The sequence below is a fragment of the Bidens hawaiensis genome, unplaced genomic scaffold (genome assembly GCF_021521415.1).
Source record: "Bidens hawaiensis isolate Kalapana, Puna unplaced genomic scaffold, B.hawaiensis_p1.1 tig00014352_1, whole genome shotgun sequence".
In the NCBI taxonomy this organism is placed as follows: Eukaryota; Viridiplantae; Streptophyta; class Magnoliopsida; order Asterales; family Asteraceae; genus Bidens; species Bidens hawaiensis.
The window spans coordinates 84916-136940 of record NW_027492240.1 but is presented as its reverse complement, the minus strand read 5'-3'; the positions used below and the strand labels follow the sequence as shown (position 1 = coordinate 136940).

Sequence of the window (52025 nt, the reverse complement as noted above, 5' to 3'; positions counted from 1 at the left end):
GAAGAACTACAAATCCTTAGCGCGTCGCGGGAAGAACTATCATTCTTAGCGCGCTGCGAGAAGAACTACAATTCTTAGCGCGTCGCGGGAAGAACTACCGTTCTTAGCGCGCTGCGAGAAGAACTATAATTCTTAGCGCGCTGCGAGAACAGTTCGCCTCGCGTATCGCAGGAACAACTGGTCTTCACGCAGGCTTCCTTGTAAGGAGTCTGGCGCGTGGAGCTACGCAGACATCCTTAGGCGGGAAGAACCAAAGGACAAGCAAAGAGTGAAGAGAAAAAGGGGTTCAGACTCAAGGGTTAAGAAAAAGGGGCGGGACGGCGACAAAGGAGAAAAGGAGGCGGGACGGCGACAAGAGAGAGGAAGAGGCGGGACGGCGACAAGAGAGAAAAGAGGCGGGACGGCGGAGAGAAGGAAGAAAGGGACGGGTCGGCGGAAAAGAAATTATTATTAATAGTAAGTAATATAAAAAAAATATATATATAATTTATTAAATGTTAAATTTACAAAGATTAAATAATCGAATTTAAATCATAAAAAGAATCGGATTCGAAAACGGGTACCTGGGTCGGGTCGGATCGGGCAGTTGTCACATAAATAGTGGCTCATGTTGCATTCATCAAGTATGCCTTGAAAAGATTTCTATCCGATTCTCTCTTATAAAAACACACACTAACACTCACCTTGAAGATCTAGTGAAGAGTTTGAAGGTTTGGAGGTCATTACCACTAATCATCATCATCAACCATCATCCCCATCATTAAAAAGAAGGATTCATCTACATTTGGTTAGATTGTTCCAAGTTTAATCATGTATTTGTTATTATCAATCATCTTAATGTTCATCATAATGCTCATTATGAGCTAAACTCCTTTTACCATCTAAAATCTATGAAGAAGCTTTGTTTTACTTGATAATTAATCAAGACATGTGATGTAGTCTAGTTAAGTACATGGTTATATTACAATTATCTTTTGATAAGAAATGTTTCACCATCTTAAATCACTAATTCAAAGTTGGTGGTTGTCAATCTCTTTGGCAATCGTTCATGATCGATTCATGTTCTTGAAAGATATAAATACTTTGATACATTATCGAAACATGGATCCTTATATTGTACTTAGAAATGATGAGATATAAGTTACGGTGTATTTTTCTAAACCTTGGTAATCCGAAAATGGCTTTGCTTAGGATATCAAATTAGCTAAAGAAACCATATGTTAATGGAATGTGTAATCATAAACTGCTTAAATCAACCAAAGGGAGGTTGTGTGATGAACTACAATCACCCGAAGTTGTTAGAATTGGTATTCGAGAAATTGAAGTCAATCCTAATCTTTCTACTTAACGAAACTACTTGCCAACTTAAATTGACATCATTGAGATGGTATGACATTAGGAAAGGGTGGACTTTAAAATGCGCATATCATCTCCTTGGTGCCAAAGATGCTCACTTTGGGTTAAGGAGTTATCTATCATATATTGCTACGGTAAGTTTATCACATGTTTACATATTAATTATCAATGCTAAAATGGAGTGGATTCTTGATCTTAAATGGTAACCTTCGTATAGTTGAACAACTCGTTTAGAATTTCTTATCTTGGTCACCTATATATTATATATATATATAATTATTTATATTTTATAAAAAGTTCAAAAATTAACCTCAAAATGATTAAAACCTCCGATTGAAGTAAAACAACGATTTATTATTAGAAACCTTTGTGTCCACGGATCGATACTTGGTTCTTACCAATACTATTCTACATATACGATAGGTATACTTGCCTATTTTGTGTGTGTTTAGTCTTTGTAGAAATCACTTTTATAAATTTAAAACACGATCTTGTGCAAAAGCTAAATATCCAATCTATCATATTTTATACAAGCTACACAGCACGCATCAACATTTAAGTTGTCAATTTATACTCCTAATGGGTGTGAAAAAATCTTGCCCGTAAAACTTACCGGCGACGACGATGGTGGTGGCGATCACGAAAATTATATAAAGAATGAAGATCCTGTATTTACGACGAAAATCGCAAGGAGTCACGAAAGATTTTTGGTAAGAGCATTCGTATTGAAGCTTCTATATTCATAGTTTCTAAGTAATATTGAGAAAACAAATATAGATAACAACTAAAAGTCTTCACATTGGAACAATGGAACCTATATATCCATATTTTCTATATAATGTAAATCATAATGGTACCGTATCGATCCTGAAACCTCAAAAAGTAGGTTTTGAAAGTACTTGACTGGTTCAGTGCATGTACTCGCTACCAGTTGCTCATCCCTAAATAGGCTAATGTTATTAAACTGTACCAAAAAAAGTTTTAACAAGAATGCATGGAGCGAGATTCGAACCCTGGACCTTATAGAAAAATTAATTGAAATTCTAAATTCGCACTCTCTATTTTATAAATAAGTTTTATAGAGCATACTTCAACTTTCTATATTTAGAGAGTTACTATTCACCCTCTATGTAATCATTGTGAATGCATTAGAAAAAGAAAAATAATAAAATAATTATTTCTGAATATGATAAAGATGGAGATGAAAAACCGGATGTGAAAGGTTTTTTTGTTTATATAAAATCTAGAGAAAAATTGTGTTTTCTACTAGACTTGTTTAATCTTGATTTTACTAATTTAACATTTGTGCATGTTGTTAATAATAGTGGTTCCCGGGGGATTTGCGGAGTTGATCGGGATAGATGAAGAAGGAACGATGACGGTAAAGAATCTTGATGGGAAAGAATGGGTTACGGGTTTGAAGTTGGATAAATCGTATGGATACACGAAAAGATACTTTTTGTCAGCCGGTTGGGCTTGTTTTCAACGAGAAAATGAGTTATTGGAAGGGGACGAGTGTGTATTCTGGTTTGTTAGAAGTGAAGGTAAGTTGTTACTAGCAAAAGTCACCAAGAACAAACAATCGGTGATGTCCGGGCAAGTTCTGGTGAGGAAGGTTGTGAAAGGGGGAAGGGGCATCAACGTGGCGGCGACCTGGATGCGGGTCCCACTGAAGAGTATGTAGAAATGCCACCTAAGCGACGATATGGACTGCCACCGCAGCAAAAATGTAGTTTTGTGTTTTTTTTGAAACATGTCGCATAGATCATATAATGTTGGTGTTGATATTTTTGTAGGTGCCTAAAAGTTAATGTAAGCAACTACTTATTTGTGGGCTGGTTGGAACCGTGTTCTATAATTATATGCTATATTGTGACAAAAATCCAAATTTTCATAAATACAATAGTTGTGATTATCAACAAATGTATAGATGAATCATGAAGTGTTTTATATGAATACTAGTAGTAACACCACCCATGTTGTGGCGGGTTGTAAAACCGTGTATTTACATATCCACTCAACTCGAAAGCATGAAGTTACCATCACCACCACCATTGCATTCGGTCACCTTCCCATCACCAACGACGAGTAACTTTCATTAACCATTAAGAAAACCGAACAAAAAGTAGACGTAAAGAATGTTGAAGCACATACGCTCATTTGCGTCGTAAAATTAGGCTGAAGCATAATATATAGAAAAAAAATAACCAAGTCAACTTAACATCTACGCGTTGTGACGGGACCGTTAAACGGGAAAAATGGACATAAAAACGATGAACCACGCACACGCGTTGCAACGTGTTAACTCGTTAAATTTAGACCGAAATGTTAACAAAAAATTGTAAAAGATGAAAAGTATATGAGACCAAAGTTGAAAGTGAAAATTGTTAGAGATTAAACTAAAAGTAAAAAATATTATGACATGTTTGTAATCTATGAAAATTGTTGGTGCAAAAATATAAAACCAAAAATTAAAAAAAAAACATCACAACAAAGAGGGAGGGGAGGGTACAACAATATATGCATGAAGAACAAATTTAGAAACACAATACTCCCATTTTTATTATTATATAAATTTGGATTAATTATTTAGAAACTTATTAGTAATTGGTTTCATAAGAATTTGATTCTCGAATTGGGGGTTTCAATCGGATACGAATTGAGGTTTATTACGCTATCTCGTGTAAAATTTTCTTCTTTTAATCGGATGTCATGGTGCTTCAAACAGTTTGACAATTACGTAATCTAAATTCTAAGGTTAGATCAAACATCACTTCTTAGCTTGTTAATATTAGAATTCTTGTAGTGATTTGATTATTCATAATTCATATAATTCTTAGGTAAGTTTATTTTCTAGTTAAAAGCATGCCAAAACCTGTAACCTTTTAAAGTGTTCCTTTCTTTTATAAAAATGGTACCTCATTTTTGGTATCAATACGAGTATCCGTATGCTTATCCTCAATTTATAATAAGAATATATATGGTATTTTAGTTATTAGAAAAAGATATATTTGGATATTTTTTTTATTCACCATTACTTTCCACTAGTATATAAATAAATATCTTTTCCATTTATTAACTTATTATTATTATTATTATTATCCGAGCAAACATCTTTCACACACAATGCCTTCTTCTTTCTCCAACATCTTGTTTGATACATCCTCTTCTAACCTGGTATCATTATTATTAATATATTATTTATTATTATTATTATTATTATTATTATTAATTTTTTTTAAACTTTTGCAGCCATTGCCTCCTGATTTTGGCCACATGAATATAAACAACAAAGTCACAAGTTGGCCGATAATAATCCGATCTGCAAACGGAGGGTATTCTTGGAAATTAAAGATTGAACGAATTAGCGACGAGAGTTATTGTTTTAGCGACGGTTGGAGTGATGTCGTGAAAGATGGGCAGTTGGGTTTTGGTGATTTTTTATTGTTTCAGCCACTTGATCAATCTACCTTCAAGATGTCAGTCTACGGTCCAGATTGCTGTGAGAAGATCTTGACACCGAAAATTAACGGTGGTGATGAAGTTGCTGGTGATGAAGAAGATAATAATAATAATAATAATAATAATAATAATAATATTGATGATGGTGATGGTGATGGTGATGGTGATGGTGATGGTGATGGTGATGATGATGGTGATCCTGTTTTTGTGGCGATTTTGACTGTGGCCCATAGAAAGTTTTTGGTAAGTTATTATTATTATTATTTTTAATTTGTGTACATTAAGAGTCATTGGTAGACCAGTGTTGTAGAAATCCCTAGGCGCTGGTTGGGCAATAGGTAAGGACTAGTGATTAATTGAGATTAATCAGGTTGGAAATTTTAATATAAATTTTCAAATATACATATATATTTTTAATTTTGACTGATTTTGGACAAATGGGGATTAAGAGACATAAGGTGAGGTAGCTACTAGGGAATAATCGGGGCCTAGTTAGTATTTTTACAACACCGGTAGTTGTCGTTGTGGTGGTTGGAAAACCGCCCAAAACGTTCGGGTACATTGGCCCAGGGCGTTTTAAGTTTCTTTTTGGTCTGGAGCGCGCTTCCCTACAAAACGCCGGGTAGGGGAGAGCTTTGGCTAGTCAAGGTTTTTTTGCTTTCACATTTATATTTTTATTTATATAATAAATTAAAAGAGGATTATTGGTTTTATATCAATACGCCACTTTATACAAAAAGCCCTATTACTGACTAGGATGCCACAGGTCGCAAAATGCTCAACGGTACACATGGTCTTAGCGGTGACATAGTTGGGTTTAAAACCGTGAAGCTGGTCATTGGTTAGGTTTCGTGGTTGTTTTTTGAATCATATTTTGGTCAGTCAGTTTAGAAAATTTCAAACGGTTTGGTTTACAGTTTAGACTACAAACCGGTTGAAGAAAACCGGATTGGACTGGAAAATTATTTTATAGTTATATAGTTATTTTAGGGGTGTACAAACTAAACACAAAAAAGAAAACAAATTCAGTTAAAGCCCCTAACCTTTTATTAACCACATAATATTTCAGAAATAAATTTTACCATCTAGCATGACTACCTTTGCTAATTTTTAGGTTACAAATTATTTTGGTAGCCCAGACCAGAAAGAAATATAAGCAATTTGGATGACTGCAGTTGTATTTGAATCCAACAAGCCAAAACCGTGAAACCAAACCGGAGCCAGACCGTTGCTAATGGTTCGGTTTGGTTCAGTTTTGGTTTTCGATGATAAAAAAACCATTACTAACGGTTTGGCTCACGATTTGACCTAAAAACCGTCAAACCAGACCGTGAACACCTCTAGTGATTATTGTTGTTATATATCATACGGCCTGTGGACTTAGATAATACCTTCCTGTTTATTTACCGATTTACTACCTTTTTTTTTATTTAGCCGATTAACGGTTTAATGTGTGAACTTTAGTAGAGTTATCTTACGGCCCTGAACTTTATTGATTATTCTTATATAAGCGATTAATGTTTCGGCCCATTAACTTTAATAAAGTTATCAGTTTATAATTAAAGCCATTTTAACCGTCGTTTAGGTTGTAGATGATCTATGTTAATTTATCGACATACCAGCTAACAAATATATTCTTGCCATCACCCAGGCCTCGAAGCAAGGGCTTCAATCCTAGTTAGTAACAAAAATAAAATTTTATTTAACTAATTTAACATGTTTGTATATGAGATTTTTCTTGGATGTTTGTTTGTAACATTTGTGCATTTTGGTAATATTAGCGATTGCCGGCTGAATTTTCTGAGTTGGCGGGGATAGATTCGGAAGGAAGCATGACGGTGAAGAATCCTGAAGGGAAAGAATGGGTTACAAGTTTGAAGTTGGATAAATCGTTTAGAATTATGAAAAGGTACCTTTTGTCGGCCGGTTGGCCTTCTTTTCGACGAGCAAACAAGTTAGCGGAAGGAGATGAGTGCATATTCAGGTTTATTAGACATGAAGGTAAGTTGTTACTATCAAAAATCACCAAGAACAAACGGCCGGTGAGGCAGCCGCACCCGTCCGACGAGTTTTCGGTGAAGAAGGGTGTGAAAAGAGTGAGAGAGTAGAGATTGGGCATTGTCTTTTGTAACTATGATCCTGTTTATGCAATTAGGCTGCTTGTTTTTAGTTTTAGTTCTAAAACAATGTTACTTATAAATACAATGATCTAAGATTTTTAAGATCAATGTATGAAATATTGTAGTGGTAAGATTTAACATGTAAATATGAAATATTAAAGTTTTAGGAAAAAAAATAAAGGTAAAATAATCCCATTTTCAAGTCATCTTCTTCTCTTCGAATAAAAAAAACCTTTACCTACATCACCATTACATATGGTTACTTCTTCAAACGCAACTATTTCTCCATTTATATCCGTTAGGTTTTGAAAAACCTATAATCCGATCACCGTCGCAACCATCGTTTTTCTGGCGAACTCCACCTTTGATTTTCTTGTATCTTCTGTTTCATTTACCCTCTAAAAAACACAAAATATATATATTCTTTTGCTTTGATCTACTTTATCTTTGTTTATATCTTCAACTTCATCAAATTCTTCTCTTTCTTAAATACTATAATCATCCACTTTTATTTAAGATTGGATTTATCTCATAATCGTCTATTTTGCGAGAGCATAGTAAAGAAAATGAATAATTCAAGATGATCACAAAGAAAATGAATAATGCTCTTAAGGGTTTGATTTTGTTGAGACAATTCTCTATATAACAATTAGACCGTGCGTTGCGTTTCTCATTTTTTTGTTATTTTGTTAGCGCTAAAAAGGGCTAAATCTGGTGGTGTTCACCCTCAATGCACCACTCAATTTTTTTTTCTTTTTGTAATTTTTAGTTACTTCATAACGCGTTAATTATATGGTTGGTTAGTTATTAATGGCATGCCTATATGACATTGACATGCTGCTTTAACAAACAATCTCCATTAACCTATAACACGTAGTCTTAACAAAGATTCTATAATACCACCATACGATTGGCTACTCTGGGTGGTCAAACCAATGAACAAAAGATGGCACATGAGCATCAAAAGCACCATTGACGTTTTATTTTATCTCTCAAAAACGTCATTTACACTTTACATCGGGTGTTGATGTGTTTCGAGTTGACATGTTAAGATTCTTAAACTCTAACCTGACTATACATACCCATATATTTTGGCTTATATGAGTACATATATAAAGGTTATAAAGAAGGCCTTGAGTTATACTTATACCTTACACCATGGCGTTAAAGCTGATTTGACACATGTTAGCATGTGCGACGCCCTCTATTCCATGGGTTAGGGGACACTAAAAACAACATGAGTTAAAATTTTAACGAACTTTAAAATCGTCGACACTCACACACAATGATTTAATAGTTGTTTTTAAATTTAATTGAGGGAGTTAAATAAGGTTAAAGATGAAGTAAAAAGGAAGAAGGTATATATCATGATCTAGTGTCATAAACTATAATCAACAAAATATTACTAGGAATACAACTTTAAAAATATCATAAGTTAGACAATTTGCACCCCTAAATTCGGATATTTGTTATCTTGTTATTAACTTACTTTATACCTACAAAACTGGGAATCATTGACCATACCACTATTAATTTGTTACCTATAGATAAACATTATTTATTAATTACTTACCATATTTATTTTTCAAAAATATATCACAAAATATATTTCATATATTTACTTCTCCGAATAATAATCTTTCACAAAACATTCTTCAAATGCCTTCTTCATTCTTCAAGATTCTGCTAGACCCATCTTCATGTAACTTGGTACTCATCTTATTAACAAACTTTGTTTTATTATTATTATTATTATTATTATTATTATTATTAACAAATTTTGTTTTATTATTATTATTATTATATTTTTTTTTGCAGTCATTGCCCTCTGATTTTGTCAGCAAGCATTTAAATAACAAAATCCAAGATACCCCAATAATAATCCAATCTGCAAACGGAGGGTATTCTTGGAAATTAAAGATCAAACGAATTAGCGACGGCGGTTACTGTTTTAGCGACGGTTGGGACAATGTGGTTAAAGATAGCCAGTTGGGTTTTGGGGATTTTCTTTTCTTTAGTCTAGTTGATGACTTGGCATTTAAGTTATCAATCTATAGTCCCAATGGGTGTGAAAAAATCTTGCCCCAAAAAATTGGCGGCGACAGTGGTGGTGACGAAGATGATGAAAATTATGAAAAGAATGAGGATCCTTGGTTTATGACGATTATCGCTACAACCCACACGAACCTTTTGGTAAGACATTGAAGTCTCTATATTCGTAATTTTATATAATATAAAGAAAACGATAGATAAAAAAACATTATTAATTATCGGTAATCAAGAAAAGAAATATAAAAACTCACGTACACTTCTATATTTTCTACATTCGGAGGTTAATACTCAACTCTATATATTTTGATGTGTGTTTAAAAATAAGTGTTTATGAGTAAGATACAAATATAAATAACGGGTTGCTCTATCTTTATATTTTAGAGAAACATTAAAGTCTAAAAAAATGCTGAAATTCACATCTTTATCCCATGAGTTTTATAAAATGTACTTTTAACTCTATATATTTTGAGGGATACTATATACCTCTATATAATTATCGTGAGTGTATATAGTGTGGAAAACAATAAAATAAGTTTTTATGAGTATGATGTAGATAGAGATAAAAGACGGGATGTGGAAAGTACATATAATTTAAAAAAAATGTGTTTTTAATCAAAGTTTTAGAATGCGATGTAAATGTGAGATAGAGACGCATATGGAGGCTCCAATGTGTATTACAGCTTTTTAAATCAAAGTTTTAAGAATAAAGTATATATTTATCTTGATTGTACTAATTTATCATTTTACGCATGTTGGTAATATCAGCGGTTTCCAAGGGGATTTGCAGAATTGGCTGGAATAGATGATGAAGGAACCATGACGGTGAAGAATCTTGACGGGAAAGAATGGGTCATAGGTATGAAGTTGGATAAATCGTTTAGAAGTTCGAGAAGGTACTTATTGTCGCCGGGGTGGCCTTGTTTTCGGCGAGAGAATGACTTATTGATAGGAGATGAGTGTGTGTTCTGGTTTATTAGAAGCGAAGAAAAGTTGTTACTAGCAAAAGTCACCAAGAACAAACGGCCAATGATGTTCACCGATGATCCGATGAAGAAGGTTGGTGTCATGTTTTTTTGAAACATATTAACGAGGCTAAGCTTGAATGTAAAACTTATGTCACATATTGTGCAAGGAACTAACTAGTTGTGGTAGGAAACATGTTTTATGTTACTTTGGTAATTTATTATTTTTTTTTTATAGAACGGGACTTTTTTTTATTTAGCCTCGTTGCCTCACTCTGACCAGACTATGTTGTCTTAGTCTAGTCCATACTGACTTCAAAGTTTGGCTTGAGCTTTCTTCTGGAAACCATACCGCTAGCTGTCACTTGACAATCGTTATGCCACCACAAAAGCAGAACTCTCTGACGTAACACGCGGTGGGATGAAAACACGGGTGGGCTCGAGATTCGAACTGACAACCTTGCACAATGCGTGATTCAAATTCTTCATTAACATAATCCACTAAATATGAGACAAATGCTAACTTATTAGTTGTTAGGTTTAACTGTTTAAGCAATCCGAAAAAAGTGAACAAAATGAAGTTATGAGTTATGACCCAAATACAAATCTTTATAAACTTGTGCATTAAATAAAAATTTTAGATATGCATTACAAAAATTTAAAATATTTCTCTGTCCCTACTCAATTCGGTAAAAAAGTTCGATGACTGACCCAATTTGATAAAAAATCAACGATTCAACATTTTTCTTATGAACGGCCAATTTGAATCATTGACGGACCACTGGCCTATCCAATCATCTTCACTTCCCGAGCATGACTCGGAGACCATCCTCAGAAGGAAATCGCTATAGGTGAGAAAACCTTCCGGTCCAAAATAAACCCACTATTTTTATCACATATAGGACTTAAACCCAAAACTCCCTATTTAAAATATCTTTGAATACCTCACCCCAACCATTTGAACTGGATAAATGGCTCAACCATTCAACCTGAAAAATTCTCTCTTGGTAACCATCCAAACATGGAAACCAACACCCTTGAAAAAGAGAGAATTATTCGGTTTTTGCTACAGATTATGTAGTACACAATGGCTGTTAGTGTGTGACTTTTTGTCTAGGGGGAATCAAGGAGAATCTAATTAATTGACTTATTGTCTAGTGGAGCCAGGGCCTATGAGAATCACTTATTTGGAGACATGTTAATTTCACATGTGTGTAATCGAGTCGAGCTTAGCGTGAGATCAGTTAGGCTCAAGCTTGGGTTGTTTTGAATTATCAGAGCTTGAGATCTGCTCGTTTATATCTCTTTTTCAAAAGCTCGAGCTTGAATTGTAAGTTCTTTTTACAAGTTCGGGTTTGGCTTGGGCTTAGCTCTATTATTATTTATTAATTAAATTATATATGTTTTTATTTATTTTTATGTATTTGAGACAAACCTTCGACGAGCTTAAGCTTGGCTCAAACTCGGCTACCTTAGACGAGTCGAGGTTCGGCTCGAGCTCAAATGTGTAGTGTGATATTAATACATAGATGTTCAAAGAGGTAAAACATAAAAATACCCAAGGCTTGAGCTTAAAAAAAGTTAGCTTATCTAGAGCTTTTTATCGAACTAAACTCAAGTAGCTCATGAGCGCCTCTTCTAGTTTGCACCATCCTGGCTGTGTTGTCGTTTGGGAAGCTTGGCGTGGATCAAAGCCACACCGGATGACACGGTGTGAAACACTACCTCTGTCAGGCGTAAGGGGCAAGGTAGTGAAGGTTACCGCGGACGTGAACTTTCATCGCGAAGGTTGATTTTGGTGGTCGATACGATACGATACTCTCCGCCCTAAGGGAGGGATGGAGGTATGCTACTCTTAGGTACCTGAATTTCCACCACTCTTAAATTGTCATGTCACTTACAGCATCTATATAAAAAAGAAAGTCGTTGTTCTAAAAAGTAAAAAATAAAATAAATATAAAAAAAATAATAAAAAAAAATCTAATGTTATTCTTTATATAGTAAAGGAAAATTGGTTTTAAATAATCCAAACTATGGCCTATTGGTAAATATCCATCCCACCTTTACACTTGCATGCTGGCAGTACCAACTACTTATGCATTTGTTTTTAACGGGCCGCGACTAACGGATGTTAACTCCGTTAGTCTTTGTCTGACGTGGCGATCCCAGCTGTCAAAAATCAGATTACGTGGACGTCTACGTGGCGACCGACTGTGTATTTAAAATATATGTATATATAGAGAGATTTACTCTCTCTCCCCCAACCTCCCCTCTCTCTATCTCTCTTCATCTTCATCCACCATCATCCGCCCCACCTATCACCACCATTTGCCACCGGACCATCGCCATCGCACCACCTGCCACCATCACCCTCTCTTATCGCACCATAAGAGTTGTACCACAAAAACTTAACTTGTATACCACCAATCCCCATCTCCGGTAGAGAAATCGTCGGGAAAATCCAACCCTGCAGCAAGGGTTTGGTTGTTTATGATTAGAGCTTCAAAATCGTCCGGTTATGGTTGTTTATGATTTAGAGCTTCAAAATCGTCCGGTTAGGGTTTGGTGACCAAAACATGGAGATTTGGGTGTTTATGATTTGGAGCTTCAAAATCATATTAGGGCTTATGAACATTGAATTGGGTCTTCAAAATCCGACTAAGGCTTCGTGAAGGTTGAACTTCGGTCTTTGAAATCTGATTAGGGCTCCGTGAAGGTTGAATTAGGGTACTCGGAAACTGGGTATGGGTGGTGGTGGCCGATTGTGATGGTTTTAGGGCAATAGTTGCTGGGGCCGGGAAACGAGGGGTGGTGGTGGTGGCTCGCCGGGAAACGAGGGGTGGTGGTGGGGTACAGAACCAAGAATAATAATAATAATAATGCACAGTCAGCCGCCACGTAGACGTCCACGTAATCAAGTTTTTGCCAACTGGGATGGCCACGTCAGACAAAGACTAACGGAGTTAACATCCGTTAGTCGCGGCCCGTTAAAAACAAATGCACAGGTAGTTGGTACTGCCAGCAGGCAAGTGTAAAGTTGGGATGGATATTTACCAATAGGCCATAGTTGGGATTATTTAAAACCAATTTTCCTATAGTAAAACACAAACTTGGTGCCGTAGTAATCTGATTGGGCCACATGGCGCTTTGCCATTGTACCATGCTATTTTTTTCTTATGTTTTAGTTTTGGTACCGTAACGAATATAACGAAAATGACCAATATTGTATATACTCACCGCCTCAACGTCGGGACTAACAAGACTCGGCTTTTGCCAATGTCCGGGTTTTACCGACCGACGCCACCTCCCCTGTTCAACTCGATTTTTTTATATTTTTTAGTTCTGGTATCGTAACGAACGCAACCGAAACCGATCGAATTCACTTCGACTCACTTCCTCAAGGCCAGGGACCAGACACATGGCGCTCTGCCATTGAACCATGTTACTTTTTTTTCTTATGTTTTAGTTTTGGTACCGTATCGAATATAACGAAAATGACCGATATTGTATATAGTCGCCGCCTCAACGTCGAGAGTGACAAGACTCAGGTTTTGCCAATGTTCGGGTTTTACTGACCGACGCCACCTCACCTGTTCACCTTGATTTTTTTATATTTTTTTAGTTCCGGTATCGTAACGAAAGTAACCGAAACCGATCGAATTCACTTAGACTCACTTTCTCAACGCCAGAGACTAACAATGCTTGGGTTTAACTAACACAAGAGTTTTACCAACCAAATACATGTCGTTTTAAATATTTTGTTTTAATACGTTAATCTTTTATATATTAGTTCGACGAATTTATGGTACCGTTACCAACACAACTGATACCTACCGAATTCTTGTCGTCGCACCATCGCAACTCGGGTTTTACCGACCGAATAAACATTGTTTTACCTACGCTATAAGAGTGACGCTATATTGTTTTAGGTTTTATTCAAAGTATGTTAATTTGATGAATATTTGTTTAGATTTAGTTCCGACACCATAATGAACGTAAACAATACCGACCGAATTCTCATTACTCGTCACTGCAACGCCCGAGTTCTCGCAAAGCGCAAGTAAATTATCTAGTGGCAAAGATGTATGTATTATGATCAAATGGTTGTAGGTTTTAGTCTCTTAAAAAAAGGTATTTAATTTTATTAATTAGCAAATAAATGGTAATTAATGATTTTTGAGATTTAAATGATTTGGAACCTCCACAGTCTTCCACCGTATGGTCTCTTGAAATTGATGACAACCTGCTCCTGAATTTACAATCTCCATCAAGCCTTGTTAACCAAGACACAAGATCGAGTAAGTGTGTAACCTACAACTTTCAAATTTGAGAAAAATAATATGCTTGCTTGGTTAATAAATATGCAATCAATATATATATCATCGCTGTATATGAAATCTGTATGCATCAAATCTCAAACTAAGCGTTATGTAGATATATAAATATAAATATAGCACACCAAGTGTTTGATAAAATGACCCAGAGAAGTTAAGTTTGGAAAACATCATCATCGTACTCAGTAAATCCCACCGAGTCGAGCCAGGGTGGTTTCGAGCTCGGGCTCGAAATTAAAGGGGGCAACTCAACCAAGGCTCTAGCTCGATTTTGAAGTTAAACGAGATTAAGATCGAGCCGAGCCTAGGTCAGTTTTGGCTCAATAACAAAATTAGCCAACTCAGCTCAGGATGTTTCAAATCAAGTTTTTTTAGTTAGTTTTATTCGAGCTTTTATCGAGCGAGCAACGAGCTTTTTGAACAGCCCTAGTTGTTGTACGATTTTTTTTTCGGTGTTGCTTCAAATACGTACTTCTCAGTTGTTTCTTCTAAGTATAGTGACTAAATTTTGACTTTGATATAGATGTGTGATATATCGCTTGATGATTAATGTTTTCCACTAGGGGTGCAAACGAGCCGAGCCCTCGAGCTCGGCTCGTTTAACTTACACAGAGCTCGAGCTCGAAATGATTAATGCGTTCCACTAGGGGTGCAAACGAGCCGAGCCCTCGAGCTCGGCTCGTTTAACTTACACAGAGCTCGAGCTCGATTTTCAAAGCTCGAGCTCGGCTCGTGAGTAGATTTTCAAGCTCGGCTCAGGCTTGGCTAGTTTACTATTTATCAATTAGTTTTTATATAATTATAATTATTTTATATATTTTTTCTATTATAATATTTTATGTATAAAATAATATATATTATTTAGTTATATTTATTTAATTTTTCATAACACTAGATATATTAATTAATAATTATTAATATATATTTTTAAAAAAATTATTTAAATGGCAGGCTCGTTTAGGCTCGCGAGCCAGCTTGAGCTCGATAAGTGAAGCTCGTTTCGAGCTCGATTTTCAAAGCTCGAGCTCGGCTCGGGCTCGGGCTCGATTAAACTCGGCTCGATCGAGCTTTTTAACAAGCCGATCTCGAGTAGCTCGCGAGCAGCTTGGCTCGTTTGCACCCCTATTTTCCACCAACCTATCTGTACAGCAAATTGATGATCCGCGTATGTTGTAGAGTAACTTAAACGATAATCTTTATTGTACTAGCTTAATGTTGGTCAAAGGTCATGTCAACCGCGCTGCAACGCGCAGGGACTGCTTTCTAGTTATTTATTAGTTCACAACATTTATTTTTCAGATATACAAAATATCATCACTCATGCAATGACTCCTTCCTTCTACAAGATCTTGCAAGACCCATCCGACCGTCACCTGGTAATATTCTTCGTTCGTTTCGTTTACAGGCTGCCTAGTTTACCATATTTTATTAACATATACAGTTTTTTTTTTAAACAAAATGATTAAACTGTTACAGTCATTGCCACCTGAGTTTGTGAGCAAGCATTTGAAGAACAAAGTCCCATATGCTCCAATAATCCGAACGGCTAACGGAGGGTATTTGTGGCGGTTAAATATCAAATACATTGGTGATAGTTATTGTTTTACTAATGGATGGAACATTGTGGCTAAAGAGAGCCATTTGGGTTTTGGGGATCTTCTTTTCTTTCGGCTTGTTAATCGAACCACGTTCGAAATGAAAATCTATAGTCCAGATGGATGTGAAATCACTTTGCCACCAAAAAATGAACATGATGATCCTATATTTATGCCACTTCTTACTAAAGACTACAGAAGTCGGCTGGTAAGATTTCATCTCAAGTTTATCCTATTTTCGTGTATAAATTAGGCCTGTAAACGATCCAAACGTTCAGTGAACTGTACGGCAAGAAGTCCGTTTATTTAATATATGAACGAACATGAACACTTGTCTTGTCCATTTGTGTATGTTCGTTAGTTTACGTTTGTTTGTTTATGTTTGCAATAATATTCGTCTAAATTTTAAACACATTACAATTTAGTTTAGCTTTAATTACTTTAGGCCAGCACATTCGTGTTCAAATTTATTTTTGTGTTTTTATTAGGCCTGTAAACGAACGTTCAGTGAACTGTTCGGTGAGAAGTTTGTTTATATGGACGAACACGAACACGGAAATGAACACTTGTCATATTTTTTTTTTGTGTATGTTCATTAGTTTATTTTTGTTTGACTTTATTCGTTTATGTTGGTAAATATATTCGTTTAAATTTTAGGCATATTACAATTAAGTTTAGCTTCAATAACTTTTTAGGCCAACACATTCTTGTTCACATTTATTTTAATTCGTTTTAGCTCAATTATGTTCGCTTATTATTCTTCGTTTAACTTTGTTGAAACGTTCGTTGTTACTGCACGAATGATCACAAACGAACACGAACACGAACACGAACACATTCATTTACTTAACGAAGGAACACAAACATGCTCCATTTGTGTTCGTATGGTTCGTTTACAAGCCTAGTATTAATACATTAAGTTGAAAATGGTGAAACTAAGTTACACTTAATTTATTTTACTAACTTAACATTTGTACTATTAGCGGTTTCCACCAGAGTTTGCAGCATTAGCTGGAATAGATGGAGAAGGAACCATGACGGTGAAGAATATTGATGGGAAAGAATGGGTTACGGTTTTGAGATTGGATGCATCATATAAATCAAAAAGGTATTGTTTGGGGTCTGGGTGGGGTAGGTTCTGGCGAGAAAATAAGTTATCGATAGGCGATGAATGCGTATTCAAGTTCATTAGAAGTGAAGGTAAGTTATTACTAGCAGAAGTCACCAAGGAAAAATGCACCTTTAATATGCCAACCAATGGACCACATGGGCGTGAAAACATTTTGTTACCCAAAGTTGAGCATGATGGCGGTAGCGTTGATGAGGATGACGAGAACGATGGTGATGAAGAAGAGAAAGAAGATGATGATCCTGATTATGATTATGGTTATGTTAATCGTGATTATGTTGTTTATGATTATGTTAACCATGGTGATGACGACGACGACGATGATGAAAAGAATATAGGGAATAATGATGATGATCCTTTCTTTAGGCGGCTTCTCACTAAAAGCTACAAAAGTCGGCTGGTAAGATTTACGAAAATTCATCTTAAATGTTTTATGTTTTTTTTTAAAAAAATGGATTACTCAACCAAGTTTTGAAACTGTTACAATCAGGTCACTCATAAAAAGTTTTGTTCCAGTCAGGTCACTAAAGTTTCTTTTTTGTTCTAATCCTAGATATTTTACTTGGATAGTAGGTTTTGTAGGTTTTTTTATTTCTAAATAGTTTGATATTGCAAAAAAAAAATGAACAAAAGAAAACTGAAATATTGCAAAAAATAATAATAATAATAACTGAATTTTTTTTTCAATTTTTCAGATTTTATTTTTTTTTTCTTTTTTTTGTAATTTTTAGCAATTAATTTTTTTTTCAATTTTTGAAAAATGATTTTGTAAATCTTTTTTGAATATTTTTTAAATATTGAGAAAAATAATTTTTAAATTGCAAAAAAAAAAAAAAACTGGAGAAAAGAAAACTGAAATATTGCAGGTTTTTTTATTTCTAAATAGTTTGATATTGCAAAAAAAAAATGAACAAAAGAAAACTGAAATATTGCAAAAAATTATAATAATAATAACTGAATTTTTTTTTCAATTTTTCAGATTTTATTTTTTTTTCTTTTTTTTTGTAATTTTTAGCAATTAATTTTTTTTCAATTTTTGAAAAATGATTTTGTAAATCTTTTTTGAATACTTTTTTAAATATTGAGAAAAATAATTTTTATTTTGCAATTTTTCAGATTTTATTTTTTTACTTTTTTTTCGCAATTTTTCAGATTTTTTATGAGTGACATGATTGGAACAGTTTCAAAACTTGGTTACTACTTTATAGAGTAATCCCATAGTGATTACATCGAAACATAAGGCAAACGGGCAATAAACTGCGATGCTATCCCGTTTTGAATTGCAAAACTTAATCTTAAATTACCCACATTTTTGTGTGTTTATACATAAAGGTGAAAATATTTTATTCATTTTTAACATATATGCATTTTGGTATCATTAGCGATTTCCAAAGGAGTTTGCAAGGTTGGCAGGAATTGACGGTGAAGGAACCATGACGTTGAAGAATGTTGATGGAAGAGAATGGGTTTTGGCTTTGAAGTTGGACCATTCGTATAGATCAACGAAAAGATACATGTTGGCGTCTGGGTGGGGTAGGTTCTGGCGTGAAAATAAGTTATCGATAGGAGATAAATGTGTATTCAAGTTCATTAGAAGTGAAGGTAAATTATTACTAGCAGAAGTCGCTAAGACAAAATCCACCTTTAATATGCCAACCTATAGACCACATGGGTGTGAAAAAATTTTGTTACCCAAAGTTGAGCATGATGTCGGTAGCGTTGATGAGGATGACGAAAACGATGGTGATGATGAAGAGAAAGAAGATGATGATCCTGATTATGATTATGTTGATTATGGTTATGCTAATCGTGATTATGCTGTTTATGATTATGTTAATGATGGTGATGACGACGACGACGATGAAAAGAATATAGGGAATAATGATGATGATCCTTTCTTTAGGCAGCTTCTCAAGAAAAGCTACAAAAGTCGGTTGGTAAGATTTACGAAAATTCATCTTAAATGTTTTATGTTTTATTTAAAAAAAAGGGATTACTCTATACAATAGTAACCAAGTTTTGAAACTATTACAATAAGGTCACTCATAAAAAGTTTTGTTCCAATCAGGTCACTAAGGGGGTGTTTGGGATTGCTTATTTTCACCAACTTATAACTTATAAATTTTTTGAAAAGTAATAAGGTGTTTGGGATTGCTTATGTTGTGAGAGGAAAAGTTCCATAAGTTACACTTTTGTAACTTATTAACTTAATGAAAAGTTATAAGGATGTGAAATAAGGAATCCCAAACAACCCCTAAGTTTCTTTTTTGTTCTAATTCTATATATTTTACCTGGATAGTAGGTTTTGTAGGTTTTTTTTTTATTTCTAAATAGTTTGATATTGCAAAAAAAAAAAACTGAACAAAAGAAAACTGGAATATTGCAAAAAAAAAAAACTGAAATTTTTTTGCAATTTTTCAGATTTTATTTGTTGTACTTTTTTTTTGTAATTTTTAGCAATTAATTTTTTTTCCAATTTTGTAAATCTTTTTTGAACACCTTTTAACTATTGAGAAAAATAATTTTTAAATTGCAAAAAAAAAAAAAAAACTGGAGAAAAGAAAACTGAAATATTTTTTTTGCAATTTTTCAGATTTTATTTTTTTTACTTTTTTTTTCGCATATTTTCAGATTTTTTATGAGTGACCTGATTGGAACAGTTTCAAAACTTGGTTACTATTTTATAGAGTAATCCCATAGTGATTACATCGAAACAAAAGGCAAATGGGCAATAAATTGCGATGCTACCCCGTTTTGAATAGCAAAATTTGATCTTAAATTACGCACATTTTTGTGTGTTTATACATAAAGGTGAAAATATTTTATTCATTTTTAACATATATGCATTTTGGTATCATTAGCGGTTTCCGAAGGAGTTTGCAAGGTTGGCAGGAATTGACGGTGAAGGAACCATGACGTTGAAGAATGTTGATGGAAGAGAATGGGTTTTAGCTTTGAAGTTGGATCATTCGTATAGATCAACGAAAAGGTACATGTTGGCGTCTGGGTGGGGTAGGTTCTGGCGAGAAAATAAGTTATCGATAGGAGATAAATGTGTATTCAAGTTCATTAGAAGTGAAGGTAAGTTATTACTAGCAAAAGTCACTAAGACAAAAACGATCGAAGCTTTGGTGAATAGGAGATAAATGACGACGTCCACCTCAGCAAAATGCCGCTTGAGCGTCTATATATGTGGCATCCACCTCAGCAAAATGCCACCTAAGCGACTATTTTGACATCCACCTCAGCCAAAAGTTGGTGTTATGTATTTTTCTCTAAACATTGTCTCATTGTTAAAGATAGTGTTTGAATGTGTTAATGTACTTCGTATGAAACATGAGCGGATTACGCGTTTTTGCTCATAACATTAACCTAAAAACCGTTAAAACCATACCATAAACAACTTAACACCCATACTTTAGGCAAGCAATTATATATATATATATATATTAAATAGAGGATGTTCTCCCACTCACATATCTGTTATTCAATATTTTAATATTTTATTAATTATTATAACTAATAAATCATTAACCATAATTCCATAAATAAAAATAATAGCTTCTATTTTCTTTATTTTATTTTTTTTTCAACTAATTAAAATATTTAACAAACTATATTTTTAAGCATAAAACTTGGGTAAGTGTGGGTTTTACATGTTTTATTTGTCGGTTAAGCGATTTTCTTAAACTTTGCTTTCATATTTTATATAGTTCGTCTTTAAAATGACTGAAACTTTTTTTACGATTTAAACTATCTCACCGTCGCATGGTTTTATATACGTGTTTCAATGTTTGATACCTCACCTTTAAAATATTTTTATTGGCTTCCTAATATATGTATACGAATTTGTGTTGAGACTGCTGATACTAACCGAGTTTGTATGGGTTCGCAGCTGTAACATGCCGGATTTTTTGTGTCTACATAGATAGTTTGCTGTATTATGGTTTAACGTTTTTAGTTATGTTTTTTTGTTCGATTTAACGGTCCCGTCGAGAAGCGCGGGGTCCTAAATCCTAGTTATAATTAATATGTAGCACAAAAGAAATAAAAATTTTGATTAAATTAATAAGAATATTGTGGTATTACTTTTGAAAGTAATGAATGATCTTTATTTCAAGCCCAACACCTAAACAATGTACCAAAACTACATCAAATCATCAAGTTTTTTATATGTTTTTTTTTTCACCAAGAAAGTGAAAATCTTTACAGTTTTGTACTAAGGTTGCCACTACTATTCCAACCTTCTTGAACTTGAACAGAATATTGCATGTTCCAAAGAACATCTTCAATCGACGGACGCGCACTCATGTCTTCATTAAGACAGTTGATTGCTATTTGAGCCGCGGTTTTCATTGACTCGTAAGCAAATGTTCCTCTGATTGATGCATCCGTCACCTCTTTTAGTCTCGTTGGTGACTCGGTCAAACCAATTTCTAGCTAAAAATTCCACAAAAAAAAATAAAAAATTAGTTGAGTTATTTTTTAACATAGAGTGATTGAAATATGATTTGGATAAGTGTTTACTTCGTTCTTGAGTTCGGTTATCTCATCCTCTGAGTCAACCGGTTTTCCTGTAATGAGTTGCAAGATGATGACACCGAATTGATATATGTCGTCTTTTTCAAGATTTGTAGCCCTGTAAAATGAGAGATTAGATAACATGGATCCGAATATTTGGTAGATCTTGCATAATGGACGGGTCAGGTAATGGTCAAATGACATGTTAAGCAAATGGCATACCTTTGAGGAGTTTGGGAAGCATCGTGCCCGTTTAGAGGACTCTCTGAACCGGCCTGCTAACAAAAGAATAATTAACATAAACAAGAAATAATCAACTAAACAAAAATAAACTAAATCTAGAAATAAAAAGTTTAAACATAATAAATATTATTAATATTGTAGGTTTGCCCCTTTTATATATAAAGAGTCTAAAATGCGCGCGTGCACACATACATATGTGTGCATAGGTATAAAGATGTTACTATGTTACCTTTGATGGTAATGAAATGTTGTAACTACTTATTTTCGCGGTAAGATTATCATCCAACAGCACAGTTTCAATCTTCAAATCATTCCCAAAAATCCCATGTTGCGTTCCGGTGTGCAAGAACTGAATCCCTCTAGCAATTCCCATTGTGATTCCCATTCTATGTGGCCATTTCAATATTTCTTTCTTTCTCCAATCTATGAATAACCGAAAAAGAACATATTTTTTTTAAATTTAAAAAAACGAGCTCTAAAGTCTAAACAACTCGTTTGGAAAACCATAATTAGCAACATATAGATTGTACCTGTAAGATGATCTCTCAACGACCCGTTTGAAACATTTTCAAGAACCACAAAAACAGTGCAACCCGAGTTGGGATGGTCCACGTACGAAACAATGCAATGACCAAGAACACTCACTAGATGCCGATGTCTTAGCTTTGAAATGACTTCCATATGTTGTTGCAAGGTTTGTGCCGAATGTTTTTGTTTTAACTTTAAACATTTGATTAGCACGGTCGAACCATCGCTTAACCACCCTTTATAAAGCTACAACCGAAAAAAAATTAAATAAAAAAAATAAAAATGGATTTAATTAGTTTTAATAAAAGCATGACTAGAGTTGCTTACTTGTGCTTGGGATCCTTCTCCTACCAAATTCATTGGATCAAAGTTGTTTGTCGCGTCCTGGATTCCTTCGAGTGTGAATACGGTGTATGGTGGTAGGCCTAGAGCGGCTGTCCTCATCGTTTGTGGTCTACGTCCTGTAGAACGTCATGCTTTGTTAATAAAACGAGTCGATTTGAGTTATATGTAATATATGTAACATGACTTAATTAGGTTGTATGAAATAATCAAAATGAGATGGGTTAAAAATTTGTTATTTTAAATATCCTAAGATTTAAAAAAAACACAATAATTAGATAAATCACTTTCAAAAGGCAACATTAAATTAAATACTAATAAAATAATGGGAAATAGCTAAAAGGAAAAAGTTATAAATAATGGAAACTTTCCATGTTCAATGATTAGTACAATCCGGTCGACCTGTTTAAAGTTGCTATAAAAGTAACTTATTCTGAGCAAAAGTCTTATTGTGTAACATGTTTGAGATGATTAAAAAATGATAAATTATTTGTATATTTGCTTTAACTATCATATATATAAGACGTTTATGTAACTAATTTATATGACTTTGTTTCTAACTCTTGTTCTCTGGCTAATAATATTAGGGTGACCAAAAATAGATTAACTGAATCGAAACTGAGAGACCAAACAAAAATAATCGGCCTAAACTAATAACTGATAGTTCGGTTTTCTTGAAAATTGTGATTCAGTTTCGATTATGCATCACTCAAAATGAGAACCGCACGAAACTTGTTTGAATGTCTGTTATTGACTTTATTACCCGCATTTGTTATTATGTGACAAAAATTTCATTCTAAATTCATTAATAATTGGGTAACAAAATAATTTAGCCAAAATTTTAGGTCTAAATTAATTATTTTGAACCAATTTATTTCAGGCTCAAATTCATTAATTTTTAATAAATTTTTAGACCAAATATTTCAAGCACAAATGTAAAATCGAAAAACAACCCATACAACAAACCGAGAAAAAACCGAACGGTTTTCTAAAACCGAAAAATCAAAACTTCGATTTTGATTCGATTTAAACCCAAAACACCCCAAACCAATCCACGCACAAGCCTAGAGGTGGGTAAATAAACCAGTTAACCGAACTAACCCAAAAAGCGAACCGAAACCGAACCGGTTTAAAATCGATTATCTAGAACCAGTTTGGAAACAATTGAAATTGTAGGTTCGGAACCGCTTTTTCATTCTCTCCACCAAAACCGGTTCCAAACTGGTTAACCGAACCAAAACCGGTCAAAAACCGAACCGAAATCGATCATAACCTGGTCAAGAAACCGGTTTCAACCCGAACCGAAACCGATCATAAACCGATTTTGACTTTTATTGACCAAACCAAATCGGTTCCAACCCAAACCATTTTTAAGTTTTAAACTGGTTAGTGCATCCCACACAAGCCTACTAAAACTAATTATACATTATTATAAAAAGTAAAAAATAAAAAAGACTTACCATCTTTAGGTACACTAGAAGCAATACCACCAACATTTTTATTATCCAAAGCAAAGCTATCAGATCTATACTCTTTAACCCTCTTATCAAATCTCTTCCTATACACACCCAAAATCAATAACCCAATCAACCCTGCAATTCCCACAATACCCCCAATGATCCCAAGCACAAGCCCAAGCTTCACAGTAGCCTCTTCTTTCTTACTCTCACCATTTTTTTTCTTTCTTGGCATCACAGCAATAGCATCCTTTTGACAAAACCTATAAGGGTGTTGATACTTATCATACTTTGACCCTGAGTTGGTCAAACAGTTCCACATACTAATCACTGTCATATTCTTGGAGCTTAAACCAATGCATGTTGGCAACTTTCCAATCAAAAGATTGTTTGAAACATCAACAAATATTAACCTTGGTGTGCATGTTAAGTTTATAGGCATTGCACCACTTAACTTATTATTTCCAAGATTTATATATTTTATAGAGTTTAGTGAAAACAATGTATTTGGAATGGGACCCACAAGTTTATTTAAAGAAAGATCAAGACTTTGGAGATGAACAAACTTAATAATATCATTTGGGATCTGGGATCTTATTGAATTGTTGTGTAAACTAATGGACACAAGATTGTAACTCAAGGAAGGGTATTTTGGTCCTAAAAGATTACTACTCAAATCAAGATTTTCAAGATTTTGTAACCCTTTAAGATCTGGAACACTCCCATTAAACAAGTTGTGTGATAAGTCAAGTAAAGTTAAGTTCTTGATGAATGAAATGGAAGATGGGATTTCATTGTTAATGAAATTTGAACTCAAGTTTAAGACTTGGAGTGACTTAAACCTATCAACTTTTGGTGGGAGTGTACCCCATAACCCTAGGGACACAAGTGTTAATTTTTTTAAAGTTGAGAGTTTTGTGAGGATAGTGAAGAATGAATCAATGGAAAAAGATTGAGAAAGCTTTGAACTTGTGTTGTATCCAATGATGGTTAACTCAGTTATGTGGTTACCTGAACAAACAATAACAAGATTTGGATTTGATGGAAGGTAACAAAAGTTTGTGTAGTTTGTCCAGTCTTTAAGGACTTGTGGGAACTCAAGTTTTTGTTGGGCTTGTAACAAGATTCTTGAGTCTGGTGAGTTTAGTTGTGAAAGTGAACATGGAAGAAGAAAGAGGATGAATAAAGGTATAAAGATTGAATTTTTATGGATCATTTTTTGTTTGGACAAATCTTGAAAGATGAAAGTTATGACTTTGGATTCATGGTTTATGAATCTTGATGTTGGTTTGAATGGTTTGGAGATGTGTGGGATTTTGTGTAGTGAATGAAGAGTTATTAATGTAAGTGAATATGTGTAAGAGTGATGGATTTAATGTTTATGGAGATGGGGTATTGGGTTACAGCTAGAAAGTGTTATTTTTTTGTTGCAAAGATTAAAACTTTTTTGCATGAAATTTTGGGATATAAAGAAGTGAAAATGATTGAAAAGCAAAGCTTTGAGAAGAATGTGAAGTGTTGGAGATTCTAAAGAGGCTAAAAGCCAACATGGCTTGTTGAGTTGTTTCAAGGTCTATCTGTATTATGAATTTATGATATATTATGGGATAAAAGTTTTATATGAATATATGATCCAGGTTCAGATTTCAGTGAGAATTTAATAAGTGTTTATTTGGATTTTTCTATAAAGTCTAGTTATTTCATCAGAAATATGCTAGGATTTAATGTTTTTAAATTTTCAACTAACATTTAATAAGACAAATTTGAAAAGTAATATGTCGTGACTTGTGAGAGATGCATACCTTCCAAAAGTTAACAAGAGTCTGAAACACCAGTTTAAAATCCGGAAATTTTTTTTAACGAAATTAAGTATTTATTAGCGGGGGTCTAATGAAAACTATTAGTATGAAAGTTGGGACCGATAACAGTTATTTTCTGATATGAGATTATTAGCCGCCAACTAAAAAAAAGTGCAAATATTAAAATCTAATATATGCCTATATTATGAGATAAAAGTTTTATATAATATAAAAATTTATAATCCAGGTTCAGATTTCAGTGAATATTTTAATAAGTGTTTATTTGTATTTTTCTATAAAGTCTAGTTATTTCATCAGAACTCATGCTAGGATTTATTGTTTTAAATATTTTAACTAGCATTTAATATGACAAATTTGAAAAGATATATTGTGAGAGATGCATACCTTACAAAAGTAAAGAAGAGTCTGAATCTATACTTGTTAGTTGTTACTGACTCAGTGTAAATTATTTAATGGTCACCATACCCGACGTAACGCTTGTGGGACATGCTATAATGCGCGTTTAAATGAACCGGTCCAAACAAATAGTTACTTAACACATACGGCATTCATATATTATACACTGATATGTAATCTCTTGTTGTATTATTCTCGTAACAAGACTAATGGTTTGAGTATTAAGATAAGAAAGTGCTAGAGATGCTTTATATTTGAATTAACTAAATATTTTTTGGTAAACTAGTGATTCTTTCTAACACTTGTAAATTGTAATTTTCGTCAGATAAAACATATCAACTATGAAAGTTTGATGTAATTGATCGACTAACGACTGATAGGCTAGAGGGATTGGCTCATTCGACTAATTAGTGATCCTTGGGCGCGAGTTAAGAAACTTTGATTTATATATAAATATTTTAATAAACTGTATAGTTAATTAAATCATTTTATTTTTGTGTGACCAAAGGAAGTGTATAGTTTATACAAAAATGCATATGGTTTTTGAAAATTTACCCCTGTAAAAGATATAACCACTCATGGGTGATTAAAATATTTGGGCATGATTGATTAAAAAAATGTTACACAAGTGAATAATGCTTGGCCATATTCAATATCCGCACTCAATACTTTATTCCTTCCAATTTTGGTAGAAATGCAAAAGTTATTGTGATATAAATATATAACACTCTTTTTTTGGTATTTATTTTTAAATTGATATAACAATATATGTAGATATTTTGCATAAAGGAATGTTATTTTCTCATTCCTATAATATAATTCTATCATAGTTATATTTATTTTAATAATATATATGATATGAACATAAAATTTAAGCCAGTAATGAATTACAGATGATATGTGTCTCTAATTATTTCTTTTATTAAAATATGTATATATATATATAGTTATCTAATTATATTTTGAAATTCCAATAATACATAATTCGGAGATGATATGATGTGATTTATAATGTTTCAAAATTTCAATATAAATCATGAATGTTCGCATAAAGTTCAACAATGTCACCATAATTCATCAAATCGTTCATGAGGGCTAACTTGACCGATGTATGTAGGTCCGTCCTAAAAACCGATCTCAAATTAAAGAGACTATAATGCTAGTTTCAAGAATATTTTACAACTATAACGACAGATTGAAAAGACTAAAATGTTCACAAACCGACATAATTCCGCTTTCTCTCCTCCCTCTTACATTAATCTTTTGTCCTCTCATTCTCTCTCCTTCACGCAAGTTAACAAACCTGTTCGAAGGTTATAAACAAAAACAAGAGAAATATAAATACTTTTAGAGTATATATTAAGAATTTATAAAATATTTTAGAAAACTATATTACATCATTTCACTTATGGACATTTTATATATTTGCAATATTGGTTTTAAATAATTCTAACTATTAATTTTGGTTGTTGTCGGTCCCAACTAACAAAATGGCTGATTACGGTCCGATCTTTTACACATATTTGTTCCCAACGGGCTACGACTAATAGAACTCTAACACCGTTACTTACAAATGACTAGAAAAAACGTTTTTGGCCGGAAAACTCACATTTTTGTTGGAAACTCAACATTTTCGTCCCAAACATCTTTGTAACCTTAGATCGAACATTTAGGAACCATTTTCTAGTAAAAACCCAAGTTATTGAGTTTGTCGAAACCTAGAACCACCATCGGAATCGGTTGGCAGTGCTCAAGCGGTGGCATTCAGGTTGAGTTTTCCAGAAAAAATGAGTTTTTTTGTCAAAACTGTGTTCCCAACTATCTGCAACTAATGGAATTTGCATTCTGTTAGTCGTAGACCGTTGAGAACAAATATGGTAGAACGTGGGACCGTCACCAATATATTTTAATTCTTAGGATTCATGCAAGTAGACTAGGTATTATGTATGTCACCAAGGAATTAATGTAGTACGAAGTAAAAGTCAACACGTTTAAGAAGTGAATCACATGCAGAGGATACTACGGCGGTTCTTATGTTGACTCGGTCGACTTATGGCGTAGACATGCCGGTGGCTGCATGTGCCCATGCATTCTCATTAACACAAACTTTGTTTATTTATTTGTTTTTACTATATATAACTATTTATTTTATTTTATTATTATTTCAAGTGTAACATTTAAATCATCTCCATACCCGTCAAGACGCGGATCCAACGCTGAGAGCAGGGTTGTAAAACCCAGTCTTATAGTGTTGTAGAAATCGCTAGTCGTTAGTCGAGCGGAAGGGTGGGGACTAGTGATTAATTGTGATTAATCGTGATAAATCGGATCATGCTTTACTGTATAATTTTCAATGTTATACACACACATTTTTATATATAATTTTCAGTTTTATGAATACACATATACATTTAGAACGAAAATAGACAGGAATCTCACTGGAAACAGCTGATTTGGCCGGAATCTCATTGAAAACCATTGTCAATATGTATATTGTTGATCACATTGCCAATATGAATAAACTGGTCGAGTCAATAATGAATTTCAATTATTATGCTTTGTGTTGTGGAGACGTCATCCATGCAACATGGGCATGATGGCGCCATGAATACCACACTGAGAATCTTTTGTTAGGCACCGTGGGTGGTATAGAGCTATCACAATTACATGGTTATAATCAAAGAAATTGTTTGTTCCACCCCACTAACAACCAAATGAATTACTCGTTTAAACTAATAAAAAATTAATCTCACCCCACTTTACCAATTTATTTTTATTTAACTTTTAAATAGTTTAAATTAACAACAGACTAATTATTCTACGTTACAGTGGCGCACGATAATCGACAACACACGGCCTAAATATTCAATTACTATTTTTTTCGGTTGCATAATATAAAGTTCCACACTTCCGCTATGACAATTTTGGATGCATTATTGTGATTTAACCACATATTCTCGGAATATCATCATCATCGTACTCAGTATATCCCACCAATAGCCAAGCTATGGTAGGGTCTGAGGAGGGTAAGATGTAGACAGCCTTAGCCCTACCCCATAGGGATAGAGAGGCTGCTTCCGATGAGACCCCCGGCTCGATAGTAGTTTTGCATCAAGCCTTGGACATAAGGCACATAGCACTCAATCATCGGGACACCGGCTGATTGGTGCATGTACCATTGTCTTTCGGCTATCAACGCCACCACATGATGCCTGATTAACCTTCTGCCACTTTTAACGTTATTTTCACGAGATTAGTAAAATAATGTTAAAATTAGTGCAATTTTACTTTTGCCCACCCGAGGGTTCACACATATACATTATATGCGCGCACCGCAAGCAGGGCGAATATTCTCGGAATATAAACATATTAATTTGTAGCATAAGTATGACCACTAATTTAAGCTTAGGACGTGTTTGGTAGTTGAAATATCAACATCGCTACCAAGTACCATAGATCATGACTTGGTACTGACATTTTTATCCAATAATGCATCACTATAAAAGGTACTTGCAACGAAATTTGTGACCAACGCTGGCCTAAGAATTTCATAACTTTCTACCCTAAGAGATTTTCAAAAATCAGTGAAAAAAAAAACATACTAGTCACAAATCTATTTGTCTTAACGCTGGCCAATGGAACAAAATTTATATTATTTAAATCCAATATAAAAAAAACTCATAATTTACTACACAATCTTACTATTTTCCTCCTTTTTTTTCTTTTTTTGTTTGAAGTATGTCCCATACATCCTTCTGTACCATACAACATCTGCATTTTATGACATAAAGGTATCAACTTAAATAAATTAATTGATTATACAAGATAAGGTTTTATGAATATATATATGTTTTTCATATTACATATATATCATTTTAATAAATTAAAAAAAATTTGCATGTGGTGTCTGGTCTAGATATGTCAAAGAAAGGAGGATAAACAAGTGGGATTTTACTCTTTCAAATCCTACCTACATTAAAAGCAAATAAAAAGTATATCTAAATATAATTGAGAACAAAAAAAGAAGATGGAAACTTTGAGAGTAAAGGAATAAAAGTGTAATATTATCTAATAAAAGTATGACATTCTAATACTTATAAGTTTATAATGAATAAGTTCTTACTACTTCTATTCTTTATATGTCAAATATGTATATTATAAACAAATTGTTCAAAATCTTTTGCTAACTATGACTTTGTGAAAAAATGTTGTGTTTCTCATTTAATAAAATTGTCTAGTTTAAGTTTTACATCATACATTATCTACACACTTTATATTGATCATCTTGATGGCATATTCTTCTTTTTTCACAACGACCAACTCATACACCATATGATCATATTTTCAATTTCACATATGAATGTATATATATGGTGTGACTAGAGCCCTATACTACTTTAACATGATCATCTTATTACACAACTTGATGCCACTAGACTACAAGCCCTTTAGTATATTCTTCCTTGATTTGTTAAATCATTGATATATAAAATTTTAATGAACACATACACCAACATCCCACTCCTAATGTTCACCCAAATCTCACTTTGAGAAATTCGAACCCGCACCACTTTGGTGAGAGTAAAGTATGTTAGAAGGCAAAAAGGCCATCAAATGAAAGTTGTGATGCAATCACTAAAAATCGGCATGTTGTGAATGCTTTGTTTAAAGTATGTTATTAAGGTTAACACTAATGAAGAAAACGAAATAAATATAAATTGTGCGACCAACAGGAATTGAACCCGCACATGGTAGATTCACAACCCATCTGGTTACATCCGTCCCTCTACTATAAAAACTAACTTTTTTTGTTAAAAACTAACTAGGGTTAACAGTGGTGACTAATTAAGCATGCAACACTCTCACAAGTGTTTGGACTTAGTTTGCAGTTTTAAAAATTTGGGGAGCAAATTTGCAATATAGTCAAACTACATACCATTTGTGCAATTTTCTCTATATTTCAATAACTTCTTCAAGGTTTAAAATCCGTTCACAAATGTAGGAGAATAATCCAAGATTTAATAGAAGAAACTACACATTTTATATAATGGTAATGTAGTTGGTTATAGGATTACAAAATAACCTTTTCTATAGCCTATAGGCGGAAATTATGTTTACATATCATAAAATGTTTTGTATGTTCCATTAAAGTTAAAAGGGTTTGGTAAATTGTTTGGTTTTAAGAATACAAAGGCATAATTTATTTTTAATTTTATCGTTTTGGTAAATTGTGTGTTGTCTTCATATAAAAGACAAGAACATTAGTGTTAGCCTTTTAGGTACAACTGCCCACATGGAAATTAGCAATATCTTGAAATTCTAAACATATGGTTAAGGCTTTGAATCTTCTGATCTCATGTTCGAAACTTAATTCAACGGGGTTTTTCCACAGTTGTGGACGAATCAGATATGGATCGTCAAAATCACTATATATAAAAACTCAGGTATTTGAGGTAGTTTCAAACGTTGTTCAGAATAGAATATCATATTATCTAATTTTTAAAAGATCTAAAGATAGAAACCAGTAAAAGATGTAATAAGCATAAAACTTATGTTAGAAACGTTTATACTAAAATTTAAAATTTTGTTTTAGAAATAGTTGCATGGTTACAATATATAAAAGGCAAATATATACTTTCAATTTCCTATTGCTAGCTAAACATGCTTAAGATAGTCCAAGAGAGAACAAACTAAAATTTGAATATTATACATATAGAAATAATTAGTGCAAAAATTAGCTGTAAAAGTATTCAACAATAATTCGCATTCTATTTATATATATTTATATTTATGCTAATAAAATGTTATGGTTGTCTACACCCAATCACTCGTTTGCTTGTTAGTGTAACAACAATTTATGGCCCACCTGATATTCTTTCTTTCCAAAAATAAACAGTATTACAAGTTTACAACATTGTTTTGTATACATAAAAAAAGAAAACTAAATTAACTGGTAACAATGGTTTTAAAAAAAACTAAATTTACATGGGTGCATTGATTTAAACCCGGGAATCATACAAGACTCATGGTCGAGTCTTCTTTTCAACCTGGAGAGTATAATGCAGGAGCATTGACCCGCTTAGCTGACTTGACCCAAACAACGACTCAGGATTGCATCTACTTTTTATTATTAGCCTCAAATGAAATGCATTATGGTTAATTGTGAAAGAAAAGTTTGGATCTTATAAGACATGAATGATAATTGAGGGACCGTATATGACAAGTTGAAGAGTAAAAGAAACTCGGTGACAAAAGAGAGGTCATGTATTATCTTTTTTGCGAGTCTAAAAGAAGTGTGACAAAACAATGAACGTCACTTAATGAACAGGACAATATGTGTTACCCGCTAGTGAATAGTAAGTATGAGTACTAAAAACTTTTTGTACATATGAATTAAATCAGTAAAATAGGTTCCGTGCAATTAACTCCTGTTTTTTTGTAATATAAATGTGGTTAAAATTCACATCTTACACATAAGAACTAATATGAAAAAAATAAAAACTACTCGAGGATAGTAACATTAGTTCTTTAGTAGTTCATTCACTCATGTCATGATATAGATTTGTAGTTTCAGGTAGAGGTGCACAAGCGGGTTTTCAAATACCCGGTTTCAGGTATGGAACCAGGTTCGTGTATGATTGGGTATTGGAAAATCAGGTATTGGCAATACCCAGTCCGGGTCAGATATTGCCTCAAATAACCATACCCTAAATATTGGGTTCGGGTCGGGTATAGATTCGAGTATTCTAAAATCGGGTATTTGCATACCCTATTTTCAGGTATTGAAAAATCCCTATTTTCGGGTTATTTTTTTGTATAGATTGGATTTTTTTAAGGGGTTGCACCTTTTAGGGTTATTTTTCGGATAATTTCGGGTATAAACGGGAATATGAAAATCCGTTTTCGGTTATTGGAAAAACCCGTGGAACCGGTTCCGGGTTTAGGGTATTACCGGGTACAAATCAAGTCCGGTTCATGTACGAGTGTTGGTACTGAAATGCATACCATATTCGTACCATATGGGTAGAGTCGGGCATAGGTTCAGGTATTAAAAATCCGGGTATAAAAAAACGATTCCAGATATTTTTATCAGGTCCGGTTTTGGGTTCGGGTTTTTTGTGCACCTCTAGTTTCAGGTGGTTTGTTGGGCTGGATAATATATAATTTTCATAACCACAAGATAATAACAATTAACAAGTGGTGAAGGTCCACCATCCAATCAAATAAATGTGGGCCTAACGGTGAGCCCATATCATATCGGTGTTACGTTATGAGTGGTTTAATTGAAGTTAACCACATTTAACATCAATCAAATCATGATTAAAACAATAATTATATCATATAGTTTTATTATTGTTCTTAGGTATCTTCTTTAATCATAAATATTGTCTTGTTACAATTATAGTGGAACTATTTCATTATAGTGGAACTTCTTTGTGAATTGTTAGGCAGAGTTTATGTTTGTTTAATAAACAAAAAAAAACATGAATGGAAATATATACTCGTATAGTTAAACAAACAAACATTAACACATGTCTCATTCGTTTGTTTATATTAATCTTATGTTTATTCATGTTCATTAATATACTAATTCAATATATTCATCTAGATGAATATATTGAATTAGTATATTAACCAAATATATTCAATATATTCATGGGAAAACAAGTCATCAAAGTCGGTGAAAATATTCCCCAGACGAGAATACCGTCCTCGAGGGTCCGAGGCTCTTTTTTTCTCCCAGTCCAGTGAATGTTCACTGTTTTTTCACCGATTGAAATGCAGTTTTGGGTTGAAATTGTGTCGGGATATGAGGAATCCGTGACGAATCCCACTACCTTTCGATGCCTTTAGTGCAACAAGTTACGCTAAGAAGTCAAAATAAAGTCGTTGCCGCTTGAACAATAACATTCATAACTGACTGAACCACTCTTCTCTTAACTGATGCTCGTTCATTATGTTCATTTGTTTTCTTTTACGCACGCTTAAGTTGATGAACCGTTCGTTCGGAACATTGACGAACAAGTTAAGTTTCTTAATGAATGGATATGACCAACAAATATGCGAATTTAGTTGTTTGTTTGCACTCAATTGTTTGGTTAGAGTTAAACAAAAGTACACACTTTAATTGGTGTTCATTCGGTCCATTTACAAGCTTAATTACATGTAATTGTCACGAATCGTTATTAAAATTGGTTCTCAAAACATGTCCATATAATATATTTGATGTCATATTGTAGCATGATCAAACATTGCTGTGTTTGTCATGATTCTATAAAAACAAACTTTGAGGCACAAGGTACAATCACTCAATGCATTGGTTGAGTCCAACTAGCATTCTATATGTCATGGATACAAAGCACCCAACAACTAATCATTGATGTCAAAAATATATAAAAAATGAAATACAAAAGTCATACCCATAGAAGCATACTTTAAAATTTGTACAAATTTCCCTCTAATATCTTTCACTCTCATCAAATGATCAAACTTTTTCTTTAAAAAAAAACAAAACATTTTGTTGCAAACTTTAATCTTGTACTACTTGCACCCTATGCAGTAAGGGTTGTACATCTCCCAAAAGTTGACAATTTAACTTTTTTTGGCTAAACAATTCATAATTTCATATACCCCACAACAACAAAACCACCATTTTTAACCAAATCTCAAACACACAAACATGAGAAAACACACAGCAAGACAAAAGCATGAATCTTTCATTTGCAAGTAAGTTTCTTGATCTCTTTCTTAACTACATTATCTATGCATTCATCACCATTTTCTATCAAATGGTGTTAACATGTCGTGTTCGCAGATTGACGGGTCCAACCAGAACATAACACGAACCCAAAAATCGTGTAAGAAACATGAACTTGAACATGACTCACATGTTCACGGGCAGGGGCGAAGGTTAGTTCGGGCCGGGTGGCCCGCCCCCCTTGTTTTTTTTATTAGTGTAAAATTATCCGTTTTCGTCCAAAATTTTTTATACGTGGTGTAAATTTAGCAGTTTTCGGCCCCTCATCGTTTGTGAAATTTTGGACCCCCCGCCCCCCGTGTCTTAGTCCAAGCTTCACCACTTTTCACGGGTTGACCCGAACACGACCTGTTCAACCCGAAAATTATTATTATTTAATGTTTTTGACATATTAAAACTTGAAATTCACATTTTTATAACAAAAAGAAGCAAATTTATATAAAACAATTACATTTTAATTATAAAAATTTTATGTCAATTTCTTTCTTAGATTAAAACTTTTACAAAAGATAACCTAACTCATCGTGTTGACCGAAACCTGGCCCATTTAACAAAATGGGTTCGAGGTTCAACATGAAACTGGCCCAAACCCGACCCATTTAATTAAACACTTTCATGTCGTGTCAGAAATTCATGCCCCTGATGTCAAATTGTCAATAATCTCATAATAATATAATTGCAAAGAAAGAAAAACATGTACACACAAGAATCACATTCTCTAAAAACCAATCTTTGTATATTATACATTACAAATCAAAACTTATACCATAGCCTCTATTCTACACACAGTCACACACTAAAACCAACAAACAAATAGAGTCCAACAATGCTAGTTGAACTTGAACCTCCTTCACTCAATTCTATATTTTTAACTTTTACTACTCCCCATTACCATTTTGGGGTGTAATACTATAAATGTGGCGAGTTGCCGATGTATAATTACACTCTTCGAAAAAACAAAATTATGTTATGTGCAGAATTTGGCGTGTTTCGACGCCAAATGTGTTATTAGGATTACGAATACACCCGTATTCGAAATCCGACAAAAATGAACAAACAAAAACAATCATGTCAACATCACAGTAACACACACTTATGTTGTTAGATCTACTGGTGGTTTTCTAGAATGTACCGGAACATTCTAGTGCAGATCTTGATCAAACCTTTTGGTGAAAAAATCAGGCTGAGATTGACTGCAAAATCCTATGAAGAAAAAAACTCTACATGCTAACTCGGGATGAAGGGTAGTTTGGGAATTTTCGCTTAAAGGCAATGGAGAAGAGCCCTTTTGCAATGTGGAGGTTGTGATGTTTTGATGTCTTGTTTTGGTGGTGTTGATTCCATTCCAAGTGTTTTTAGTAAAAAACTCCTTTCCTGAAAAAATTATATAATTATCGGTTTATTGTGCAATAATAGAAAAGGTAGCGCAAGTTCATATATACCCCTACAAACTTGATAAATATCATATACACTCGTACAAAAGTACAAAACTAAAAATATCATGTATACCCTCACAGTAGTTAAAATATCAAACATACCTGATTCATTAAAATCAATTTAGTAAATGACCATTCTACCCTTATTTTTCAAAAGAAATTAAAATTTCATGCATGCCAGTCTTTAACTTCAAGTTTTTTTATTTACCCATTTTTTAACTTGATTTTTTTTTATTTTAACCAATGTTTCTCAGAATATTATATTGCTTATAATTCATTTATCGATTGTCTGATTCAAACATACATATTCGATTGTTCGATTATCTGCATTGAGAGAACAAAGAGAAATGACGGCTCGGGTCGCTTGCTTATCGTCGATTTCGATCAAAATCCAAATAAAAGATAGGATTTAATCAAATATAATGGAAAGGGGTAGAATGGTCAATAAGTAAAAGATTCGTTAAAGTTCGGTATATAAGAAATTTTTTAAGTTTGTAAGGGCGTATATGAAATTAATCGTATAAAAAATTGATGAAGTGAACTAACACTTTCTGAAAATTGTGGGCTTGGAATCCCTGCAGCCATTGATCTAAACATTGGAGTTACTGGAAGTGGTGAATTAAACTCTATATTTAGCAAATCATGGTTGAACTCATCACAAGAAGTTAAAATATCTGTAAAAAAGATAAAAAAAAAGGATTATGACAGAGTAATTGACATTAAGGTTTCACAAATCACAGCAGATTTTACCGTGGTTGGTTGTTGAGTCGGAAATTATATTATTCGTAACATCAACAATGTTATCTTGTCCTGGTTCCATTTTTTCAATCACTTGAGAGAGAACAGTTGACCCTGTGCTATACTCTGAGCTGTCTGGTGATCCTTGATATAAATCAGGTTGTCTGCATAAATAAAAATGTTTTTGAATCATTTTATTATGAGGAAAATGTGTTACAATGTCCAAACCGGTCGTCGCTCGCTCGGAAATTGCTCAAAAAATGCTTGCTCGTTATTTCGCTCGATTGTAAACAAGCCGCTCGGTTCGGTTTGTAAACGAGCCAAGCAACGAGCAAAGGTCCTCTCGTTTCCGTTCAGCTCGAATATTTTTAATTTATGTTAATTATATAAGCACAAATATATAATTTGTTTTTATAAGTATCTTGAATATTGAAATATGGAATATTACATATAATTATTTTTAATTATTAAATGTCTTCTTTAAGTAATTAACAAGTAAAAAATAATATATTTAGTATTCAATATATCAATATTCAAGATAATTATAAAGATAAATTATATATTTGTGCATATATAATTGTATACATAATTATTAATTGTTTTATACACATTATATTCAACCTCAAACTTCAATTTTATGAAAATTTACAAGCTGCTACTAGTTTTTTTAATAACTACGAATTTATTTTCATGTACATTATATCAACTTCAAACTTATTTCTTATTGTTAATTGTATTTAGTTAGGGTTTTAGCCCATTTGGTTAAAATAGAGCCCATGGGCCTTTTATGGGCTGTTAGCTAGGGTTTAGTTGTGTATATATAGGTGTAGTGGCTTATGTATTAGATACACCTTCAAGTAATAAACATTACTTTCACTACAACCATCTTCTTTACATGGTATCAGAGCTACGGCTCTCGATCCAAACCCTAGCCGCGATCTGACCCGAACCTGAGTCTGACCAGCCGTCACCAGCAGCCTTCAGATCTGAAACAAGCTCCTGCCTTTGTTGTTCTGTCCGAGCACTGTTCACGCGAGCACTGTTCATTGCCGGAAACACTGTTCAAGCCGGAAAACACTGTTCACTGCCGGGAAACTACTGTTCACTGACGAGCACTGTTCACGCGAAATCACTGTTCACCGGCACTGTTCACGCCGGAACACTGTTCACGCCGGAATTAACTGTTCACGACGAGTAACTGTTTACGCCGGAATCTGTTCCTGCCCTCCACCCGCACTTGTTACTGTTCACAGTCAATTTTCAGTTTCGTGTATCACTATGGGCGAAAATACATACATGTATACATTTACTAAAGAGGAGCATGATCTTATTCAACGGTTTCTTACCTCCCAGTTGCCTCATCCTCAAACCAGCTCGGCACATTCAGGTAAACCTTCTAGCCTTGACTTATCATGGGTGATTGATTCTGGAGCCACACATCACATGACTGGGAATCGGGGTATTTTTTCTAGTCTTCAAAATGTTTCCCATGCACCAGTACGTCTTGCGGATGGATCTTCATGTCCCGTTCTCGGCATAGGATCCATCAGTAACTCGGAAAACCTAAAACTGTCTTCTATCCTATTTGTTCCTAAATTTCCTACCAGTCTTTGTTCAGTGAGTCAGATTACCAAACAAAACAACTGTTCTGTGACCTTTTACCCAACTCACTGCGTTTTTCATGAACTAGGAACAAATCGGGTAATTGGTACTGGTTTTGAATCAGGAGGTCTCTATCGTATATCCCCGTTTTCGCATCCTGTAGCAAACTTATGTGATTCCGCTGTCAGGGAGGCTCACTGTCGGTTAGGTCATCCCTCTACAGCAGTTCTGAGGCAAATGCGACCAGATTTACCACTTTCGTCTTTTAATTTTCATTGTGAGTCGTGTCAACTTGGTAAACATACCAGGCGTCCCTATCCCCCTAGGGTGCCCAATCGAGTCAGTTCTTGTTTTGAACTGTTGCATTCTGATGTATGGGGTCCTTGCCCTATCAAATCTACGTTGGGTTTTGAATATTTTATTACCTTTATTGATGACTATTCTCGCACTACTTGGGTTTATTTATTGAAATCTCGTAGTGAGGTATTTTCCATATTTCGAGAATTTAATGCTTATGTTCAAAACCAATTTAACACCACCATTAAAACTTTACGATCTGATAATGCTAAAGAATATTTTTCCACCGACTTTTCTTCATACTTAAAAACCAACGGCATTATTCATGAATCATCGTGTGCTTATACATCTCAACAAAATGGTGTGTCCGAACGCAAAAATCGTCACATATTGGATGTTGCTCGCACAATCATGATCCAATCACGTGTTCCTCATCGTTTTTGGGGAGATGCCGTTCTCACTGCCACATATCTGATTAACCGCATGCCCTCAACCGTTCTTCATGGTAAAACACCGTTTTCTATACTATTTCCCAACGATGATCCATTTCCTCTCGCACCTAAAGTATTTGGTTGTGTCGCCTATGTTCATGACTATAGTCCAAAAACCATCAAACTTGATCCTCGAGCCATTCATTGTGTCTTTCTTGGTTACTCACGGGTTCAAAAAGGGTATCGATGCTATAGCCCATCACTTCACCGATACTTTACCAGTGCCGATGTCACTTTTCACGAGTCTCCTTACTTTCCCGAGTGTTCCACTCCTGTTTCTGACCCGTTTCCCGACCTCGATATACCCACATCTCCCTTCATCCCCACCATTCCTGTGTCAATTCCTTTTACCGATCCAATCTCTACTGATTCTGACCCACCGACAGAATCTCCGCCACTGCTTTTCACATATGCTAGGCGGGGTAGGGGTCAAACATCAGCGACTCTTGATTCACAACCTGGCCACGACCCCGAAATACCCTCCGATACTCCGCCTACATCTGAGCAATCCACACCTCTCACTACTACATCGTTACCCGATCCACCAACCTCTGACACACCTGTTTATGATCCTCCTGGTGCCCCACTTCCCGATATACCTATTTCCTTTCGCAAGGAACCCCGGACATGTACTCGTTACCCAATTCAGGACTATGTTGCCTACACCCACCTATCTCCTGAATCTCATGCGTACACCGCTACCCTTGATTCCTACCCGATTCCCAAAAATGTGACGAGCGCTCTCGCTCACCCAGGATGGAGACAGGCTATGGAAGATGAAATCGGGGCTCTAAAGTCCAATCATACATGGGATCTTGAAACACTTCCTAAAGGGAAGCGTATTGTTGGTTGTCGTTGGGTGTTTACGGTTAAACTACACCCGGATGGCTCCCTACACCGCTTAAAGGCTCGGTTGGTTGCAAAAGGGTATTCTCAGGCATATGGCATTGATTACGATGAAACTTTCTCTCCGGTTGCTAAAATGCCATCTGTCCGTATTTGCATCGCTCTTGCTGCCATTAATCATTGGCCGCTCCACCAGCTTGATGTCAAGAACGCCTTTCTTAATGGTGTTCTTGAGGAGGAGGTATATATGGAGCAGCCCCCAGGGTTCGTCGTTGAGGAGGAGGCCTCGAAAGTTTGTAGACTACGTCGTTCTCTATATGGTCTTAAACAGTCTCCCAGAGCATGGTTTGGCCGATTCTCTAGTGTTATGGGACAGTTTGGGATGACGCGGAGTGCCTACGATCACTCTGTCTTCTTTAGACACCAGAAAGGGAAGAGGATTATCGTAGTTGTTTATGTGGATGACATTATAATCACAGGTGATGACGAGGTCGGGATTTCCGAACTCAAGCAGTTTCTTCAGTCTCAGTTTCAGGTAAGCGACTTAGGTCGACTGAGGTATTTCCTTGGCATAGAAGTATCCCGCTCTCCACAAGGAATACTTCTCTCCCAACGAAAGTATGTTCTTGATATGTTAATTGAATGTGGCTTACTGGGTTGTAAACCTGTTGATACACCAATGCTTCCTACAAAGAAACTCCTCCCAAAGGAAGGAGATCCAATGAAAGATCCTGAGCGATACAGACGGCTGGTTGGTAAACTTAATTATTTAACCGTCACACGACCGGATATCTCCTTTACTGTCAGTGTTCTGAGCCAATTTATGGCTACACCATACACCGGTCACTGGGATGCTGCCCTTCGTGTCTTAAGATATCTTAAGACCTCACCTGGCTTGGGCATATTATACTCTGATCAGGGTCATTGTCGTGTAGGTGCCTTCACGGAAGAAGGAGATGGTCGAATATCAGGGTTCTCAGATGCAGATTGGGCAGGTTGTCCAATTTCTCGACGATCTACCACCGGATATTGTGTGTTTGTTGGGGGAAACCTTGTATCATGGAAGAGTAAGAAGCAACACACGGTCTCCCGGTCGAGTGCCGAATCAGAATATAGAGCCATGGCAGATGTAACATCAGAGATGACATGGGTTCGTCGTCTTCTCAGAGAGCTCGGGGTTGTTTCTAATGACTTGATGAGGCTATACTGTGATAATCAGTCAGCTATTCACATAGCCAAGAATCAAGTATTTCATGAGAGGACAAAACATATTGAGGTCGACTGCCACCTTATCAGAGATCGGGTAGTAGGCACACAAATTGATCCTCCTTCCATTCAACCAGTTCATGTGAAGACAAATTTTCAGCTAGCAGACATTCTAACTAAACCGCTCCGGAAAGCTCAGATAGATTTTATTTGTAACAAGTTGGGCATGATTAACATCTATGCTCCAACTTGAGGAGGAGTGTTAATTGTATTTAGTTAGGGTTTTAGCCCATTTGGTTAAATAGAGCCCATGGGCCTTTTATGGGCTGTTAGCTAGGGTTTAGTTGTGTATATATAGGTGTAGTGGCTTATGTATTAGATACACCTTCAAGTAATAAACATTACTTTCACTACAACCATCTTCTTTACACTTATATAAAAGATTTATAGGGAAGAAAAGGAAAAAAGTAATGCTCGTAAGCTCGCTTGATACCGATTGCAAAATGCTCGCTTGATTTTGGCTCGGTTCGATTTGTAAACAAGCCAAGCAACGAGCAAGCGTTCGTTCGGTTTGGCTCGTGAACAGCCCTGGCTAAAAGTATTAAAAGGAGCCAAGAAGTGTTTGTGGGCCAACCTGACCAGTCCAGCCCATTTCAACAGAGGAAAAATATTAACAAGATTCAACCCAAGCCCATTATGAAATTATGACCATTTACACCACCAGCCCAATGTACCACCTTAAAGTGAATTCCCATTTTTTCCCTTTATGTACTACCTCCAAGAATGTTGGCTGCCTTCATCACAGCTTCTTATGTCCATATCAGAAATATTGAATCCAAGCACATCACTTTCTTTGGTTTGCCTTAGAAAATCTTGAACAGCCTGAATATTATTGTATGACAAAATGTAAGAGAGACAGTAACTTAGCTATGATGATACTTTTTACATCATTACAATAACCAGACTGTAAAAGAGCCGGTTGCGTGAGAGTTTTTGAGTGGCGTGTGTTGTTTAAAGCTGTAACAATCAGAAAATCAGTTGTTTTTGAGTGTGAATGTCTTCAGAATATTTCAAAGACTGAAAAGATAAAATGTCCAACATTGTTGGTGAAAAGGAAACAAGAAGCAAAATAAACATATTAGAAGTGTTTAGCGTCAAATGAAGGGTATTATAGTAATTCTCATTTTAGATAATCAGTTTCACGCGGCTTCTAATTCTGATAACCAGAACGAGTTTTGTTTTAACCAAACACTAGAAACCGATTATCTACAACCTAAAAACACAATAATCAGATAATCACTTTCAAAACATAAGAATCAAATAATCACTTTCAAAACATAATAATCAGATAATCACTTTCGAAACACAATAATCAGAAAATCACTTTAAAAAACACTTAAACGCAATGCTAAACACCCCTACATTTAGCATTTTAATTAACACAAAAGTAATGTAGATAAAGAAACAAAATCTCACATTCGATACGACACAATATGACATTTCAACAAGAGCAAAATAGTTACATATATATGAAAATTTCACCTTGCAAGCATTTTCATAACTCTCATCTGTTTTCTCAGCATTAACTTTGAGTGCAAGTGAGCTGAGTAGTTCTGCTTGTTGCAACAATGCAATAATCTTTGGATCATCCTTCTTCAGAAATGTTCCTTTAATATAATTTCAAAAACACAAGTTCTTATTACTAAGAATCGTTTGTGTACAATCAATCGTTTCAAGATTCTATTATCGATAAAGTTTCTTAGATGAAAATTACCATCTTTTGACACCTCATCACATTTGGCATTGAGCTGAGCTATAAACGTGTCGAGGTTATGGCAGTTGTGTAAAATTACAGCAAATGGAGGTCTCGGTCGCTGATAGTCTTCTGGCGTATCAGGGATATGTTTCCTCCTAAATAAGAATAATCATGTCATTAATGTTAATAATATGATCTTAGTTTTTTTATAAATGGGATTCAAAATCTATATAAATATACCTTATCTTGGAAGGAGGCATGGAAGTTTCTAGAACTGCGTCGGATTCTTGCCCAATGTGAAATCTGGTCCTTTTGTTGTTTGTTGTGATGCAAGAAGTGTTGTTCTCTTTAGCCAATGCTTCAGTCTTTGCTCTCTTCTTACACAGAGTCGAGAACCGATTCTTAACCGCATTATCCGTCCTTTTTGAAACAGAGAAAATTTTATAATATTATCAAGTTCTAATCTTTTATATAATTACAAAACCAGTGATCAAATAATAAAACATAATTTTGAGTTTACCTGCCTGAAACCACCTTTGCTATCTCAGTCCATCTGTTGCCAAAAATCTTTTGGGCCTGCAAATCATCTTCTGATATCAATTTACCTTATCACCCATGCTCAATATCAAGACTATGAAAACAATTACAATGATGATAACTTCATGTTTAAGAGAACAACTGAACAAGGGCAAAGTTGTAAATTTAGAAAAGAAGATATTATCAGTCGTTGAGGTGGAAAAAAGCGGTTAACCGAACCGGTTTGAAACTGATTATGTAGAAACCGGTTTGAAACTAATTGAAACCGTTGGTTCAGCACCGGTTTGCAATTCTCTCTACCGAAACCGGCTAAAACCGGTCAAAAACCGATCTTAAACCAGCCAAGAAACCGGTTTCGACCAGAACCGTACCGAAACCGATCATAAACCGGTTTTGACTTTTGTTGACCAAACCGAACCAGTTTATGGTTCGAAACCGGTTTGTCCATCTCTAATTACAACTGTACCTCGCATAGAAGCATGTCTTCCTCTTGTGACCAACCTCCTTTTTTGAAATCAGAATTCAAATAAGTGAACCATCTGTGTAATAAACATTCAACCAAATCCATGTTCAGTAATCTAACATTAATATACCTTAAAAAAAACTAAAAAAAATATGTTTTTTTATTACTGTTTACCTTCTTCTGCACTGTCTTGTAGTTTTATCCTTAAACTTGGATGCAACAATAGCCCAACTGCACATAACACACATGACACTCATCAATCTTATTAATCCATTCCAAAAACTTTAACAGAATCATCATCAACATATTATCAATAACTTCAATCAAATATGAAGAAAAAATGATCTTACTTTTCAGTTCCATGAATCCCAATTTGTTCCCTCAATATATCATCTTCCTGCAACAAAAACATCCCAAATCAATTATAATAATAATAATAATAATAATAATAATAATAATAATAATAATAATCATAACTTGGTATAGAAAACTTTGAACCAATGAATCAAAACAAAGTAAGAAACAAACCAACCTCTTGAGACCATGAAACTATATGCCTCTCTTTCTGCTTATTATTATCACCACCACCATTACTATTAATATTATTATTATTATTATTATTAATATTATCAGAAGCTTTCTTCTTCATATTCTGAATCAATCAATCACCACCACCACCAGCAAGTCTTTGTGGCATGCTAATATAAAGAAACAAACACTCTTTATAATATATGTAAGTGTATAAAGAAATATAATAAAGGATAAGCAAAAAGTAAGCCACAAATTCACCTCTTTTTAGGGCAAAAATAAAAACTTTACAGAATATTACTTCTACTGTTCAATTCAAATGTAACTCCCTATACACTGACACACACACACACACACACGCACATATATATATATATACATACATCCTGTTTGCATTGGATTCTTCTAACTTTTTATTATAAGTTTATAACTCTGCCATTGGTGCCCTAAAACCACACATACATAAAACTGAGTTAAAATTAAACCTAAAAAGTATAAGAAACTTGATAATTAACAAATTAATAATCAAATTAACAAATTAATTATAAAGTTTACATGTAAACAGATTCAATTAACGGATTGAAGATACCTAGGGTTAGTGTTACGTATATTGCGAGAATCGAGAAAGTGTAGAACAGTAGAAGCTGATGGAGATTGGAACAGATTAATAATACGATTCAAACTCTGTAGAAATTGAGATTAAAATTCAAAGTGTGATTGAATGAATGTATACATACATAATAATAATAATAATAATAATAATAATAATAATAATAATAATAATAATAATAAAAAGGTGAGAGTGTGGGGTTACAGAGAGCGGGTGTGAGTATGAGTTTGAATATGAATATTGACGACGACGCTGAATTCCACGTGAATCAAATATTATTATTATTATTATTATTATAGAGGTAGGGTACCTCTATAATAATATGATCGAACAAGGACAAGTCTAGGCATTGTTTACGGACGGAGCTTCAAGCAGTGAAGGATCGGGCGCAGGCTTAAGGCTGGTCAACCCCGAGGGGCATGAATTTACATACGTCATCAAGTTGGACTTCAAAAGCACCAACAATGAGGCGAAGTACGAAGCCTTCTTGGCAGGCCTGCGGATAGCGAAAAAGCTCGGGGCAAAACATTTGGAAGCGCGGGTGAATTCCATGCTAATTGGCGGACAAATAAATTGAACATATGAAGCCAAGAACGACGTTATGGCCTCCTATTTGTCCCAAGCAAAGGTCTTGATCCGCCAATTCAACTCTTTCAATGTTGTTCACATTAAGAGGAGCGAAAACTAATCGGCGGACGCCCTTAGCAAACTAGCTTCAACGAATTTCGAGCATTTCGCTAAAGATATTCGGGTAGAAGTCTTGGATCATCCATCCGTTCACCAAAATCAAGTCCTGGTAATCCAGATTGGTGTCGAGTCCTGGATGACACCTATCAAAGCTTACTTATCTTCCGGAGCACTCCCAGTAGGAAAAGCTGAGGCTCGGAAGATCAAGCACAAAGCTTTAAACTACCATATGACTGATGGCATTTTGTACCGGAGATCATTCCCCGGCCCGCTTTAACGATGTGTAGACACAGAGGATGCAAATTACCTAATTCGAGAAATTCACAAGGGTATCTGCGGACTACACGTGGGGCCAAGAATGACAGTTGCGAAAATTATGAACGCGAGATACTATTGGCCAGGCATGCATTAGGATGCTGTACAAGAAATCAGAAAGTGCGATTCTTGCCAACGCCATGCCCCCAATACCTTGCGTCCTAAAAAACGAACTGATCCCGATCACTTCTGCCTGGCCGTTCCAAAAATGGGCTATTGATATTATGGGACCTTTCCTAGAAGCCACAGGACGTGTCAAATTCCTGATAGTGGCCATTGATTACTTCACCAAGTGGGTAGAAGCCAAACCAGTCGCCTCAATAACGACATCAAATGTTAAGAAATTCCTGTGGGAATTCATCATTTGCCGGTTTGGCCTCCCGCAACAGTTGGTAAGTGACAATGGGACCCAATTTTCTGATAGCGGACTACAATAATGGTTAAGAGAACTTCAGGTAACCCAAGTCTTCACATCTGTAGCTCACCCGCAAGCAAATGGTCAAGTCGAAAGGACCAACCGAACTATCAAGGAAGGAATTAAGGCGAGGTTGGGTACTAAACGGACTGGTTGGGTTGACGAGTTACCCCATGTACTTTGGGCCTTCCGCACCCAGAAAAACTATAGTAATTCAGAAACGCCATTTAGCCTAACCTATGGCACTGAAGCCATGATTCCGACAGAAATCGGGATCCCATCCGCGAGGGTCCTGTTAATCAACGACCGTGAACTCCGGATGAATCTCGATTTGCTTGAGGAAAGACGAGAATTAGCATCGATTCGCGAGCACAGTTACAAAAGACGGCTTCAAAAATACTACAACTCGCGGGTCCAAATATGCGAATTCGATGCGAGAGATTTTGTCTTCCGCAACAACGAGGCATCCGGACAGCTTCCACTATACACCTATGGGGTAGCATCTTCTTCCGTGGTGGCATTAGCTTCCGCTTCTCCCTCATCAAGGTTCAACAAATTCTTTAATTGATCTATAGCATCTTCTTTGTCCGCAAGCTCCGATATATGGTCGGAGAGGGAAAATTTCAGAGTATCAAACTCCGTGGTTTTCTCGATAAGGATAGAGGCAGTATCCTTGCCGGCTAACACATGCTCCTCTGGAATCCGGCCCGCAGAGCTAAATTCATATCCTTCTTCAAAGCCCATTTGTCGGCCTGCTTGCTCGGAAGCACGGAGGAGTATCGCAACGCAATTCCCGAGATCATCACTGTTCCGAATATCAGCAATAACCTGTTAAGCACAACAAACAGATGTAAGCTCATACACATCTGAACTGATTAAGTCAAACAGACTTCGTACCTTGGGAATAGTTGTTGACAGAAGCCACTTCTTATCTACCTGAGCCCGGATAAGATCCATTTTGTGCTTAGCACACTCCAGCGCTTGGTCTCGACTCTTAGCATTAAGGTCAGATAAGCGCTTGTCCTTAGCTGCTGAATCGGCTTGAAGGGTCCTAATCAGCTCAGCTTGGTCATCCAGCTGTTTTTGAAGAGCGAACTTAGCTTTCTCAGCAGCAAGTTGTTCGGCCTTCGCCACTTCCATAGCTCGATGACCGTCTCGAGCATCAGTTAATGCTTTGAGAGCCTCCTTCTTGGCATCAAGCAAGGTCCGCTCAGTTTCCTCCAACTCATCATTCATAGCTAACCAATCCCGTCGAAGTTCCTAGTTGGTAGACACAGCGTTCGCCACGTGATAAGAGTTGGAGTCGAACAGATCTTTGCGGACGCGGCGACGTTGTCGTTCATTCTCTGCAGGGGGAAGACTCTCGTCGAGATATTCCTGGCAAACGTCCGCATCATTCAGCACCGAGTTCCGCCGTAACGTCCATCGGGGATGATGCGCAGCAGTGTCTTCACCTACTTGAGAAGAGGAAGTTTGCCCTCTATGTCTAAACACATTAACCCCACCCTGTTTTTGGAAATCATGCTCATCGTGGGGTGGAGATGCGTGGAATTGATCAACCCCACCAACCTCTTTCTCCCTAATCGGAGAAGAATCTGACAAATTGATCGCTGAGGTCGGTGGAGTTAGGGGTTTGGTAGCAACAGAATCCTCCAAACCTAGAGTATTCCAAACAATGAAAATCGTCAAGTTACCAAGAAGAAATAAATGGAAAAACTATCATAAAGGTTTAAAGCTTACCCTTGGAAACATCTCGGGCAGCAAGTTCTCGAAGGCGGGCACCTAGGTCCAGAACCTCGGTTTTCTTTTCCTTCTTCTTCTTCTTTTAAGGAGGCGCGACGTCGGCAGGCTGCGCTTTTCGCTTACCAGCAGCCTTAGAGCCCTCCGCCTCCGTTACCTGAGGTTCGCCCTCAACGGTCTGAGGACCACCTACCTCACCAATTGCTGGGTCGGTGGTGGCCTTCAAATCTGGCTTGCGGGTTAAACCTGCAGAAGAGGGAGAAGGATTATTAGCACTAAGTGGTAACCCTCCTTCACAGAGTGACGACTCTTCGCTAGATGACAAAAATACGATCACTCCGCTTGAAGTAACGACGGTTACAGGGCGAGGTTGGGAAATACCTTCGCACTTCTTGACAAATTCCTCACCTTGTGCATACATTGCCTCAGAGACAATAGGCTCTGGGGTGAGGGTGGTGGAAAACAGGAAGTTGTCCCGCGTGCGCTCTAAAAATGGCATGTCATGTCGGGCAATGGGGCGGCGCACCATCATGCCCCCCACCTTGTCCAACAAAGTGAACAAAACTATACCTCACCTGCAACCAGTGTAAAAGTTTAAATAACAGAATGAAAAAGCCCCGATAAGCACAAGTATCAACTTACCTCCGGCAGTGTTCTCATAGTAGGGTTCCAAAGCAGGAAACAGCCACAACCGACTCATCCTCGCATAAACCATCGCCCCTTCATGAATAGGGCGCATGGGCGTCGGCGTCTTGGTCAAAGTGTCAAACCATCTATGACCCTCATATTCAATAGCCGGAATCTCAGGGGCCGCATCTTCCGTCTTCCGTCAGGTCATGGCAAAGGGAATGGTGTCCTCGCGAATCCAAAAGAATTTGGATTTCTACCCATGAAGGCTCCGGAGCCACTCAAAGCCAATAGAACCTTTACCGGTGGTAGCGAAACTATACCACCCTTCACGGTATGTCATCTTGTAGAAAACGGCGAACATATTAACGGATGGGTCATAGTTGTGAGATTGACAACAGAACTCGAAATGACGAATCCTCAACATCCCAAACGGGTGAATCTGGGATAGATGGAGCCCATAGGCCCTCATTATAGATCGAACGAACTTCGTCACAGGCAAGCGAAAGTTACCTGTGGTAAAATGGTCCACGTAGACGGCCATTTTCTTCGCCGGGGGCTCCGTTGCAATAGCCCCTCGTGACGGACGTTCGGCTTCCCATTCCGGAGGGAAGCCGTACACGTTTTTTAAGTCCTCGAAGTCTTTCTCTTTGATATCACACCCGACTTCAGTAATAGAGGGAGGATTTTCTTCTAGGCAGCCATTTTTATGGAAAATATGTAAAACATATATTAGAAAGAAGAAGTTATTTGATATGAGTAAGAGAGAAAATATGTAAGTGATAAGAATGGATCGAAGACTTCAAGGCCCATTTATACCCATCGCAATTAATGCGACTGCAAGACTAACAGAAGAAATAGAAATTCCGGGCCACAGGATGACTGACACGTCAGGCGGGAGATTTGAAAACAAGTGCTTACAGGCTGTCAAAATAGGCGTTTTACACGTCCTGTCAGCCACCGGCTAAAAACCTCTCTCCGCCACGTCATCAGTATTATCTACCCAACTTGCACAAATTCAAAATTCAAAGAAAAATATTCCACAAGAGATAATGCGTGCATGAAATTCTTTTCATTAATACCAAAAAACAGTGATTACAAAAATATGAAAAGAAATTACAAGTGTAAATTCTAGCGCCAACACATAACCTAAGGGTTAGCAGTATGAGCCTCGTCTTCCGCCTTGTCATCATCAGATTCGTCATCAATGTATACCCGTAATTGCTTCACACCGTCTTCGGATAAAGCAAATTCTGGAAGCATATTCTGTAACGGGAAGACAAGGTTATCATACTCTTGAACCCGCATATCCAACTCCTGCTTCGCGTCGAGGCCATAGAGCGGGTGACTCTCGATAGGTTGTCCGGATTGGGCAAACGCCAATCCCTCATCAAAACCTTTTACCCGGCCAACGCCTTCCGAAGCAGTAGTCAGGTTCACGAAGAAATCGGTAAGCTCCGTATCCTCTTGATATGGCGGATGACCTGCGAACGAGACTTGTTAACATTATAAGGTCAAACACACACAAAATAAAATGTACGCGAAGAACACTTACAGTGTCAAGGTCACGGTCAAGGAAATATTGCCTCTGCCGCTCTGCGCGTTCCGCCCTGTTGCGCAGTTCTTGCATTTCGGTGGAAGCGCAGTTCTCTGTCTCAGCTTGAGAATGCAAGAGGGAATCATACGCAGACTGCATGTCAACAACCGTCTTATCTTTCAACTCACCTGGCCCCCTTGCAATTTCAAAGCTTCCTCGAGCTCTTGGATTCGGACATTTTGTTGAGACAATTCATCATGTGCCCTCGACAATTCGTCGTTCTTCCTTTGAGTCTCAGCTCGGGAAGCTTCAAGAGTGGCATTAGACCTTTCACAGGCCTCTTTCCAACTCTTGGCAGCAGCAGCACTTCGGTCTTTCTCTAGCTTGAGTGTAGCCTCAGCATCGAGCTGCTTCCATTTTGCCGCAACCGCTGCCTTCCGCTGCCCCTCAGCTTCTCTTTCCGCAGCCTTCACGGCCTCGGAAGCCGAACCAAACCTCCCACCCATTGTTCTCCACTCCCGCAATATCTCTTGACTACAAGCTAAGCTGTTAGTCAAAGAAACGACTAAGTTAGTATGAAGATCTTGGCGGGAGCGATTCTTCTGATACGCTATCTCAGCGGGTGGCATGCAGTGTTCGACAAAACTCATACAAATTTTTGGGTCCGTAACTCGCGACCCATTGATAATGTCCCAAGGCGGGACAAACAAATCATAGTCTCCTCCTAATTGAACATTCCCAAAAAATTGAGAACTTGAAGTCCCAAGACGGATAGGGGAGGAGGAAGTCTGCGGGGGAATATTCTGCGAAGAACCTCCCCCAATATCATGGACAGATGGTCCAAAATGGAACTCTCCTTCCTCACCCGACATAAAAGTCGAAGAAGTAGAATAAAATTGAGAGGCGGATCGGAGGGGAGATTCATTAACCCTGAAGCCCTCAGCGGTAACCTCAGGGTTATCATGTTGAAAACTAGCAACATCCCCACCTTGAAAAGGGTAATCTAATGGCCCAGTAGTCGCCGGTTGAACGCTAGACCCCTCCACAGTCGTTCCAACAGGAGGGGTAACAGACTTCTCTGCATAGCATAATTAAAGTCAGATCTCATTGTCTTATATA

General features: G+C 35.8%; 5 protein-coding genes across 5 annotated transcripts; 3 read left to right on the top strand and 2 right to left on the bottom strand.

The window, feature by feature from the left end:
• Positions 1-4445: 4445 nt before the first annotated feature.
• LOC143546451 (B3 domain-containing protein REM5-like) lies at positions 4446-6972 on the top strand. Its single transcript, XM_077038114.1, has 3 exons — positions 4446-4533; positions 4609-5061; positions 6600-6972. Exons 1-3 carry the CDS (start codon positions 4483-4485, stop codon positions 6924-6926), a joined length of 831 nt encoding a protein of 276 aa, XP_076894229.1. The 5' UTR covers positions 4446-4482; the 3' UTR covers positions 6927-6972.
• Positions 6973-8597: 1625 nt separating this feature from the next.
• On the top strand, positions 8598-10250 carry LOC143546462 (B3 domain-containing protein REM9-like). The gene is made up of 5 exons (XM_077038130.1): positions 8598-8648; positions 8757-9131; positions 9756-9883; positions 9968-10046; positions 10191-10250. The coding sequence occupies exons 1-5, from the start codon at positions 8598-8600 to the stop codon at positions 10248-10250; spliced, it is 693 nt and encodes a 230-aa protein (XP_076894245.1).
• A 3904-nt stretch (positions 10251-14154) lies between these two features.
• LOC143546481 (B3 domain-containing protein REM6-like) lies at positions 14155-20350 on the top strand. The gene is made up of 6 exons (XM_077038144.1): positions 14155-14250; positions 15586-15662; positions 15763-16089; positions 16865-17410; positions 18393-18947; positions 19872-20350. The coding sequence occupies exons 2-6, from the start codon at positions 15612-15614 to the stop codon at positions 20154-20156; spliced, it is 1764 nt and encodes a 587-aa protein (XP_076894259.1). The 5' UTR covers positions 14155-14250; positions 15586-15611; the 3' UTR covers positions 20157-20350.
• A 757-nt stretch (positions 20351-21107) lies between these two features.
• LOC143546480 (putative LRR receptor-like serine/threonine-protein kinase At1g14390) lies at positions 21108-25620 on the bottom strand. Its single transcript, XM_077038142.1, has 7 exons — positions 24105-25620; positions 22630-22763; positions 22305-22548; positions 22004-22197; positions 21754-21806; positions 21538-21649; positions 21108-21450 (listed from the first exon to the last, which is right to left on the bottom strand). Exons 1-7 carry the CDS (start codon positions 25315-25317, stop codon positions 21217-21219), a joined length of 2184 nt encoding a protein of 727 aa, XP_076894257.1. The 5' UTR covers positions 25318-25620; the 3' UTR covers positions 21108-21216.
• Positions 25621-35763: 10143 nt separating this feature from the next.
• LOC143546479 (transcription factor MYB88-like) lies at positions 35764-45125 on the bottom strand. Its single transcript, XM_077038141.1, has 12 exons — positions 44980-45125; positions 44798-44844; positions 44622-44678; positions 44451-44523; positions 43968-44023; positions 43688-43867; positions 43466-43602; positions 43234-43358; positions 42467-42573; positions 37262-37413; positions 37058-37185; positions 35764-36449 (listed from the first exon to the last, which is right to left on the bottom strand). The coding sequence occupies exons 1-12, from the start codon at positions 45094-45096 to the stop codon at positions 36339-36341; spliced, it is 1290 nt and encodes a 429-aa protein (XP_076894256.1). The 5' UTR covers positions 45097-45125; the 3' UTR covers positions 35764-36338.
• Positions 45126-52025: the final 6900 nt, after the last annotated feature.

Coding starts and splice junctions, on each gene's coding strand:
- LOC143546451 (XM_077038114.1), top strand. CDS start 4,483: ATGCCTTCTTCTTTCTCCAACATCTTGTTTGATACATCCTCTTCTAAC. Junction 4,534..4,608: donor ATACATCCTCTTCTAACCTG/GTATCATTATTA, acceptor AAACTTTTGCAG/CCATTGCCTCCTGATTTTGG. Junction 5,062..6,599: donor TGGCCCATAGAAAGTTTTTG/GTAAGTTATTAT, acceptor TGGTAATATTAG/CGATTGCCGGCTGAATTTTC.
- LOC143546462 (XM_077038130.1), top strand. CDS start 8,598: ATGCCTTCTTCATTCTTCAAGATTCTGCTAGACCCATCTTCATGTAAC. Junction 8,649..8,756: donor ACCCATCTTCATGTAACTTG/GTACTCATCTTA, acceptor TTTTTTTTGCAG/TCATTGCCCTCTGATTTTGT. Junction 10,047..10,190: donor CCGATGATCCGATGAAGAAG/GTTGGTGTCATG, acceptor TTTTTTTTATAG/AACGGGACTTTTTTTTATTT.
- LOC143546481 (XM_077038144.1), top strand. CDS start 15,612: ATGACTCCTTCCTTCTACAAGATCTTGCAAGACCCATCCGACCGTCAC. Junction 16,090..16,864: donor AAGACTACAGAAGTCGGCTG/GTAAGATTTCAT, acceptor TTGTACTATTAG/CGGTTTCCACCAGAGTTTGC. Junction 17,411..18,392: donor AAAGCTACAAAAGTCGGCTG/GTAAGATTTACG, acceptor TGGTATCATTAG/CGATTTCCAAAGGAGTTTGC.
- LOC143546480 (XM_077038142.1), bottom strand. CDS start 25,317: ATGATCCATAAAAATTCAATCTTTATACCTTTATTCATCCTCTTTCTT. Junction 22,764..24,104: donor TTCTAGTGTACCTAAAGATG/GTAAGTCTTTTT, acceptor GACGTTCTACAG/GACGTAGACCACAAACGATG. Junction 21,650..21,753: donor GCTTCCCAAACTCCTCAAAG/GTATGCCATTTG, acceptor CTCATTTTACAG/GGCTACAAATCTTGAAAAAG.
- LOC143546479 (XM_077038141.1), bottom strand. CDS start 45,096: ATGAAGAAGAAAGCTTCTGATAATATTAATAATAATAATAATAATAAT. Junction 44,845..44,979: donor TAGTTTCATGGTCTCAAGAG/GTTGGTTTGTTT, acceptor TTTTTGTTGCAG/GAAGATGATATATTGAGGGA. Junction 43,868..43,967: donor GCAAAGGTGGTTTCAGGCAG/GTAAACTCAAAA, acceptor TGTTTCAAAAAG/GACGGATAATGCGGTTAAGA.